This window comes from Antechinus flavipes, chromosome 3 (genome assembly GCF_016432865.1).
Source record: "Antechinus flavipes isolate AdamAnt ecotype Samford, QLD, Australia chromosome 3, AdamAnt_v2, whole genome shotgun sequence".
NCBI classification, from domain to species: Eukaryota; Metazoa; Chordata; class Mammalia; order Dasyuromorphia; family Dasyuridae; genus Antechinus; species Antechinus flavipes.
In genome coordinates this window covers 8991106-9062673 of record NC_067400.1, presented here as the reverse complement: position 1 = coordinate 9062673, position 71568 = coordinate 8991106, and the positions used below count along the sequence as shown (strand labels likewise).

Below are 71568 nucleotides of genomic sequence, written 5' to 3'. Positions count from 1 at the left end.
GGGGTACTGATGGAGGGGAGTGGGATTTGGGGAAGCAATGGTCAGAAGAACAAAAGGAAGGAGGGGCAAGAGATAGACAGAGACACACACAGAGACAAAGACAGAAAAAGACACACAGAGACAGAGACAGAGACAGCGACAGAGAGAAAAAGACAGAAAGAGAGACACAGAGAGACAGAGACAGAAACAGAGAGAGACAGAGAGAAACAGAGAGACAGATGCAGAGACAGACAGATTCAGAGAGAGATTGAGAGACACACAGAGACAGAGAGAAAAAGACAGAAAGAGAGACAGAGACAGAAACAGAGAGACAGAGGCAGAGACAGACTGAGAGACACACAGAGAGACAGAGAGAAAGAGACAGAAATAGAGACAGAGAAAGAATCACATACACACAGAGACAGACAGAGTCAGAGACAGAGACAGATCGAAAGACAGGGGCAGAGACAAACAGAGACAGAAAGAGAGCCAGAGATAGAGAGTCAGAGACAGAGATGGAGAGACAGAGAGAAAGGAGGAAGAGAAAAGACAGAGACAAAGAGAGAAGAAGGGAGACAGAGAGGCAAAGGGAGGGCGGAAGAGAGGGAGGAAGAGGGAGAAGGAGAAGGAGAGAGAGAAATGGGGGAAAAGCAGGCTGAGGAGAAATATGTAGTTAGTAATCATAACTGTGAGTGTGAATAGAATGATCTCACTCATAAAACAGAAGCACATAGCAGAGTGAATTATACAATTTAGACTTAAAGGGTGCTACCATAAGCAAATCAAGGGAGCCTGGAGTAGTTCAACTATCAGATAGATCTATAGATGATGGAAGGTTTATGATCAAACAAGAGAAAGAGAGCATTATAGAATGTAATCTGGATAATTTTGATTATGTGAAATTATAAAGTTTTTACACAAACAAAACCGATACAGCCAACATTAGAAGGAAAGCAAAATAAACCAAAAAACTGGGGGAAAATTTTACTGATAAAAATTTCACTGATAAAGGCTTTATTTCTCAAATATGTATAGAACTGCATCAAATTTGTAAGAATACAAGTAATCTCTTAATTAATAAATGGTCAAGGAGTATGAACAGACAATTTTCAGAAGTTATGTGTAATTATATGAAAACACGCTCTAAATCATTATTGATTAGGGAATTGCAGATCAAAACAACTCTGAGATATTAGCTCACATCTATCACATTGGCCAGTATGACAAAAAAGGGACATGGTAAATGTTGGAGGGGATGTGGGAAGATTGGAACACTAATGGTGGAGCTATAAACCGGTCCAACAATTCTGGAGAGCGACTTGTAACTATGTCCAAAGGGCTATAAAATTGTGCATACCCCTCGATCCAGGAACACCACCACCAGGCCTATATCACAAAGAGACAAAAAGGGAACAAAGACCCATGTCCCCTCTTTTTGTGGTGACAAAGGATTAGAAATTGAGGAGATGCCCAAACATCGGGGAATGGCCGAGCAAGTTGTATTATATGATTGTGAGGAGATGTCATTGTGCTATAAGAAGCAAAGTCACATTTTTCCTTCCACCCCACCCTGGATTCAGGGCTCCTTTCCCATGTCATGATGAATTGTGGACCCAGATTCTCTTCAGAGTCCTACGACACTTGCACCTGAGGATCGGCCCCCCCGGGTCTGGGAGTCAAGCTTGTGGAACGTGTATTGTTTATTTTCCATCACACTCTGCAGATGATTAAACCACACCAAGTTCTGCAATTCTTTGAACTCCTGAATTGGAAAAAAAAAAAAGTCCCATTGCTGGGAACTTAATGGAACTTCCAATTGCTTGTTTTATTTGCTGTTGTCAATGCTGTTATCAGCCTATCAGGCGTGCTGATCATATGTCCACTTGCTTATCAATTCTACACAACTTCCTAGAGCATCCAAGCAAGGAGAGAAACCTGAAGCCCTGTCCTTTCACCCCGACTCTGTTTCTATCTTTCCCTCATGGATCAAGTGATGACCTTGGGAAATTCAAAAGGTCAAACGTTTGAAATGTCCATCAGAGACCAAGATCAGTGTATTCAGAGCAGGTGTGATTAGCTGGAAAGTTTTAGGAAACTGAAAGACACATAAGGACAGACTAGATATGCTGAGACTGAGTCCCATTGCCCCTTGGCCCCAACCACAGAGTCACACTGAAGGGGAACTTTAGGAGGATTTCACAAGGGAGAAAAAGACTTCCAGGAACTGGGAGATCGTATGTCCTTCGTCAGCATGGTGTTCCAAGTTCCTCAGGAACATTTTGTGTTCGAGAAGAGTTTGTCCCCAGTTTGGGGGAAATGTAGCTGTAACAATTATCCTTGCTGGATTTTCTCAGTAAATATTCTTTTCTAAAAGCTAATACAGTTCTGCTGATTGACTGATAATATAAAGCATGGGAGATGAAAGCTTGTGAACCATAGTACCAGAAACGCAGCTCCTTAGGTTAGCGTGAGTACCCCGAGGAAAGAAGTAGAGCTTTCCACAATCGTGATTGGGAATTGAGAAATTAGTCCTTTAGGGGGTGCTATGCATGGATAATTATTTACACTCTTTAGGGGTCCTCAAACTTTTTAAAGAGGGGGCCAGTTCACTGTCCCTCAGACTGTTGGAGGGCCGGACTATAGTAAAAACAAAAACTTTGTTTTGTGGGCCTTTAAATAAAGAAACTTCATAGCCCTGGGGGAAGGGAATAAATGTCCTCAGCTGCTGCATCTGGCCCGCGGGCCGTAGTTTGAGGACCCCTGGAAGCTATAAGAAAGGTCATTCACCTTTCACCATATCTATCTTGATTTCTCACTTATATAACACAGCCCACCATTCAGTTACCTCAACATAGGAAGTAACGTTTCTTCACTAGAATAATTTTCATTTTCTTTGCAAAACAAAGGTCATTTCTCTAAAGAAAGAAGAAAATCTTTCTCTGTCCCTCTCTGCAGTCACAACTGAAAAGCAGTCCCTTCTACAGGGGCTTTGGAGGATATCCATTCCAAACCCTTCGTTTTATAAGCCTCATTTTACAGATGGGGAAACTGAGGCAGAGGGTCAAATGATTAACAAGGTTACACGTCGAGTGAATGTCTGATGTGAGCTTTGAACTCGGGTCTTTTTGGTTTCACATCTGGGTGAAAGGATCAGTTCTTCCTACCCCAGTAGCTTCGGTGGAGTGAGAACTCTGCTCACCTCAGCATGGAAATTATGTTTGTGTGTCTCTTGGTTTCATTCTTAATCAGTGACACCCACAGAGGTACAGACCCACAGGCAGCAATGCAGTGGAGGAGGAAATGTGGCCGCTTCTACTCCTGCTCCCTGCCCCCCATCAATCTGTGCCGGGCCCAGTTTCCCAGAGGGCATCCAGGACCAGCTTCAAGGTGAGGACCTTTGGGCAGAAACCTGCAGAGGCTGGTCTGACCTGTAGCTCAATGGGTGAGTGATCTCCTTCTGAGATATTCTCTCATACTTCCTGCTTTGAGAGCTGTTCTGGAGAGCTTTTGGCTGTCACCATGTCAAGGGGCTGTCCCAGCCTGGCCTGGGGGGGGTAATGTTCTTGTACACATACAGTGGGGGAGGGAGAAAGGGAGAGGGAGAAGAAGATAGAGGGAGGGAGAGAGGAAGAGAGAAAAGGAGAGAGAAAGAGGGAGGGATAGAAGAAGAGAGAAAAGGAGAAAGAGAGAGGGAGAAGACGGAGGGAGAGAAGAAGAGAGAAAAGGAGAGAGAAAAGAGAGAGGGAGAAGAAAGAGGGAGGGAGAGAAGAAGAGAGAAAAGGAGAGAGAGAGAGATGGAGAAGAAGATGGAGGGAGGAGGGGGAGAGAAGTCTCATTTTTTGTGTGAAGAGTATTCTTGGCTAGCCCTAGTAATAGCATAATTATTAACCATATGCTTGGTCCTTCCTTGGAACAGGCGCCTTGCTCCTATTTATCTCCATGGCTGGGCAGTAGCCAGTGAGACAAGGATAAGGCTGTCTTTCTGGTTTGAATAGGGTAGGATCTCCCTGACTGAGAGTGGACTTATCTTTGGAATAAGGTGGGGCTTGATGGGTGTTCAGATCCAGGTGAGGCTTTGGAAAACAAGAGACCTAATGTTGCTTTCAACCCCTGGCTTCTTGAGAAACAGGTGAGAGAACGTGGCAAGAAGGAAAGTCCCATGTGACCTGGCTGGGTTGGCCCAGGGGATCTGGCAGGAGACTGTAATCCTAATCCATCATCAATAGGCCACGTTTCTGACTGACCCTCCAAGACTCCTCCGGGGCACGTCCAACGTGTATGAGGTATCTTGGCTTCCAAGTCCTTTTCATCAGTCCCTTCTTGATGGCAACAATCTTTCCCCCCTTTTTCCTTTATTTTTTTTTTCTTCTGGCGACTGTGTGAATAGTGTGGCTGAGCCCAGGGCCCCTGTTGGTAAGTATTTTCTTGTTCTCCTTGTAAAAATGCTTTCATGTCTAATACTCATTCAATCAATTAGCAAGCATTTATCAAAGGCCTGTGGGACACCAGACTCCGGGCTAGTTTCTGAGGGTACAAAGATCAAAATAGACTCGTTCTCGCTTACAGAGAACTTACATTCAATTGGTGGCAGTGAGTTTGTGGGCAGTCGTTAAGGATTTAGGCCTTAGAATTATTGGACTTGGTGTGTTTCCTGAGCCACACATTCTTTTCTGAAAGCACACATACCTGCAAGCTCCATTAAATCACTTTCATTTTGGAAAAGCTTTATCGTCTGGGATTGTGTGAGGAATGAGCCATCCAAGCATCCTACGGGAGCTGGGAAGCGGGGACGGTGGAGCTCCTATTCTCATCCTGAAGAAGCAGCCATGACTGCGAGGAGGCACTTCTGGTTTTCCTCATCCTGATAGTGTGCATCTTCCCTTCTTGATCCCCTTGTCAGTTTTCCTCGCCACAATGGCCCCTCTTTTCCTTCAAGGGCTCTGATTCCCACGTGCAAGATCGCTTCCCATTTGACAGGCTTGACATTGGAAGAATTTCTGCCTTCACGGACTAAGGGTGTGCATGAAGAGAAATCAGAGATGATGTGAAAAGGGAAGATCTCTTGGGAGGGGCGGGGGCTGCAGATCAGAGCACGTTTTTTCTTTTTGAAAGTAAATTCTTCATGAGGAGCAGCCAGAACCAGTCTGTTGGAAAGCGTATTACGGAGCCTTGGGATCCGCTTCCCCCTTCGGTTTGGTCGTTTTGTTTGCCTTGTTGGATGTGGAAGAGAGACAAGGCAAGGAAGCAATTTTCTTTAGACGATAGCACGTCATTGGGAGCAAACGTTAGCTAGGGAGTCATGTCTGGCTGTTGCTACGAGGAGGAGTCGGTTCCCCCAAGTCATGGCTGCATGACCAGTAGGAAGGGAACTTCTTGTTCACGGGGGGCATTGCCAAGATGGCACCTGAGGAGCTCGGAGGTCGTATCGAAGAAAGATGGAGAAGTGGGAAAGGACAGGATGTAGAAGTCTATCTTACCCTACAGAGATGGGGGGGGTACTGATGGAGGGGAGTGGGATTTGGGGAAGCAATGGTCAGAAGAACAAAAGGAAGGAGGGGCAAGAGATAGACAGAGACACACACAGAGACAAAGACAGAAAAAGACACACAGAGACAGAGACAGAGACAGAGACAGAGAGAAAAAGACAGAAAGAGAGACACAGAGAGACAGAGACAGAAACAGAGAGAGACAGAGAGAAACAGAGAGACAGATGCAGAGACAGACAGATTCAGAGAGAGATTGAGAGACACACAGAGACAAGAGAAAAGACAGAAAGAGAGACAGAGACAGAAACAGAGAGACAGAGGCAGAGACAGACTGAGAGACACACAGAGAGACAGAGAGAAAGAGACAGAAATAGAGACAGAGAAAGAATCACATACACACAGAGACAGACAGAGTCAGAGACAGAGACAGATTGAAAGACAGGGGCAGAGACAAACAGAGACAGAAAGAGAGCCAGAGATAGAGAGACAGAGACAGAGATGGAGAGACAGAGAGAAAGGAGGAAGAGAAAAGACAGAGACAAAGAGAGAAGAAGGGAGACAGAGAGGCAAAGGGAGGGCGGAAGAGAGGGAGGAAGAGGGAGAAGGAGAAGGAGAGAGAGAAATGGGGGAAAAGCAGGATGAGGAGAAATATGTAGTTAGTAATCATAACCGTGAGTGTGAATAGAATGATCTCACTCATAAAACAGAAGCACATAGCAGAGTGAATTATACAATTTAGACTTAAAGGGTGCTACCATAAGCAAATCAAGGGAGCCTGGAGTAGTTCACCTATCAGATAGATCTATAGATGATGGAAGGTTTATGATCAAACAAGAGAAAGAGAGCATTATAGAATGTAATCTGGATAATTTTGATTATGTGAAATTATAAAGTTTTTACACAAACAAAACCGATACAGCCAACATTAGAAGGAAAGCAAAATAAACAAAAAAAACTGGGAGAAAATTTTACTGATAAAAATTTCACTGATAAAGGCTTTATTTCTCAAATATGTATAGAACTGCATCAAATTTGTAAGAATACAAGTAATCTCTTAATAAATGGTCAAGGAGTATGAACAGACAATTTTCAGAAGTTATGTGTAATTATATGAAAACACGCTCTAAATCATTATTGATTAGAGAATTGCAGATCAAAACAACTCTGAGATATTAGCTCACATCTATCACATTGGCCAGTATGACAAAAAAGGGACATGGTAAATGTTGAAGGGGATGTGGGAAGATTGGAACACTAATGGTGGAGCTGTAAACCGGTCCAACAATTCTGGAGAGCGACTTGTAACTATGTCCAAAGGGCTATAAAATTGTGCATACCCCTCGATCCAGGAACACCACCACCAGGCCTATATCACAAAGAGACAAAAAGGGAACAAAGACCCATGTCCCCTCTTTTTGTGGTGACAAAGGATTAGAAATTGAGGAGATGCCCAAACATCGGGGAATGGCCGAGCAAGTTGTATTATATGATTGTGAGGAGATGTCATTGTGCTATAAGAAGCAAAGAGCAGAATAGTTTCAGAAAAACCTGGGAAGACACTTATGAACTGATGCAAAGTGAAAGGATCAGAACCAGGAGAACACAGCAATAGCAATACTGTATGATGGTCAACTGTGACCGGCATAGGTATTCTCAGCAGTGCAATGATCTAAGACAATTCTGAAGGACTTAGGATGCAAAATATTATCTACCTCCAGGGAAAGAACTCATAGAGTCTGAACGTGGATCAAAACATACTTACAGAAAACCTTTATTTTTCTTGTTCTTTAAAAATCTGTGTTTTTGTTCATAACATAACTAATATGGAAATAAGTTTTGCATGGCTGCATATGCATAACCTTTGTCCAATTACTTGCCTTCTCAGGGAAGGGCAGAGAGGAAGGAAGAGGAGTTGAAACACAAAGTTAGACAAAATTCCATTTACATGTAATTGGAAAAATATTTAAAGCCACCCCCCTAAACTCCTGCAAACACAAGTTATATAAAACAGAGGGAAAAAAAGCAATTTCACAGTCTCCAATTGTCAGTAATGAAAAGTCCCTTTTTTGGGCCAGATAAGGGAGTCTTCTGGATAGTTTTATATTTTAGACCAATCTTTACCCAATTTGAGAGCTCCACGGCCACCCTGTTGGACCGTGGAATTTCCATTTTGGGTCAAACAGTGACAGAAAAGAGACTGCGAGATCCCCAGTGATACAAGAGGGGCCAGACATGCAGAAAAGTAGCTTCCTAGAGCCTGTGCCAGTAGGTGAAGGACAAGGGAGCCAGGCTGGGAAATAAGTCACTGATGAACAGACCTCTTTCTTCCTCTGGCCTCTTTTCCCTGGGGATCTGGTATCAGTGTTTAGGCTAAAGTAGAAGAACTGGTTCATGAAAGCGTGGGCCTCTGGGAGAGGAACTTGAGCTTCCCTGGCACAGAGGACACGGGGGCACCCCAAGGGTTTACCGAGAATTTTCTCAGGGAGAGCAGAACAGGGCCACCGAGGCTGCTGGCAAGGAACCCCCCCCCCCCAATACATGGTAGAAAGAGCTTTGAATCTGAAGTCAGGACACCCAGATTTGGATTCTGACTTCACTTGGTACTATTTATGTGAACTTGAATCTTTCTCTGGGACTCAGTTTCCTCATTTGTAAAATGAAGAGTTGGGGCTGATGCCTTTTTCTGGCTCAAGATCTAGGATGTGATCATCCTGTGATCTCCAAGGTTTCTTCTAGCTCTCAATTCAAGATCTGATGAGATTCTTAAAGCAGAGGGGTGTCCATGTCACTTCCTTTATGCAGGATCCCCTCTGCCCTTTACCACTTGACAAAACTGCAAACTTCTCTCCCCCCAATCTGGCTCCTGCCCCCTACCCATCACTCCCCTTTTCAAACTCCTTGTTTCAGTCCAGCTGACCTACTATATGTCCTTGCACATGATATGCCATCTCCGACCACCATGACTTTTCCTTAGCTGTGCCCCCTCCCCCCTCTCTTAGAGTCCCTAGCTTCTTTCAAAAATCTGGTTAATTACCAGATCTCATGCTGATTCCTACAGTACAGAGGGCTTTCCTCTCCCTCTGGCTCCTAACACCCTCTTTCACCCCAATTGCTTTGCATTTACTTTATCAATTTTTTGTGTTCATTCTCCATAGAATGCAAGTTTCTTGAAGACAATTTCTGTTTTTGTAGCAAGTGTATTGGCAGCCCATAGTATTGTCTACTAAATGGATATTGAATGAATGAATAATTCTGTGATCTGCTGGTTTACTCCTCAAAATCCATTAATAGAGGGCAAACAAATTTTGTTCCATAGTTATGGAAGAACAACAAACAAACAAATAATTTAAAAAAACCAAATACTTCCTGGGAGAGATGAGAAAGCAATTAAATTCACCATGTGAATGACTGACATCAGCTCCTCTCCAGAAAAGTTTTGAGAAGGGAACAAAGGGAAAATAACATGAGAGCATGATTTCTTCAACTTGGAATCCTGTTCTAATCATAAAAATCCTGATGCCTCCATAGGTTATCATGGGGGTCGGCAAGCTTTTCTTTCTTTCTTTTTTGATCATTTGATGAAAACCATTTCAATTAAATTGGTTCCCCTGGGAATCTTACATATTTTTCACTTTTTATTTAAGAACAAGATTCTAGGTAGGGCCTAGAAATTGAGTTCTACCAGATTACCAAAAATTAAGGCCCCTTGCCATAGGGGATGCTTTTTACGGGTGGCCAAAACTGAAAAAAAAAACTTTAAGAATCTTATCTGTGAGCTGGAAAGGGACCTTCTCAGCCATCAATAACACCATCATTTTACCTAAAGTTTAGGGAGAGTCTCACTGCTCAGTAAATAATAGAGACAGAATTGTTTTTTGCAGAACATTGCCTGGTTAAAAATAATCTTATATCTTATTTCGTACTTTCCTATCTTGTGCGATGCAATATGCAAGTAGAAGAAATAGAGATTTAGAAATCAAGAGTGACCTTTAAAACACTGACTCCAGGATGAATGTTGTCAGTATGCTAACAATCAGTTTCTAGATCTAGATTGGAAACCAGAACTTGTGACTTAACTCCAGAGTTCATCATGCCTTCCAGCTCAGTAGGACTCGCCAGCATTCAGTTCCCTTGGCACAGTCTTCCAGAAAAACGTGTGACTTCAGACGCGCAAGGTACTTCCTTTTTCTGAGACTCCATTTCCATCTCTGTAACATGAGAGGGCTGGATCAGGGCTTCTTAACCTGGGGTCTGTGAAGTTGTTGTTTTTTCTTTCCATTTTTTCTTTGTTTTCTTTTTTCTTTTTATAATTTCTACTTTATTAATTTCATCAAATATTTCCCAATTGCACATAAACATATTTTTAACATTAATTTAAAAAAAATTGAATTTCAAATTCTTTTCTTCCCTCCAGCCTCTCTCCCACCCATCGAAAAGGCAAGTAATATGTCCAGTATACATGTGAAGTCATGGAAGACATATATTTATTAGCTGTTAAAAAAAAGGCAAGAAAAATAAAGTGAAAAAAGTATTCTTGAATCTGCACTTCTAGTTCATCAGTTCTCTCTCTGGAGATGGATAACATTTTTCAGCATGGAATTGTCTTGGAACATTCTATTAATCAGAATAGATGAGTCATTCACAGTTGTTCATTGTAACGATGTTGCTGTTACTGTATACACTGTTTTCATTGTTCTTCTCACTTCACTTTGTACTGATTCATAGAAATCTTCCCAGGTTTTTCTGAATCCACTCACTTGTCATATCTTATAGCACAATACTCTTTTGTCACAATTGTATACTCTAACCTGATGGATAGGGAATTCCTCAATTTCCAATTCTTTGCCACTACCAAAAAACCCCATAAATATTTTGGCACATATAGGTCTTTTTCCTTTTCCTTTGATCTTTTTAAATGCAGAACTATTAGAGGGATTTCTAGGTGGTCAAATAATATTCACAGTTTTATAGCTCTTTGGACTTAGTTGTGAACTTTTTTTTTTAATGATGAGAATAATTCAATATGATTGACTTTTTAAAAAATTTTTATTTAATAATTACTTTATATTGACAGAATCCATGCCAGGGTAATTTTTTTTTTACAACATTATCCTTTGCACTCATTTCTGTTCCAATTTTTTTCCCCTCCCTCCCTCCACCCCCTCCCCTAGATGGCAAGCAGTCCTTTATATGTTGGATATGTTGCAGTATATCCTAGATACAATATATGTTTGCAGAACCGAACAGTGCTCTTGTTGCACAGGGAGAATTGGATTCAGAAGGTAGAAATAACCCGGGAAGAAAAACAAAAATGCAGATAGTTCACATTCGTTTCCCAGTGTTCGTTCTTTGGGTGTAGCTGCTTTTGTCTGTCATTTATCAATTGAAACTCAGGTCTCTTTGTCAAAGAAATCCACTTCCATCAAAATATGTCCTCATACAATATCGTTGTCGAAGTGTATAATGATCTCCTGGTTCTGCTCATTTCACTTAGCATCAATTCATGTAAGTCTCGCCAGTCCTCTCTGTATTCATATGATTGACTTTTTAAGGTAATCTTATTTGTTTTGTTTTATGCATTTAAAAACATAATTCATCCATCCACAGGCTTCACCAGATTGCTGTCCAAGGGGATCATAACATAAAAAAGGGAAGAAGTCCTGGCTTAGATGACCTCTGAATCTTCTGATGTGTTGAACCCAGACTCACCTCTGCAAAGACAGAGGAACAGAAAAAGACTTTAGGGACAGGAGACCTGGAAAAAGGAGGGATTCCAGGGGATTTCTCTCTGGGCAAGGTAGGATGATGAACATAGTCTTTTCCTCCAAATATCTACCTTTTTAAAAAAATTACTTGTCCTCGAAGGCAGATTTGTAGTTTAGATTTATTCTCTTGGTCTGAGTTCAGATATATGCATTTTTAGTTCATGAAAAAAGTGTGCATAACTAATTACGATTTAACACTCATTGATTATCCCTGAAATCCTGGTCTGCCTAGAGAATAAACAAGGATGTGACACCTGGGACCCTGGTAACAGCCACAGGGGACCTTGTGAGGGAGCAGAACATCCAACTTCCTTCCCTTTTTCTTGACAGGGCTTGGCCTGGAACTCCGGGCTTCTGGGTCTGGTTTGGGTTTTGTCACTGTGCAGACGGCTGATCTTGAGGTCCGTGCTTCCGTTTTCCCTTCTGAATAATGAGTGCATGGGAGGCTGGAACGCTTTATCAGCCTCCGTTATCCCTCCCCCAACCTCTGAGCATCTTTAAACCACCTGGGAGACATTGATCAGCATTTCTTTACACAGGTCTGGGACCCGGTCTCCAGGTGCTCCATCTGGCTCCTCCTTGACGTGCCCTCTGAGCTCCCTGGCTCTTCCCCTCCTCCTCCATCCTTCCCTCTGAGTTTCTGCCTTTACTTCCTTGGTTTCCCTTAGAACCCCCAAAGCTCTATTTTCCCTATAAAGGATCTGCTCATGATGAAGATCTTTGCTAAGTTCTTTCCAGGACTAAGCCCGCCATGAGCGCTCTTTCTGGTCCCTTCACGGTGACTCCCCTCTAATGGCGTCTTTCTCCTTACTCTGGCTAACTCTGAATAATCTGCTAAACTCCTCTATGAATCGAAACTGCCAGTCAGTGGCTTATTGCCGCCTCGTGAAGTATCCCCTTTCCCCTAGTTAATTGTGAGTTCTCCTGGGAAAATTGTCTTTTCCTTGCTAACTATCGCCCAAGTTCATTTCCTATTTGCCATTTCTGGTGCTTATTTTACCTAATTTTGTCTGTAACTTCTTCCCCTAAATAAACCTCCTTTTGGCAGAGAGAATGGCCATTGTGAATTTGTCACATGTTTGTTTCAAACTAGGAATTACTACCTCGATTTTATCAATAAGATGGGAAGGGTTGGGGATGGACAAGGGGACAGGGAGGGAATCAGGGATGGCACACTATCCTTAAACTTCAGAGTTGGAAAAGATCCCAGAAATCTTTTATTCTAATATCCTTTGCATCAATAAGTGGATCTGAAGGATCTTCAGAACATTTCAATGTCTTTCCCACGTGCCTATTTCTCTCCAGTTATGTCACTGCACCTGGGTGCAGGCTCTTTCCCTCCCTCCCTTCCTTCCTTCCTGTCTCCCTCCCTCCCTTCCTTCCTTCCTGTCTCCCTCCCTCCCTCCCTTCCTTCCTTCCTTCCTTCCTTCCTTCCTTCCTTCCTTCCTTCCTTCCTTCCTTCCTTCCTTCCTTCCTTCCTTCTTTCCTTCCTTCCTTCCTTCCTTCCTTCCTTCCTTCCCTCTTTCCTTTTCTTCCATTAGAACGTGACTCTGGGATTCAGAACACACCCTTTGTTTTCTTTCTTTTCCCCATACAGTCACATCCTTTGTTTTCCTAAAGGAGTTTCTCCCCCCCCCCAATAGTGTCTCCCCCATCCTCCTCCATCATGGAGTAGAGACCTGTCCCCCTCCCCCACCCTGTATTTCAAAGGGAACTTAAGAGGGTCCAAGGACCCTCCCAGGTGGCTCTCAGAGCTCCACGGCCACCCTGTTGGACCGTGGAATTTCCATTTTGGGTCAAACAGTGACAGAAAAGAGACTGCGAGATCCCCAGTGATACAAGAGGGGCCAGACATGCAGAAAAGTAGCTTCCTAGAGCCTGTGCCAGTAGGTGAAGGACAAGGGAGCCAGGCTGGGAAATAAGTCACTGATGAACAGACCTCTTTCTTCCTCTGGCCTCTTTTCCCTGGGGATCTGGTATCAGTGTTTAGGCTAAAGTAGAAGAACTGGTTCATGAAAGCGTGGGCCTCTGGGAGAGGAACTTGAGCTTCCCTGGCACAGAGGACACAGGGGCACCCCAAGGGTTTACCGAGAATTTTCTCAGGGAGAGCAGAACAGGGCCATCGAGGCTGCTGGCAAGGAACCCCCCCCCCCAATACATGGTAGAAAGAGCTTTGAATCTGAAGTCAGGACACCCAGATTTGGATTCTGACTTCACTTGGTACTATTTATGTGAACTTGAATCTTTCTCTGGGACTCAGTTTCCTCATTTGTAAAATGAAGAGTTGGGGCTGATGCCTTTTTCTGGCTCAAGATCTAGGATGTGATCATCCTGTGATCTCCAAGGTTTCTTCTAGCTCTCAATTCAAGATCTGATGAGATTCTTAAAGCAAAGGGATGTCCATGTCACTTCCTTTATGCAGGATCCCCTCTGCCCTTTACCACTTGACAAAACTGCAAACTTCTCTCCCCCCAATCTGGCTCCTGCCCCCTACCCATCACTCCCCTTCACAAACTCCTTGTTTCAGTCCAGCTGACCTACTATATGTCCTTGCACATGATATGCCATCTCCGACCACCATGACTTTTCCTTAGCTGTGCCCCCTCCCCCCCTTAGAGTCCCTAACTTCTTTCAAAACTCAGATCTCATGCTGATTCCTACAGTACAGAGGGCTTTCCTCTCCCTCTGGCTCCTAACACCCTCTTTCACCCCAATTGCTTTGCATTTACTTTATCAATTTTTTGTGTTCATTCTCCATAGAATGCAAGTTTCTTGAAGACAATTTCTGTTTTTGTAGCAAGTGTATTGGCAGCCCATAGTATTGTCTACTAAATGGATATTGAATGAATGAATGATTCTGTGATCTGCTGGTTTACTCCTCAAAATCCATTAATAGAGGGCAAACAAATTTTGTTCCATAGTTATGGAAGAACAACAAATAAACAAACAAACAAATAATTAAAAAACCCCAAATACTTCCTGGGAGAGATGAGAAAGCAATTAAATTCACCATGTGAATGACTGACATCAGCTCCTCTCCAGAAAAGTTTTGAGAAGGGAACAAAGGGAAAATAACATGAGAGCATGATTTCTTCAACTTGGAATCCTGTTCTAATCATAAAAATCCTGATGCCTCCATAGGTTATCATGGGGGTCGGCAAGCTTTTCTTTCTTTCTTTTTTGATCATTTGATGAAAACCATTTCAATTAAATTGGTTCCCCTGGGAATCCTACATATTTTTCACTTTTTATTTAAGAACAAGATTCTAGGTAGGGTCTAGAAATTGAGTTCTACCAGATTACCAAAAATTAAGGCCCCTTGCCATAGGGGATGCTTTTTATGGGTGGCCAAAACTGAAAAAAAAACTTTAAGAATCTTATCTGTGAGCTGAAAAGGGACCTCCTCAGCCATCAATAACGCCATCATTTTACCTAAAGTTTAGGGAGAGTCTCACTGCTCAGTAAATAATAGAGACAGAATTGTTTTTTGCAGAACATTGCCTGGTTAAAAATAATCTTGTATCTTATTTCGTACTTTCCTATCTTGTGCGATGCAATATGCAAGTAGAAGAAATAGAGATTTAGAAATCAAGAGTGACCTTTAAAACACTGACTCCAGGATGAATGTTGTCAGTAGGCTAACAATCAGTTTCTAGATCTAGATTGGAAACCAGAACTTGTGACTTAACTCCAGAGTTCATCATGCCTTCCAGCTCAGTAGGACTCGCCAGCATTCAATTCCCTTGGCACAGTCTTCCAGAAAAACGTGTGACTTCAGACGCGCAAGGTACTTCCTTTCTCTGAGACTCCATTTCCATCTCTGTAACATGAAAGGGCTGGATCAGAGCTTCTTAACCTGGGGTCTGTGAAGTTGTTGTTTTTTCTTTCCATTTTTTCTTTGTTTTCTTTTTTCTTTTTATAATTTCTACTTTATTAATTTCATCAAATATTTCCCAATTGCACATAAACATATTTTTAACATTAATTTTAAAAAAATTGAATTTCAAATTCTTTTCTTCCCTCCAGCCTCTCTCCCACCCATCAAAAAGGCAAGTAATATGTCCAGTATACATGTGAAGTCATGGAAGACATATATTTATTAGCTGTTAAAAAAAAGGCAAGAAAAATAAAGTGAAAAAAGTATTCTTGAATCTGCACTTCTAGTTCATCAGTTCTCTCTCTGGAGATGGATAACATTTTTCAGCATGGAATTGTCTTGGAACATTCTATTAATCAGAATAGATGAGTCATTCACAGTTGTTCATTGTAACGATGTTGCTGTTACTGTATACACTGTTTTCATTGTTCTTCTCACTTCACTTTGTACTGATTCATAGAAATCTTCCCAGGTTTTTCTGAATCCACTCACTTGTCATATCTTATAGCACAATACTCTTTTGTCACAATTGTATACTCTAACCTGATGGATAGGGAATTCCTCAATTTCCAATTCTTTGCCACTACCAAAAAACCCCATAAATATTTTGGCACATATAGGTCTTTTTCCTTTTCCTTTGATCTTTTTAAATGCAGAACTATTAGAGGGATTTCTAGGTGGTCAAATAATATTCACAGTTTTATAGCTCTTTGGACTTAGTTGTGAACTTTTTTTTTTAATGATGAGAATAATTCAATATGATTGACTTTTTAAAAAATTTTTATTTAATAATTACTTTATATTGACAGAATCCATGCCAGGGTAATTTTTTTTTTACAACATTATCCTTTGCACTCATTTCTGTTCCAATTTTTTTCCCCTCCCTCCCTCCACCCCCTCCCCTAGATGGCAAGCAGTCCTTTATATGTTGGATATGTTGCAGTATATCCTAGATACAATATATGTTTGCAGAACCGAACAGTGCTCTTGTTGCACAGGGAGAATTGGATTCAGAAGGTATAAATAACCCGGGAAGAAAAACAAAAATGCAGATAGTTCACATTCGTTTCCCAGTGTTCGTTCTTTGGGTGTAGCTGCTTTTGTCTGTCATTTATCAATTGAAACTCAGGTCTCTTTGTCAAAGAAATCCACTTCCATCAAAATATGTCCTCATACAATATCGTTGTCGAAGTGTATAATGATCTCCTGGTTCTGCTCATTTCACTTAGCATCAATTCATGTAAGTCTCGCCAGTCCTCTCTGTATTCATATGATTGACTTTTTAAGGTAATATTATTTGTTTTGTTTTATGCATTTAAAAACATAATTCATCCATCCACAGGCTTCACCAGATTGCTGTCCAAGGGGATCATAACATAAAAAAGGGAAGAAGTCCTGGCTTAGATGACCTCTGAATCTTCTGATGTGTTGAACCCAGACTCACCTCTGCAAAGACAGAGGAACAGAAAAAGACTTTAGGGACAGGAGACCTGGAAAAAGGAGGGATTCCAGGGGATTTCTCTCTGGGCAAGGTAGGATGATGAACATAGTCTTTTCCTCCAAATATCTACCTTTTTAAAAAAATTACTTGTCCTCGAAGGCAGATTTGTAGTTTAGATTTATTCTCTTGGTCTGAGTTCAGATATATGCATTTTTAGTTCATGAAAAAAGTGTGCATAACTAATTACGATTTAACACTCATTGATTATCCCTGAAATCCTGGTCTGCCTAGAGAATAAACAAGGATGTGACACCTGGGACCCTGGTAACAGCCACAGGGGACCTTGTGAGGGAGCAGAACATCCAACTTCCTTCCCTTTTTCTTGACAGGGCTTGGCCTGGAACTCCGGGCTTCTGGGTCTGGTTTGGGTTTTGTCACTGTGCAGACGGCTGATCTTGAGGTCCGTGCTTCCGTTTTCCCTTCTGAATAATGAGTGCATGGGAGGAGATTCAACCCTGATATCCCAGGACTCCACGACTATGTGACAAACAGACTATATGACATACAGCTGCCCAAGTTTGTGGCACACTGTTTGCCTATTTCTGCTCTCTGTCAATCTCTTTACTCTGTAATCTGGTAGACTCATATCTCCCCCTTCTCTCTATCTCACTGCCGGCTCCTTGGTAAGACCACACTATTGCAAGAGACTCAAATTTTTTTCTCACTTCCAGCTCTGCCAGCCTGCAATGTTCTCCTTCCCTCTTGCTACCTGTTGAATTCCTACCTGTCATCTAATGCCCCGTCGTGTGCGAAGGCTTCTCCAGGATCCTGAGGAGATGATCTGTCTTCTGGGAATTCTGGTAGCCCTTTGTTTTTTCTCTCTCTGATCAGATAATTTTATATATTTAATTCCACATATTACTCTATTGCAATTTTCCTGAGTGTCTTATGAAAGCTTGCCGTTCTCACTAGGGCCAGGATACAAATGGTCAGTCTTACTGTAGATTCATTTCAGTCATGTCTGACTCTGTGACCCCATTTAGGTGTTTTTTTTTTAATTTGGTAGAGACACTGGAGAGATATTCTATTTCTTTCTCCAGCTCATTTTTCAGATGAGGAAACTGAGGCACACAGAGTTAATTGACTTGTCTAGGATTATACAACTAGTGTCTGAGGCCAGATTTGAATATGGGTCTTTTTTTCTCCAGGGATGACACTCTATCCTTTGCCCAGGATATGGGAGTCAGTCAAGTAACATTTATTTAGCACCTACTATGTGCCAGACATTACCCTAAATTCTGTAGATGGAAAAAAAGGGAGAATTTAAAGAACTAGTTCTCTCTCAAGAACCTTAGAGTCTAAACAAGTTTGTACCAACTATATATATATATATGTATATATATATACATATATATGTGTATGTATATCTGTATTATGAATTGGAGATAACATTAGTGGCAAGGCATTAAGATTAGGGAGAATCAGGAAAACTTCCTGCAGAAGGAGAGGTTTTTATCTGGGACTTGATGGAAGCTGAGAGGTACCGATAAGGAGAGAGTTTCAGGTATAGGGGACAGCCAGGGAAAATGAGCTGATATGGGAGGGGGGGAGCATCATGATCAAGATACAGCAAGGAGGTCAGTCAATGGATCACAGAGAAAATGCAGGGCATGGAGAAGGAGTAATTAGACTCGAAAGGCAGCAATGGGCCAGACTTTGAAGAGCTTTGAAAATCCAACAGAGGATCTCATATTTATTCCCAGAGGAGAAATAGCTTATCTCCTCTTACCCCAACTGAATAAAATTGAAACCCTTGGCTCAGTGTTGACAGTGTTTTAGAAAGATCCATTTGACAACTGAATAGGGGCTGAATGAGTGTGAGGGGGGCCATGAGGCAGTGAGATCCCACCTGATACTATAGGAACCCAGAGGGGAGGAGATTAGGTAATTATAGTTTCAGAAGCAGAAAGGAGACATCTATGTGAGAAGTAGCCAAGGTGGACTTTACCACAGATTGGACATGGGGGTGGGTGGGTGAGATTGAGCACTTGAGGATGACTCCTCAGTTTGTGCTTGGAGGATTGGGAAGATAGTGCTGCTCTCAACAGTGAAAGGGAAAGTAGAAGGGGAAAGATAATGAGTTCTGTTTTGGACATGTCTAAGATGTCAGTGGGACATTTAGTTGGAGACTTCTGAAAGACAGAGCTAGGTTAAAGCTATACAAGTAGATCCAATTATTATTTACACAAAGGTGGTCCAGTCTCCATATTTTTTTTTCTGGATACAAATGGCATTTTCTATCCAAAGTTTATCTGGATTTCTTCGGATCACTGAATCACTGAGAAGAACCAAGTCTTTCATAGTTGATCACTACACAATCTTGCTATTACTGTGTCCAGTGTATTCCTGGTTCTGCTTGTTTTTCTCAGCATCAGTTCATGTAAATCTTTCCAGGCCTTTCTAAAATCAGCCTATTTATCACTTTTTAAAGAACAATAATATCCCATTACATTCATATACCATGACTTATTCAGCCATTCCTCAACTGATGGGCGTCCACTCAGTTTCCAGTTCTTTGCCACCACAAAAAGAGCCACTACAAACATTTTTGCACATGTGGGTCCTTTCCCCTCCTTGATGATTTTCTTGGGATACAGATCCAGTAGAGGTACTGCTGGGTCAAAGATATGCACAGTTTGATAGCCCTTTGGGCATAATTCCAAATTGCTCTCCAGGATGGTTGGATCATTTCACAATTCTACCAACAATGCATCAGTGTCCCAGTTTTCCTACATCCCCTCCAACATTTATTATTATCTTTTCCTGGCATCTTAGCCGATCTGAGAAGGTAGGGTGGTAAGAGGTGGTGACTAAATCCATGATTGTCGATGAGCTTACCCAGTAAAATAGTAAAGAGGGAGAAAAGGGGAGGGTCCAGGTTAGAGTCCTGTGGGACCCTATTGTTAGTGGGAATGAGGAAGATTTAACAGCAGACAGAGAAGGTGTAGTCAGAGAGGTAGGAGAACAGACCAGGTGGAGAGTATTAAGAGGAGAGGAGGATCAAAAAGGGGTCAAGAAGAATGAAGACTGAGAAAGGTCATTATTTGGCAATGAGATCATCTGTAACTTTGGAGGGAGCAGTTTTGATTGAATGAGGAGGGTAAAACCAGACCACAGAGATTTAAGAAGAGAACAAGAGGAGAGGAAGGGAAGCCATCTGCCATCGATGGCCTTCTCAGGGCGTTTAGACACATGATAGGTGCTTAATGCATGTCTGAATGTGCCCACCGTGGAAAAAGACCTGAAACAGAGACTGAAGTGCCATACCCTGATAGCTCACTTTCTGGTCTGCTCCCCTCACGAACAGACTTCCTTCTTGGGAAAAGTCATTGGACCTTGAAGTTTCACAATTCTCCAGCTTGAGGAATTGACAAACCTGAAAAAGTTAATAAGGCAGAAAGGAATTCAAAGTAAGAGTCTGAGAGCCCTTTGTTCGAAGCCAAATACTCCTTGCACTTCAATTTCACTCTTCCGTGCCTTTGTTTACCTGTTTCAATATCCTTCTCCTATTGTCAAAGTCATGTCAAATCCCTACTTTTTTTTTTTTAAGGGCTGAACAAAGTATAATCTCCTTCATTAAACCTCTGATGTTGTTTGTGGTACTTGTCACATAATATATATATATATATATTTTTTTTTTTTTATTATAGCTTTTTATTTACAAGTTCTATGCATGGGTAATTTTACAGCATTGACAATTGCCAAACCTTTTGTTCCAATTTTTCCCCTCTTCCCCACCCCGACCCCAGATGGCAAGTTGACCAATACATGTTAAATATGTTAAAGTATAAATTAAATACAATATAAGCGTACATGTCCTAACAGTTATTTTGCTGTACAAAAAGAATCGGACTTTGAAATAGTGTACAATTAGCCTGTGAAGGAAATCAAGAATGCAGGCAGACAAAAATAGAGGGATTGGTTCTTAGTCATCTCCCAGAGTTCTTTTGCTGGATGTAGCTGGTTCAGTTCATTACTGCTCTATTGGAGCTGCTTTGGTTTATCATATAGTATTTTTCTAGATTAATTTGTAGAGATTCTTAATTCTCCTACTAGACTGTAAGCAGGGAAAACTCAGTGTCTTGTTACAATCAATTAAACTCACTAGACATTTATTAATTGCCTCCAGTGTATAAGGCATTGTGCTAGGTGTTAGGGGATAGTAAATCATCGTTGACTCTTGCCCCAGGTTCCACCTTCCAAGAGCCATATCTGTCATGCATGGGCCATCAAATTAGTCAACAAATATTCGTCAGTGTGCCAGGCACAGTCTTAAACAGTAGAAATAGAAATCAAGGCAGGAAACTCATCTTTGTCTTAATGGAAAACTCCCCTCAGTGATCTAATCGAAGGTCTATGATTTCTCCAGCCCTCATAATTTTCCTAAAAGCAGGAAATGATATTTAAATATGTACTATTTGAAGTTATAATTATCTGTAAAATATAGTCATTGGTTCTGCCCAATAAAAATTTGCAAAGAAAATTGGTTAATAAGTTTTTATTTGTTTCTTAACATAACAGCAAAAATAAAAGAAAAATCTATTTCTGATTCAAGTTTATTACAATAATAGAGTAATTAAGGAAAGCAAAATTCACAATGAAAAAATGACTGAATATTATACTTAAATTATTACTTTGGAGATAGAACAAACCATCATTGTTATCAGAGTGCACCGACTGAAGTGTTGGATGATCTGGAGCATCATTAAAAATCAGTAATGTTTTAAATGTGATATTGTGCCTGAACTAAAATTACTTGAAAATCAATGATCAAAAATGGGTCTGTGCACCCAGACTTTCTTTTTGACTCCTCAAAGAACTGGAAATGATCAATAGGTGCACAACTCGAGGGGCCAAGACTCTTCTGCTTATCTTCCAAGGCCTAATGCTCAGGATCCCTACATCCAGCTTGAGGTTTTACTTTCTTAGACATCTAAGATCTGGAAGGTCTTCTTTCCCAGACTAAGCCTGCTTTATCTACACTAAGATTCTGTTGATCAGCATATCTATTTTTGATTATTTTCTCTGAAAATCAGTTAGCTGTAGCATCCTCATCCGCATTAATTGCCTTTCTGGTAATTTTTATACAATTCGACTTGATTTTAAAAGTGAATGAACCCATCAGTGGGCAGCTGGGTGGTACAAATGGATAGAGTACCAACTTGGGATAGGAAGACCAGCATTCAAGGCTGTGTGACCCTGGGTGAGTCACTTAACTCTGGTTGCCTCAGTTTCCTCACCTGTAAGTTGAGCAGGAGAAGGTAATGGCGGACCGCTCCAGTCTCTCTGCTGAGAAAACCCCAATTGGGGTATGAAGAGTCATTCCTGACTGAACAACAACAAACAACAACAACAAATGTTTCTATTCTTTGTGGTGGTTTGTTAGCCACAAAAGCGGATACACGTTTGCCTTTTTCTCTTATTTGGCTTGGGCTTTATGATACTCTGTACGTAGACTCAGACGGGCCGATACCTTCATCTCCGTGTCATTCAGTGACGAGATTTTTGTCCCGGTCTAATACCAAGCCGCTTCATGGTTTGCCCTGGCAATGCCCTTCCTTTGGTCCATTTTATTAGGGCCTTAAACCCCCCTCACCAGTGTGAGCGACATTGTGCCCGCCACACGTCCCGCCCAAGTGCGATGTAGGAGAACGCGAACGCTGCTTGCTCGAGTCACACTAATTGAGTCTTAGTTCATGTTATATATGTCCTGCTATCGTTAAATCATTTTTCACATGATTAGAACGTGTATTAATTGTGACGGAACCACCCAGGAGAGCCCCGTGGCCAGGGAACACGGCTGGCTGGGGAACAGGCTGGGTCCAGTCTCCTCTGGAAGCCGGGTTCTGTTGGACACCATCCAGCGCCATCTACCCATCCGATGGTCCCGGCGTCCGGCTGGGAGCCCCTCTCTGGGCTGTCGGGTCTGTGCGGGCATCCCTGCTGGTTTCACTCTTCTGCCATCTTCTGGCATCTCGGCTGAACTGTAGCTGGGCTTTGGAGTCAATAACACAACAATAGCTGGATTTATAGAGTCTGCAAGATTCCTTATTAATGTGACTAAGATTTTACTAACCTTTATCTTTTTCCCGTCATCTCAGCCGATCTGAGAGGGTGAGGGGTGAGAGGTGCTAATTCAATCCGTGATGGTTACGGGACGATTTTACTAATTTCATTCATCTTGAGAAGTAGGTCTCTATTTTAGAAGTGAGCAAACTGGGGTTGGCAGAGCTTGGGCTTTGCCCACCGTTAACCAGTTAGCAAGTGACCGAGACAGAATTTGAACCCAGATCTTGTCCACTCCAAGCCCAACACTCTATCTACTATCTGCTATGCCAGGGGTATTTCAGCTCTTTGTGAGTTCAAACCCTGTGGAGCCATACCCAGTCAGGGAGCTAGAAAAAACTGGAGGGATTTTAGTCTGTGCTTTGAGTCAAATCTTTGTTGATTTGGATTCTTTTATGGACTCTTTCAACAAGTATTAATTTAATTATAATATTATATATAATATAAATATATAAATATAATACAATAAAATAATTAATTTAATTCTGAGAAAAATTTTTTCAAACTCCTATCATATACCTGATTGCCAGCTTGGGTCCATACAAATCATATTGAGAATTATCCTTAACAAAAAGGGACAGCTAGGTGGTGCAGAAGATAGAGCACAAGCCCTGAAGTCAGGAGGACCCGAGTTCAAATCTCACCTCAGATACTTAATTCCTAGCTGTGTGATCCTGGGCAAGTCACTTAACCTCAATTGTCTCAGCCAAAAAAAAAAAGAAAAAAAAAGAAAGAAAGGAAAAAGAAAAGAAAAGAAAAGAAAAGAATTATCTTTAACACAGTTGTAAAGGAGCTAGGTAGAACTTTGATGAGCAGATTCTTTTTTTTTAATCATGTCTCTGACTTAGTCTGGGTTCAAGTAAAACACTTTGGAACAAGTCTGAGAGGGGAAGAGGTGTAATCTCCCTGCTTTCCTTTCCTATCCCCAACAACCCAACAATTACAACAAATAAGGAAATATTAGGTGATTCTAGGGCACCTTTTCCCAAATGTGGAGAATGGGCGAGACTTCCCGGAGGAGAGAAGCTCCTGAGCTTCCCGAAGGAAGATCAGGATTCCAAAAGGTGGAGACGAGGGGAAAGTAGATACGGGCAAGCTTGCAAAAATGCATAGCGCAGGGTGACGGGATGCTGAATTGGCCAATGGCGAGTGGTGCTCTTTGGCTGGAAGTCAGAATGTGTGAAGGGGATAGATGAAAGTAGAAGAAGGCTGACTGGGATCAGATGGTGGAGGCTCTTTAATACCAGGCAGAAGAGGCTGTATTTTATCATAGAGGCAACGAGGAGCCACAAAAGACTGTTGAGCACGGGAGTAATGAGTTTACACCTGTGAAGATTGTTTTGGCAATTACAAAGAGGTTAGACTAGAGATGAGAGATAAAGAGTGAAGGGAAACCTCTTTAGAAGGCTATTATAATAATCTCAGTAAGAGGCCAGGAGGAACTACAGGGCCAGTTGTATGAGTAGGAATTGTTTCAGCCTTAATAACAACAACAGCCAGAATTTATGTAATGTTTGCAAACACTCTTCTATGTTGGCTCTTCTCTTGCCTCTGACAGTAGTTGCTATTTTTATCCTCATTTTACAGATGAGGAAACTGAGGCAGAATGAAGTGAATTGACTCATGTCACATGATTAACAAGTGTCTGAAGCTAGATTTGAACTCAGGATTTCCCGATTCCAAGTTTGTGCTCTTTAAACTGTGTCATTTCGCCGGCCGGTTTGATGGCGGGAGGCTGGACTTCAGGTGAGAGAGAAAAGCAAGTTATCAAGATATGGGAGTCATCCGGAATGACTGAGATTTGGGGAGGTGATGATGGAGGTCATGATCATAGACAAGGTAGCAGAGACAGCGAGTGTAATGAGATGGAAGAAAAGTGCTTCCGGGGATACCCACACTAGGAACCTTCCACATAACGGCGCTGCAAGAACCTAAAAGGCGGCTCCTCTGCCGAGAGCTCCCTGGCGAGGTCGTCAGGTCCTTCACCATCCCATGTGCCTCCATCTGGGCTTATCAAGGTCCTCTTTAATAGGGAGCAGCCAGGACTGGACACAGTGGCCCATTTGGAAGAGCAGGAAATAGTTCGTCTACACAGTGAATCATTAAAGTGATGGAAGTCAAGGTGGCGGCTCTCCTCCTCAGCTCATCTGCTACTTCCTCATCTGCATTCCCTCCCCTGCCCCAAGACCTCAGTTTCCTCCTGGACAGGGACAGTACCTTGAACAAAGGAAGTTCTTTTATTAAACTAGAATATAGATCAAGAGCTAAGGTCCAGAGAAATCCCAGAGGCTCAGGAGGGAACTTTGCCCAAAGTCAAACAGACGTGGACAAGGACAGAGGGGTTGGACCTAGTCCTGGATTCTCCACCGCGTTCCCTTGTCTGTGACTCAGTTTACTACTTTTCCCAGCTTAGGAAATAGGATTTAAAATTGGATATCCTGTGGGAGAGCGTCTAAGACAGCCTTCTCATTTTACAGTTGAGGAAACTGAAGCTGAGATGCTTGTCCAAGGTAACAGAGGGATAGTGACTATGTTTGGGATTTGAATCTAGCTCTTCTGACCTTTAAATCGAGCAGGGTGACAGGATGCTGAATTGGCCAATGGCGAGTGGTGCCCAGCAGGCTGAATTCTGGGGCGCCCCCAGAGCCTCTCCTTGCCGAACTCCTCAAGGGCAGCTATCTCATTGGCCCAAGCATCCCCAGCTGGCATGGCACATTGCAGAACATCTCTTGCTGGGCTGTGTTGGGGTGGAAGAAACATGCATTTATTAAACACTTACTGTGTTCCAGATCCTATACTAAGCCCTTTGCAAATATCTCATTTGATTGTGTAGAATCAGGATGGTCAAGTCCATTCCATCGAGTCAGTGTAGATGGAGGGACACTGCCACCAGAATGGGAACAAGCCTTTGGGGAGTTCCTGAGAGTCATAGTAACAACTGGTGTTGATTACTTAAAAGTTTAAAAAAGAGGCCATGTGACTTTATTTAATCCCAACAACAATTACTCATTTTCTACTCATTTTATAGATAGGAAAGCTGATTCCCAAGTTCAATGATTGCATGTGGTCACCCAGCTAGCTAGCGATATTCTTAGAGCGCAGGTCTTATAATGACATTCTCCTTCTCAAGAGCTGTCCGTGGATCCCTACTGCCTTGAAGATAAAATACAAACCCTTCTGGCTGGCTTTTAAAGTCTTTCCCAATGGGAGCCTCAATTATTCTTTCATACTGATCTTGTTCCTCCCCTTCAGATACTTTAGTCCATAACCAAACTTCATCCATGACAGTTCATCTCCTGCTTCTTGGCTCTGTATAATTTGGGATTGCATAAATAATCTGCGGGAGGATTTGAACTCAGGGCCTTCAAAGTCCAAGACCAGAGGACCTTCCAGGGACCCACCCTGGGCTCTAGGTGATAGAACAAAAAGGAGTCTGTTTCTCTTTCCACTTTTAGGTTCTCTCCTTTATTCTCACAGGAGGACTCAAAGCTCCATCGGTTCATTCTCTGAGCTGCTGCTCTCACTTGGTGGGGGTGTATGGGACGTCCCCCACCCCGTACATTCTGGAGGGTTGAGGTGTTGACTGTGCACATCTCTGAATGAGGCTCCGGGCCCCGCTCGGATGCTGTGAATCCCTGGATGGGTCCCATCGCCTGGGCGGCCGCCAATCACGCACGTGCCCCTGGCTGCCCCACAATGGGCCGCTTGTCTGGACGCCGATGGGAGCCCCTGCTGCTGACTCATGGCTCTCTTTCCGGGTCATTGACTGGGCTGTCTATTAGAGAAGAGACCAGAGAGGGGCAGAGAGAACGAGAGAGAGCAGGAGGCAGCCCCAAGGTGGAGGGGAGCAGGGTCTGCGGAGCGGAGGCATCTGAGCAAGAACTCCTTCCCTCAGGCAGTAGCTGAATGGACTCCTGAGGACCTCAGTTAGTCATCCAGCAGGAGTCAGTGGGCATCCAAGGACCCCCAGGCTGAAAAAAATGGCTCTATAGGCTCCTGGGCCCGGGCTGGTCTTGGCATAAAACAGGACACAACTCACGGAGAAAGAAACCGGTAAGTGGATTTTATTTCTCTCCTTCCTCCCGTCCTGCTGTCAGCCAGAAAACCTTCCTCCATCTGGGGCCCTCCGGACCCGGGGGCTCCTGGTGCACAGCCCTGCCCTTTGAAGGACATTTTGCCAGTCTGGTGCTCCCGCCAATTGGTCGTGTGTGCCTTCTGAAGAGACTGTGATCCCAGAACCACAGGAACAGATCCAATCCCCTGATTTTACAGATAAGGAAGCAGAGGCACAGAGCTCTTAATGACTTGCCCAGGGTCAGCTAGAAAATATCTGAGGTAGAATTTGAACTCGGGTCTTCCTTCCCCTGAGGCTAGTGCTCTATTAGGTCTTGTTGCCTGTGGTGACAGACCCTCCCCACCAGATCCCCTGCATATTGAACTTGGGTATTTGCCTTCTCTGAGTCTTTTCTCCCCCCACCCCCACCCCACGCAGTCTGGACATATCATTCCTTCTGTCTAGGTGACTCCCAGTGTGCAAACTCTCTTCACCAACCCACAATGGCGTCTACTCTGAAGCTCACAGTCTCGGGGTGTTGGGGCTCCTGAGGTTCAGTTACCAGAGCCTCATTCAGTGTCAGTCGGGCTGTCAGAATCAGGGTTTGGGCCCGAACCTCCCCGAGCCTGAGCTACAACAGTGCTCACTTACACCAATAACAGAAGTGCAAGAATCAGAAGCACCGATGTTGACCTAGAGCTTAAATGGGTTAGAGAAACTGGCTCATTTGCTTTTCAGAACCACGGTGAGAGCCAGGGATCATGGGTATTGCTGTTTCCACTTTACAGATGAGAAAACTGGGGCTCAGAGAGATAACTCTGAGGAGGGGGAGCAGACAGGGTGGGCTTTAGGGTTCTGTTACACCTGGCACGTGGAAGCTCCTTTAGGTCCATGTCAGCTTTGGGGGGACAGAGGGGACTGCATGGTGTTCCCTCCATTTTGTAGCATTGGGCACTGGGACTTGCTCGGTGACTCACTCAGGGTCCTGCAGCCAGTAGGAGTCAGAAGCCTGACTTTTCTGGTTCCAGCTCCCGTGTTCTGTCTCTTGCTCAGAGGATCCCTCACAGCAAGGATGCTGTTGGAGGAACTCTCATCCTCCACCTAAAACCTTCATCTCTGTTTTTCAAACTCCGTCCCTGTTCAGATCCTGAAGTCTTTTTTTTTTTTTAAACACCAGCTCCCACCTGCCACGTGCACAAGAGTGCATGGTGGGTGGAGGAGCAGGGGAATGATTCAGCTCATGGGATTTCCCAAGTGCCTTACTCAGAGGAGCCCTCCTCCTTGCCCTCACCCCCAGGATATTACTGCCCAGGGAGCTGGGCTCATCAAAGCTGCTTCTTTTCAAGGCAAAGTAGATATTTTGACAGATAGGGAATGGCGGGGAACTTTTTTTCTTTTCTTCCTTTTTAAAAAAAAAACGAGTCTGAGGCGCTTGTGTGAGTCTGCCTTGAAACATGGCAACCATTGGCTCATCCTGAGTTAATGGAGAGAGCACATTGCAGGTGGAGGGCATTCTGGGAGAACAGCACTGAGAGCAGATGATGATTATCTCCGTAATAACCTGGCACCTGCCAGCTGGGAAAGGTGCCTTCTGATTCCCCAAGGAGCCCGCAGCAAGATGCCCTGCACCTGGCATCGGGAATCCAGCTGGGGCCGGCTCCTCCTTAGCTTCTTCCTCTCTCTCTCCATAATTCCTCTTTCTGTGGAGCTCCGGGGTTCCAAAGTGTGTTCTGCCTCTGCTTCGTGGGAGAGGCCTCCTGTTCTGTCTGTCTCATAATAATGCCCATTTATAGAATGAGAGCCAACTAAGTCTTTTTGGTCGCTCTAGCTCTCTTTTTCCTTCGGTCCTGGACTTTTTCTTGTGATAGCCCAGAGTTATATGACTTCTATCAGTCTCTTTCTCTCTGTCTCTGTCCCCCCTCTCTATTTCTTGTTTCTGTCTTTGTGACTTTGTCTCTGTCTTTTTTTGACTTTGTGTAGCACGGAGTGCTTTACAAAGTGTCCCTTGTTTGTTTCTCTGCCTCTAAAAGACATCATGTTTGTGGACCGTTCCTTTCAATCTACTTTTCCAGAAAGACACAAACTCTAGAAACAAAGTCTGGTGACTTCCAAATATCTGCTAAGCTCGGACAGTGGAGCTTGGATGAAGCTCGGGATGATGGGTCTGTAAGCAGATACCTGGGGCTGAGGCCCCGCTCTGCCATTCACTGTGAATTTGGAGCAATCAGTGCAGTTCTCCGGGCTTGTGCTTCCTCATCTGCAAAACGAGGTATTTGGGCGAGACTATCTCTAAGGTCACTTTGGCCTGGCATCTGTCATCCTAGGTTTCAATATTAGATGAGACATGGTGGTGATTGGCTGATTATCTCTGATGATTATCTCTTACCCATTCCTTCCTTCCCTCTTTTCCTCCCTTCCCTTCCCTCTCCCCTCTCTCTTCCCTTCCCTCTCCCCTCTCTCTTCCCTTCCCTTTCCCCTCTCTCTTCCCTTCCCTTCCCTCTCCCCTCTCTCTTCCACTTCTTTCTTTTCTCATTTTTTCCCTTTCTTTCTGAATTCTTTTGTTATTGTTGGGCATCAGTGAATTATTTGGTGAAAACCTCAGTGGAAAGAGTAGAGATTTTGAAAACAGTGGATCTGGGTTTCCTACTGAATCTCCCCCATAATAAACTTCAACTTCTCTTTCTTATCTTCTCTCCAGTAAAGGGAAATAAAGTAAAATTTCCACGTGACTCTGGGCCAGGCTCAGGACATGATTTCGGCCCTCCCTTGGAGCTCCCAATTCATTACCCAGGGTTTGAGCAAGAGGCAGTTGCAGGATCATTTTTCTGGCATCTTGGTAGGGCCTTGAGGAGAATAATAACCACGACTGATAATGATGATGATCATAGTGACAAACATTTAATTAACTCTTTAAGGTTTGCAAAGTGCTTTACAAATATTATCTCATTTGATCTTGAGAACAAGAGAGGTGGATACCACCCCCATTTCACAGATGAAGAAAGTGAGCAAAATGACTTGCCCAAAATAACATAGCTAGGTGCTGAGTCTGGATGTGAACACAATCTTCCTGATTCTAGACTTAATGCTCTAAGGTACAATCTCAGGACCTTTTGCTTATGAATTCTGCTTCCAGGTGCCCCTGACTTTCTCTAGGATTCTGGTCACTTGTGCTCTGTCCTCAAAATCCAAGGATGGAGATGTGTGTGGTGGGGGCAGGTTCACAATGTCCTTCTGCACTTTGATGGATCAAGGGATTTCATCAATAATACCAGGATTCCTTCTTTGCAGTCCATATATCGGTCTTTCCCAGCCTTTTTCACCCTGTGCAGTTCTTGGTGATGTCTTTCTTTCCCAAGGACTTCATGGCTTGTTGAGTGAGAGTGGCGTGACTGGGCGTGTACTTTGGGAATGGCGGTTTGGAAAATGTGAGGGTGTTGGCGACTGCCTGGAAGGCCCGTGAGGAGGATGAGACACAATGAGGGCCTGAATTCAGCCAGCCGCTTGGTCCATAAGAATTTGTTAAATGTCTGCTATGTACCAGGCACCATACTATGTGACGGGCATACAAATACAACAACAACAGCAACAGTTCCTGCTCTCAAGGATGGGGAAAATGAGAGAGAACATGAAGCTGGAAAGTCACAAAAGGAACTGCTCTCCTTGGGACAGGAGGATGAATTCTGGAGCGTCTGGGGGAGAAGGGTCCACACCCACGCTGAGAGCAGTTCCATGTTGAGCAGGCAGTTGAGGAAACTCAAACTCTAGAGTGGCAAAGTCTAGAGAAGCAGAAACAGAAACAAGAAAAAAATAACCTAATTCAGCATTGGAAGCTGTGAAATAGTAACAGGATCAGAGGAAGCCTCTGGAGTGTTGGGTCGCTCTCTCCACCCACCTTTGTGCTCATCTGTGTCTTGGAGGTTGTATTTTATACAACTTCCTGTTACTCACCATTGACCACATCTCACAGTTTATTTACTCCCACCCTGAATCTCTTCATTGCCCTTTGGGTACCCTGAAATTTTGGCTCTTCAGAGATTTTGGTCTACTAGGATTTAATTCATTTTAATTCAATTCAACAATGCCTAATATATTCAGACACTGTTCTAGAAGCTGAGTACACAAAGACAAGACCAGAATAAATAGCTCCTCTCCTCATAGAGCTTACAGGAAATTAAATAAAAATATCTAAAGAGTAATTTCCAGCCCGAGGGTAATAGTAACAATAGAACTAACGTTGTAGTTAACAATAGAACAGGAGTTCCATAGGGCACAGGGGAAGCAATGGAAATCCCCTTGCTTTATAACTTGCACAACATTGACACTTAGTAGATGATTAAACAGTCATTCTTGTAGTTAGGATCTTATATGATCGTACTATTTGCTTATAAAACTTTAATAGGTGTTGGAGGAGTTTACGCCTTGCTCCCCTGACCAAATGCTTTCTTTCTTTCTTTCTTTCTTTCTTTCTTTTTTAATAGTTTTTTATTTACAAGTTATACGTATGGGTAATTTTAACTTTTTTTCTTTCAGTAAGAAACCAGAATTGCCACAGGGCCCTGTAATCTCTGCATCTATAGGGATTCTGGAAAGATTTGGTCTGCTAGAGGCAATTATCTTTTCTCAGGCTCTCGTCAGGTATAGCTGTGACCTCAGCATGGGCCCCTCTCCCAGGGTTTTATGAAGCAATGAGAGGTAAGGGAAGGCTTGTGAATGGCTGATGCTTCCTAATAACCTAAGAAATAATTTCATCAACTCTGTGATGCTCCAGGGCCTTCTCAGTAACTCTCAGTTATCTAGTCCATTCTTTTGAACTCTTCCCCTCTTGGAGAGATGTTGAAAGCAGGTCCCCAATGGCTCTCAAAACATGTTGCCTCTGGCACAGATTCCTCCCCGACTTCATCTTCTGAATAGCTACTTCCTAAAATTAAGTGCTGGAGTCAGAGCATCCAGTGACTCGTCCCCAAAGATGGGAAAAGCTCTCTATAAAATGTCGGCTTCTCCGTCTCATTTCCCATTCATTTGTGGCCCTCCTGGCTTCCTCTACAATTGCTTCTGGGGGGATATGGCCTCGTCTGCCAGATCTCTCCAAGCCTGCGGTACCTTCCGCCACTTCTTGCGGGTGGGTATAAATCGGTCTTTTGTTAGCCAGTGCCACGATCCAGTGTCTGAAGTGAATTCTAACCTAAGTTGCCCTTGAGTTAAAAAAAATCTTTAAACAAGGACGGTGTTTGCTGGCTGAGCCAGTGTGGATAGTCCCATAGAGCTAGCATCATAATGAACTGGGTTCAAAACCTGACTCGGGCACACACCAGACTCAGTTTCCTCCTCTGTAAAACAGGCATTGGATCGCAAGACCCAATGAGAAAACGTATGTTAGCTATTATTGTGGTGAACTTTGCTGTTTAATCTTCCCTAACAAATGCGGATAATTGGATTTAAAATCAGCACCAGTTTCCCAGTGTAAGACTCCTGATCTGTCTCACCTTTTGAGCTGTTTGGATTCTAAGCTTGTGTGTATTCTTTGCCTTTCCTGCAATGGCTGCCAGCCCTGAGCTATGGCACAGTGTGAGAGCTGAATAATTGGGCTCTGAATTCAATGCAGTTGAATTTCCTCCGTATCTACAGGTCTCACAGACATCTCCTGGGGGGGGGGGGTTGTAGCCATGTGAGAGACAGGTATCTTGTGCGGGCAAATGGCCTTTGGTTGTCCCAACTTTAGGGGGCGGCTGAGTGGGAGTAGACGGCCAGCTGTTGGGCATTGGGGAAAGCTGACACAGAAGCCTGGGCTCTTAGAGCCGAAGAGAACTTTAGAGGTCATAGCAACTCGTTCGAGCCTTAGGATGACGATTGCGGCAATGACTATCAATGGCAGTGATGATGATCGTGATGCTGTTGGTCTTTTATTTTCAAAAAAGCCAAAAACAATAAAATAAAAAAAATGAAAAGGGCCGGTGATATCATGAGTGATTTCTTTGTGAACTGGATTTAAGAGACGCAAGAGTCGCACAAAGTTATCACCCGGTAGATCTTCCAGAATCACCGGAATCCGGCGACAAGACAATTGATGATGGCCCAGGATGCGGGGGATGAGCTCAGTGTCCTTGATGCCTGACCAAGCTCCGAGCACTTCACAGAGCGTGCTTCATGGTCAGTGACATACATTGTTCTCATCTGACCATTCTGTCACCATTCAGACCCCCCATGGGTCTGAGATCTGTTGGGGTACACAGGCATTCAGGGAAGACTGGCACTTCTGGCTTGAGGGCTTGCTGAGCCCTTTTCAGAGCCGCTCATCCACTTTTAGTGTCAGCTCTCACCTGTTGCTTCAAGAAATGCACGTCAGCCACACCCAGAAGCTCTCTTGGCAGATAAGCTGGACCAGGCTGAGGGAATTATAAATTTTACAAACATTATCTCATTTTTATCTTCCCTCATCTTAGAGATTAAGAGAGATTAAGTGAGTTGCCTAGGATCATACAATTACACAGAAAGAGCTATGAGATTTGAATCCCGGTCTTTCCAATCCCAAGTTTAGTACCTAGTAGCCGGGTTCTAGTCAAGGCAAGGAGGTGGCGTGGTGGTAGAACGCCAGACCTGGGGTCAGAAAGACCTCCGTTCAAATCTACCTCATACTTCCTAGCTGTGGGACTCTAAGCAAGTCACGCACCTGTTTACCTCAGTTTCTTCATCTGTAAAATGAGCTGGAGAAAGAAATGGCAACCCCCTCCAGTATCTTTGCCAAGAAAATACCACATGAGGTCAAGAATGGTCAGATACGAATACAAATTACCAAACAAGTGGGATGTTCTAGACCCTAAGCTATGCCCTGGGCACACAAAGAAACAAATCCCAGCCCTCAGAGACCTTCTACTCCATTCCCATGAATCCTGTCTTCAAATATTTGAAGGGCTGTAACCTTAAAGAAGGATTTTTTTTTTTGACCTCAAAGGACAAAATTGGGAGCCAAGAGTGGAAGCCACAAGTTTAGATTTGAAATGAGGAAACATTTCCTAGCTGGGTAGGTAGTGAGTTTTGTATTACAGGAGATATTCCAACAGATACTGTGGGGATGCTCACTTATTGGATACATGGCAGAGGGGGTCCTTTGAGAAATATTTGATGCTTGAACGACACCCTCTGAAATCCTCTCCAACTCTGGGTTCTCCAACTCTCCTACTTTTATCAGGAGAGAGGATTGATTTCTAGGGCCAATGGGCCATCAAGAGTGGTGGTGGAGAAAGTTGAACTCTCTCCCCCTGGTTCTTGTAGTCCCCGCTTTGGATTTGGAGACAAAAGACTTGGGTTCAGTTGAAGCTTGGCTCTGTCTGGCTCTTTGTGACGCTGGTCATCACTCATCTTTTCTGGGGCTGCCTCCTCATGCGTAAGTCAGGTGGTTGCACTAGAGAGATCCTGAGGTTTATTCCAGCTCTGTTTGATTTTACGGTCCCAGGATGGAAGCCGATAGCCTTGCCTGCTTATTTTCCCTTCTGATATCAGGCTTAACTGAACATTGCTCTCATTCTCATTCATTGATGTGTGCTGGACATGAACCCTGGATATCAATTTTAGCCAACTCCACCGTTTCCATGGGAGACCTATGATGTGGATCTCCATGGCAACTGAGAGAGGAGGCAGGAGAATGGCCCTCTGCTGGAAGCTGGCCTCTGTGATTTGAGTCCAAAGCTGAGTAAATGTCATCTCAAAATTGTTGTGAGTGGAGCCGAGTGGCAGGAAATAAGGCGATCAGAGAAAAGGACGGTGGCAATACACAAAATCGTCTAACTGTGGGTGCAATTGCCCTGGGACAGGATGAAGTTCACCCCACTTGAATTCTAGCCTGGACCTCCTGAGGGCTGAGGAAGAAAGGATGAGGCCATGAGACTCTGCCCTAGGGCAGCCATGACATGGAGCAGCTCAGATGATAAGAGATATATTGAGGAAGCATGCTCTTCTCTCTTGTGATAGCACCCGGGGGCATAGTTTACTGACTTGTCTGGGCGCTCCACTCAGCTGTCCATTGCCATCATATTTCTCAACCCAGCCCCTCTCCCCATTACAACCTTTCTCTGAGTCAGAATCAACAGCTTAATTATGTAATCTTCCAAGGGGCATTTGCATTTTAATAGGGACTAAATCTGGGAAGACCAAATGGAAATTTCAGCAACTAACCCAGGCAGCTCCAGGGGCTGCATGTTTTTTGTGGGTAATATCTCCCACTATTCTTTGCAGAGCAGACAAAAGCGACTGCTCCATTTTTCTCTCGTCTCCATATTTGTCTGATGCCTTCTCCTATAACTGGGATGGACCTCCCCGTCCCTCTCATCCCTCTTTCCCTCATGCCTCCTTTCAAGGTCCAATTCAATTACTCTAGGAAGTTCTTGAATTGAATTGAACATGGATTAAAGATGGTTCTTCTTCCTCATGCCCCAGTCAGACCACAATTATGGTATTGTGTCCAGTTCTGAGTCCCACATTTTGGGAAGGATGAGGAGAAGCTAGGGTGTATCCAGAGGGAGTAATTAGGAAGAGGAAGGGCATTTAGCCCCTGCCACATGTTTGAAAGAACAGGGAGAATCAAGAGGAGCAAGAGAACTTCAGTTATCTGAAGGTCTATGATAGAGGAGAGATTGAACTTGTTCTCTTTGACCTTAGAAGGAAGAACTAGTAGTTGGATAGATGGTATAAAGAAGTAAATTTAGACTTGATATAAGGGGAAAAAACTTCCTCGAATAGTAGAATTATATCTGGAACTTGCTTGCAGTTGATAATGAATAGAACACTGGGTATGGAGTCAGGAAGACATTAATCTCAGACATTTACTAGATTTATGACCCTGGGCTAATCATTAACATCCATCTGCCTTGTTATCTTTAACTATAAAAGGAGAATAAGCATGGAGGTTTTTATTTCACCTTTCAGCTGGAATTAGGAGTGAAGCAAATTCTGTCCAAGGGGTCGGGATCCATTGAGATAATTCCTTCTCTTATAATCTATTGCTTGTATTTTTTATTTAACCCAACTAAACTCCTTCCTAAGGAAATGATAGGTTTGATGGGAGAAAACTTACTCTACAAGCTAAATCATTCTCCAAGATAAGAAAAGATCTGGTGGGTGCTGGTGTGAGCAACTTGTTGGATAGATTAATGCCCACTTCTGTCCATGGTCCTGACTGCCATGGTCCTGAGGATCACACTTGGAACTGCTTCTATTTACCTAGTTACTCTATCAAAGTTATCTGAAGTGGGCTGCCTAAAAAAGCTCTTCCTCATTGGAAGTCTGTAAGCAAAGCTGGAGTGACTACTCATCAAAGCATATTGTGGAAGGGATTATTTTCTGCTACGGGTGGGATTAGATGTCCCTGGAATTCTTTTTGATCTTTGATTCTGCGACTCTGATGCCTTTCTCTCCAAACACTGCAGTTATCTGTCTACTTCATCTGCCTGGAGAAAAAGCAGATCTTGTCTGTTAATGTCTTATTTTAAATGAAATTTCTCTTTGTATCTCTTGCTGCTGGGATTTTGTTGGTAACATACAGAAGTGCTGGTGATTTTTGTGGATTTATTTTGTATCCTGCAACTTTCCCAAAGTTGTGAATTATTTCTAGTAGTTTTTAATCAATTCCCTAGGATTCTCTAAGTATACCATCGTATCATCTGCAAGGAGTGATAATTTTGTTTCCTCATTACCTACTCTAATTCCTTGAATTTCTTTTTCTTCTTATTGCTAAAATGAATGTTTATAATACAATATTGACTAGTAATGGTAATAGTGGGCAACCTTGTTTCACTTCTGATCTTGTTGAGAATGCTTCTAGTTTGTCCCCATTACATATGCTGTTTGCTGATGGTTTTAGATAGATGCTCTGTGGATGTCTTAAAACAAAAATTTAACAATAATTAAAATGGGAGGTTTAGACTGAGCCTCAGAGTCTGGTTTATTTCTTTCTACCCCATCTCTCATGCTTCTTACATACTGTGTCCTTTCCTTTCTTTCAGGAGAGCCATGAGTAGCCCATACTTCCCAGCTCGGACAGTGCTGTTTGAGAGGGAGGAAGGTGGCGTGACTTACAGGATACCTGCCCTGCTCTATGTCCCCAAGAAGGCCACTCTGCTGGCCTTTGCAGAGGAGAGGCTCAGCCCTGATGATTCCCATGCAAACGTGCTGGTTCTGAGAAGGGGTGCCTTCTACAAGACCTATGTGGAGGTAAGTGGCACGTGGGCCATTGAGTCACCCTCCAGGGAAACATGAGAAACACAGATGACTTTAGGGGAAGGACTGTTGAGGGACTGTGGGCAAATTGTGAGTTCTACTTAATGAACTGATGGGCTTCTTTGTGAGACTTTGTGAGATGTTAATAACATCAACATCTCATGTATAGAGTCCAACACTTCTGCAGCAGCAGGGCAGGAGAAGCGTCAGAAGTTGAGGGGGTCCATATCTTCTGTGGAAGCTGAGCTTCCTGGAAAGGAGAGGATTAAAGCTAGAATGTGCAGCAACATCAGGAGGCAATATGACGTATTGGCTCCAGATGCTGGGAGTGGAATCAGGAGCTATCAGGGAGCTGAATCTAGGCTCTGACACTTAAGAGTTGAATGACCTTAGGTTAGTAATAACCTCTCTGAGTCTAGTTTCTTCATCTGTCAAATGGGGACAATAATGACCATAGGAGTTGTTATGGGGGTCAAAAGAGATTTATGTAATGTATGTAAAGCAAATCCTGAACTCACACACATATGTAGCTCTCATCATCATCATCATCATCATCATCATTGAACACAGTCAGGAGTCTTGCATAGGCTTTGCATCTCCATCAATGGGGAGAGTTCCCATACTAGGAGAGAGTAAGTCCTAGATCAATGATCTTCATCTTTTTTTGGATCATGTATCCTTTTTTGACAATCAAGGGAAGCCTATAGACCTTTTATTGTCTGAATTCACAAAAGAAGGAAATGCTAAATTTCAGCTAGAAGCCAGTGAGACTAGAAAGTCTCCAAATTGATGGATATTCTGAAATCTGTTCCAGAATCCAGGTCAAGAACTTCTTTCCTAGATTCTTTGTCTATTCAAGTAATCGATATATGCCATAAATACATGGCCAGTCCCCCCACATCTGAACACGCTCACCATTTTCACAGTAATGTTTTCTTCTAGTGCTTCATAGAAGCTCTAGAAAAGAAAAGAGCTGTAACTAGAGTCAGAAGACCTGGCTTCAAATCCCACTTCCATTACTACCTCTGTGACCAAATTATTTCATCTCTTTGGACCTCAATTTCTTCATTTGTAAAACGAGGGGGTGGGATTAGATGGCCTTCTAGCTCTATCTAGATCTATGATTCTATGCAAGATCCTTGGGGGGCATGGTACCTTGCACACCGTAGGTGGCGGGCAAGAGATTTTCTTAGAGCCTGCATGACTGAAGCCACCTCTGACCCTCATTCAAGTATCTTTAGCTCTCAGTGCTCTAGGAGACTCTCTGGGACGGAACCATACTGGTAGGATGAAAGAAAGAATGAAAAAACAGCCCTGGTCCCTCTCCCTCAGTGTTATTACCCCCACTTTACAGATTGGGAAACGGAGACTCAGAGGTTAATTGACTTGCCCGAGATCATGTTGCTAGTAAGTGTACGAGTCAGGTTTGAAGCTGGGACTTCTCAGGCCAAGAACAGTGTGCTTTCCATAAATTATCTATCATTTTTGGGTACTTTATCCATCACTCTAGTCTGGTGCCCTCTTCCACAGGGTTAGTATGGTCATTGGGCTCAATGACATACTTGAACTTGGGTTTTAGAGTCATTGCTCAAGGTAATTGATAGCTTCTAAATGAGAGAATTTGGAGTGTGCAGTGCATGAGGGAGATGAGAGAATCATGAATGTCAATGGAAGAATTAGACTTAGAGGAGGAAGAGAGTTTGGATGCTTTCCTTCCCTCTCCAGTGGGGAGCCATGCGAGTTGTGAAGACAGCATCTCTGGAGGAGCATCGGTCCATGAACCCCTGCCCCGTCTATGATGAGCTCACTGGTACCGTCTTCCTCTTCTTCATCGCTGTGTTGGGCAACACCCCGGAATCCTTCCAGATCATGACTGGCAAGAATGCAGCCCGCCTCTGTTATGTGACCAGTTCAGATGGGGGTCTCACCTGGAGTGCTGTCACTGACCTGACAGAACAAGTCATTGGCTCTGTTATAGAAGGTAAAGGAACCCACACTGGGTTGATGAAAGTGCTCCATTTAAAAAGGCTTTGGCCCTTATTTTGGGTCAAATAAGACTTTTGTTAGTAAAAGAGAAATGGGGAGTAAGAGAAGAATTCTCAGTGGTATCTCAGTGGTAGATTGTTCAGTCCGATCCAGAATTTGAAAGAACAAAAGCCACACTGAGTTAATAAGATGTGGGGTTTGGAGGAAACCAAATTATCTGGTTGATAAAAGGTATTGAAGCTTCCTGACGCATAGCCTTTGTGAGGAGATTCTGGTCCTCAGAATGAAACATCTCACGTCCCATTTCCCCCAGAACTTCAAGTTGGGATGAACAGCCAACAAGGGAAAAATGGCGCCCCTGACAAATGCCCCAATCTAAGGCACCTCCCAATATACCAATTACCAAGAGGTAAAACTGAATAACACAGGGACTAATAGATTTCCTTTGGTTTTGAGGGGATTCTGGCCATTATGGTTATTTCCATCCACATACTCTCTCTCCCTCCTCTTTTGCCTCTGGGATGCCTGCCTCTGGTTGGTTGCCTATAATAGAGGAGTTCAGGTGGCTGCTAGTATAATTTTACTATGTGTTTCTATGTACAACTCTTCTTTCCCTTTCTCTTTCTTTTCCCATCTATACTTCCTCACAATCAATATTTACTTTACAAAATTAATGTATTTTCAGGCATGTATTAAGAGCTTTGAGGGCATCCAAATTGGGGAGTTTGGGATCTCAGAAGGGGTGCTGACATTAAAAAAGAACTGGTTCAAACATTGCCTCTGACATTCACTAGCTATGTGACCACTGGTAATCACTGAACCCGTTTCCTCGTCTTCAGGAATTGCTAGAATATCTGTCTCACAGATTGCTTAGATGGTCAGAAAGGTAGGCATGTTTGAAGAGTGCTTTATATCCCTTAAGGTCTTAAGTTACAGTTGTTATACTTGGGTTTTAGAACCATTGCTCTAGTCTCTTTTTTGGTCAGTTTTCTCTCCCTTTCCACATATTCTATTACCCTCCCTGTTTCCTTTTCCTTTTCTCTTTTACTTGTTTTGTGATTTTATATTAGTTTATAGGTTCAGGGATTTATTGGAGGCTGGAGAAGTGACCACCATGCTCTCCCATCTTTTTCCCCACCAATTAACAGCCAATGCTTTCTAAATGGATGATTTTGTGGTAAGCCAGCAGCTCCACCCAAGAAATGAAAGACAGCACATATGTGTATGTATTTAAATTTATTGAAGTATATGGGAGGTACAGACAATGATTCATGAGTTTTATGGGGGACTAAGAACATGAGGTCTCCAGTGCTTCTCTGTATGTCTAAGAGGTGTGGGGTAACCCAGTCCAATGCCAGTTTCTGACTCAATCCATATAGAATTCAATGTATGGGCTCAGTTTATTAGATCATAGCAGCAGAATGGACTCCTGGCTTCCTCCTTGCACTCAGAAAAAGTTCCATCTCTGCTATAAACTTCTGAGGTTTTTCTGTTTCCTCCTCTCTGAGGTTTTTTTGTTTCCTCCTCTCCTTTCCTTCCCCTTCATGTTCTCAGAAGTGTCAAACTCCGAGTCATAGAGATTAATATGTAATTGAAAAATATTTAATAAAATAAATCAAAACACAACACAACATAGACGGTGTTATTTGGTGGTTTTCTAAGACAACATGTATTTTCCAGAGATCCATTGCTGTCCGAATTGGATATCACTAATACTAGGGTATAGGAGCTATACATCATGAGACTTAGGAGTCACAGGGCAAAGTGTGACATGAGAGCAAAAAAATTTATTGAAATGTACAATGGAAATGAGATGTTAAAATGAAATGCAAGCATTTTATAATTTCCCTTAAAAATGCAAATAAAATAAATAATAATAGCTAACGTTTCTATGGCAGCTAGCTACAATGTGCCAAATGTTTTACAAATATTATCTCATTTGATCCTCGTAACAACTCTGGAAATTAGATGCTATTATTATCCCTATTTTATAGTTGAGAGAAATGAAGAAGACAGGTGCTAAGTGTCTGTGGCTGTATTTGCACTCAGCAATTCCTGAGTCCAGGAGCCCTCTATCCACTGCACCATCTAGCTGCCTGAATAAATAAATTTATTTGCACCATATCTTGGTAAATTTTTTCTGCCCACCTGGGTTGTTCCATGCCATTCAGGTTTTGGTCAGAAAACAGGCCCTTTCTTTGTAAATAAAAAGAACTCTTTCAATGAGAGGGAGAAAGGGAGGAAGGGAGAGAGAGAGAAATATATAGAGTAGAGAGAAAGACACGAGTTAGGCACTGAGTATTTCAGCAGGAATGAAGGCATCATTAACTTTGACAGGAAGTCATTGCAAAATGCACATGTACATAAATATAAACGTATATCTACACACATATGTTTATGACAACCAAGTGTCCTGATTCTACCTAGGAAAGGCGAGTAAATAAATGGGTTTGTAAGATTATGCTATTTTTTTTTTTACAAGTAAGATTATTTTTCCCTCTGCTAAGTAGATACTTGCAAGTAAAATAATTTCCTAGAAGCAAGAAGACAAGGGGAGAAAGGGACTTTAACAAAGGGGAGGAGGTTTGAAACACTAGAAGCCTCCATTTTCCCAGCCCTAAACCAATCTATGCTCATAATATGGTAGGGTACATGGGAAAGTAGAACATATAGCCACAGATGACCTGACAATGCTGTCCTGGAGTCTACAGCTGGTAGACACAGGAAGAATACTTCTTTTACCGTGTGAGATCACAGAGGCAGAGGACAAAGTTTCTTCAAAGAGGGACAGAGCACTGGGAATTTCACAGACAACATGGCTGATGGTTTTGGTTAACATGTAGTTATTTCTTGTACTGCAGAGGAATAATTTCAAGAAAGGGGGAGAGGTAGCTGAGTGGCTCAGTGGATAGAGTGGCTCATCGTTGGCTTCCCAGTTCCTCCCAGAATCATGAAGCTCTCAGGCTGAACTTGGCTTTGTTTCTTCACTTCCAAGAAGGGGTTAATAATGGCACCTATCTTGTAAAGCTGTTGTAGGGTCCAAATGAGATAACATATGTAAAATTTCTTGCAAAATCTCATATGCTGTAGACATGTAATTTTTAATAATCTGTATTTGAACATAATTTATTAGATAATCACTAACACAATATACCTCCGTGTGTGTAAGTATATACATAGTCAGGTGTGTGTGTGTGTATATATGTCTTTATATGCATGTAAACACACATGTACACATATATGGAAATCTATCTGTCTATATCTGTATCTTTGAAAAATAGATAGAAAAACAAATTCTAATCTATTTTTAGTTAAGATTCAAATCTTTATAAATCGAAGCTCCTTGAAAACAATAGTTATTTAATTTGAGACTCTGAATCATTAGCACAGTGGCTGGTAACCTATAGGCACTGATAAATAAGTAGAGGAGGAGATGCTAGTAGATGAATGGATAGAGAGATAGCTAGATGATAGATAGGATAGATAGTCAGCATTTATTGAGAATTTTCTATTTGCTAGGCTCTGTGCTAATCATTGGGTATGCAAAAGCAAAAAAGACGGTCCCTGCCCTTAAGGAGCTTACAGTCTAAAGGAGGGAAGACAGTTCCTAAAGAGGAGGCAGAAAGGGGGAGCTGACCAGGAGTGGGCTAGCGCCCAAAGTGATACAAAAGAGGGGTTCCAAAGGCCAGATTAGCCTGGGCTTTGAAGCTGGAACCCAAACGTTCCTGTGGTGCTCTTGTTTCTGTAAGTGCTTCTCCAAAAGTGGTTTTGGGGGAGAGGGTTCTTCCTCCTCCTCCTCTCTCTCTTCTCCTCCTTCTCTCCATCCTGCCCTTCCTCCTCCTTTCTTCTCCTTTGCCCACTCATTCACGGCAGCCTCTCTCTCTCTGCAGACTGGGCTACCTTTGCCTTGGGTCCTGGCCACGGCATCCAGCTGAGGTCGGGCCGTCTGCTCGTTCCTGCTTACACTTACCACATCGACTGCAAGGAGTGCTTCGGGAAAATCTGCAAGACCACTCCTCACTCCTTCACCTTCTATAGCGACGACCACGGTCGGAGCTGGCAGTTTGGGGACTTCATCCCCAACCTGAAGACCGGGGAGTGCCAGTTGGTATCCGTGTATGAGGAAGATGGCAGCAATATTCTTTACTGCAATGCCAGGAGTCCCCTGGGCTGCCGGGTGCAGGCGCTCAGCATGGATGATGGGGCTGCCTTTTTCCCAGGACAGCTGGTCCGGAAGTTAGTGGAGAGCAACCGCGGTTGCCATGGCAGCATCGTTGGGTTCCCAGCTCCTCTCATCGGGAGCTCCTCTCAAAGTCGGTTACAAGGGGAGAGCTGGTTCGTCGGTGGCTGTGATTATTCCCACTTCCAGCAAAAGCTTCGCGTACTTCAGAAACACAGAGAAAAGAGTGTGAGAAGTCTCGCAGTCACCTCCGCAAAGCGCGCATCCCAGCGCCGTCCACCATCGAGGATCTCCGAAGAATCTCCGAGCTCTGCTCCTGATTCCGGCCAGGCTCTCTCAGGATCTGTCTTTCCACCTTCCACCTCATTCCAGGCCCCCACTTGGGTCTTGTATTCCCACCCCACCAGTCACAGATCTCGGGTAAACTTGGGGGTCTACCTCAGTACTTTCCCCAGAAACGCTGACAGCTGGACCGAGCCCTGGGTGATTTACCAAGGGCCCAGCGCATACTCTGATTTGGCAGCCATCGAATTGCCCTTTTCGGAGCCCTCCACTCCGGGGATTCCAGCCATCACTTTTGCCTGCCTCTACGAGAGCGGGGCCAGGTTTGCCTACGAGGAGATCTCGTTCTGTCTGTTCACACTCTCTGAGGTCATCGAGAATATTCCCACAAAGGGCCGCTCATCGACCCAGAGCAAGAACCGCTGGAAAAGCTGCGCGACTTCCTGAATGCCCTCCTCTCACCGTCCTGGAAGGGGGCCCCAGGGCAGCCTCGAGTTTTTAGTACAGACTCCACAGAAGACCTATAGAAATACCCAAACACCACAGAATGGTTCTCCTCATTTGAGAACGTATCCTCAGCTGTCAGTGGACAATCACTGAGGTTGGCACGTGGTTAAAACAGTGTTTGATGTGTTGAACTCACTTTTTCTTTTGTTTGATGACTTCAAAATACATATAGCGTTAACTCCTTTAAAAATTTGGGCTGTACCTTTTACCTGCGGGAGGATCCCTTAGTGAATGAATTAGGCTGTTTATGATTTTTTCAGTTCTGAATGGAGGCCTTTATTTTCTGCCTAAAGTCATTCCTAAGATTTCCTCTTATGATTTTTATTTTTCCTTCGAGTCATTCTAGAAGGTTCCATGATCTTTGTGTATCCCACACTATTTTGTATTTCATTGGATACTCTTTGACTTCATTTTGCAATATTTGCTAATTATCCTTGAAGATCTCTTTGAATTTTTATGCATTTTTCCTTCATTTTTTTTAGTAGCCTGTCTGTTGGTTTATCTGCTGGTATCCTGGACTTTTGTTGATCGTTTTTTCTCTTGCCATCTCTAGCATCCCTCTTCTTGTATTCCCCATCCCTCACTTCCTAACACCTCTCCTCTCATAAGCCTTGAACACTGGCTGAAGAGTTGCCTTAATCCTCCTTGGAAGGCAGGTTAAGTGGTTCACCTGCCTGAGTCCCTGACCAGAATAACTGATCTCAGCTCCGTTTCCAACACCTTTCTCTCACACCCAGCACATCGGTGCACGCTGCTTTATTTTCAGATTGCCTGCTTCCTCCTTTTATTCTTTCCTTTCCATTTGCAAGACTAGACAGAATGAACCACTTGTGTAGGTCTAGGGAGTTGAGGAGCTAAGAGTATTTGGGAAGGGATGCTGCAATTTTGGGTCATCCCTACCTTAGGTCTGGGCTTCTGGCACAAACCCCTACTTGTGTTGGCTGCCAGAGACTAGTGGAAGTGAGTGGATGTCTTACTTTGTTAAGTACTATAAGTAGTAAAGTTCTCCATTGTTAATTAATGATATTTTTCAGCTTGATCATAATGGTCCTTTTGTCTAATCTTGTCATTAAGCTCTAGAAATTCTATAATCAGTTCCTAAGTTTGTTGTTTGGAAGTTGAAGTGTTAAGGAGTTTGTGGAGAGTTATTGATCCACCATTTTGCTGGTCATGTGTCTCACTCCTGAATGACCCAAATAGGAGGAGTTAAAGGGGAAGAACAGTGACCTTCAATGCACCCATGTTTGGATTTCAGGGACATTAGCAATGAAGAGACTTGAAACCAGGAGAAAACCACAGTTTTTTAGTTGATGGGCTGGTTACTTTAGCTAGGCCATTTCTTGATTGTAAGGGTAGCCAAGGGCTAGCCTTTTAGGCTGCATCATGATAAATACAATATCCAGAATAAGGGAGGTGATGGTCCCATTGTCCTCCCTTCACCAAACTATCTGTGGAGAATCATGTCTGGTCCCGGACACCAGTTTCAGAAGGACATTGATTTTCTAATGATGGAGACTTAAGTCTCCAATCCACTCTTTTCCTCTACATCAGTTACCAGTTCCAAATCATACTGCAGGAACAGCCAGAGTTCCTCCTCCGGAGATTATCTTGAGCAGAGTGACCAAGAAGATGAGGTGAGTGGAAATCACCCCATGTGTGGATATTTGAAAGGAAGTGAAGATGTTTAGTCCAGACCAGAGACTGGCCATACAAAAGCTGCTCCCCAGTGTTAAAGGTCAGCTGCGGCCTTAAAGGGCAGGACTTGGACCAATGGGTGGAACATAGACTGAGGCTTGGTTCCTAACAAATGAAGACACCCCAAAGGGCCATGGACTATCTCAGCACCTGGCAGACCCCACTTCCTCAGAACTCTTCAAATGATGATTGGATGACCATTTGGGGGGTACATCATGAGAGGATCATGGGTTGGACGTCAAAGCCCTAATCCAGCTCAATGATTTCAGGATCTTGTGAGTCACACTATTACTTTATGACTGTTTTCCAAATAAACGGTTCTATTTTTCTTAAGTATCTATGGTAAGAGCATTGAGCGGCCTGTCCTTTCTTCTCCCTGATACCTAATGGTTTGGTTGCCGTTGTCCCATTTGGGGCTTTTCATCACTGGGAGAGGTCAAAGTCTAACAGGGCCTGAAGCAGGGCAGAACTTCAGTGGGATTTAGTCGTGACTTCCTATGAGATTTAGCCATGACTTCTTATGGGATTTAGCCGTGACTTCCTATGGGATTTAGCCATGACTTCCTATGGGATTTAGTCGTGACTTCCTATGAGATTTAGCCATGACTTCCTATGGGATTTAGCCGTGACTTCCTGTGAGCACGAATATCATCACCCACCCTCACTAGGGCAGACAGAGGGTAACCAGCTGTAATGAGGTCCAAAGCAGCCTTGGTGGAGAAAGGTAGAGCCTCATCCTAGGTAAGTTCTTGCTAGGACATGGCAGGGAAGGGGGTTTTTGTATCCAGGAAAGATGAGAGGGGCTGGATTTGGGGACAATTTGCCACAGAACAGGACCGTTGGTGTAATAGGATGGGTTGATGAGAGCCCCTCCTTAATGTCAGTGCCTTGGGCCAGACCCCTGTTTCCCTGCCTGAGTTATAGCTCTGGTAGCACCACAGAAACCAGGCGGTGTATTGGGAAGCTATCTGAAGACCAGGACGGCCCCTAGACGCCCTTGTGGCTCCGAATGTTGGGATGTGTAAGAGAAGGCAAGGAAGGGGGTCCGAGGGAAATCCCTCCATGGTAAGCGCAATAAATGCAGCCTTGGAGTTTTGTGCCCTGGGAGGCGGCCCAAGGTTGGTCAGAGTCTTCAGGGAAGGACTGAGTAAGGAAGGAAAAGGTGCCGCGCCCTGTGCTAAGGCTGCCTACGGGAGCCCGAACAGTCCCTGACTTCCCAGAGCCTACGTTCTGATCAGGAAGCACGAGGCACCCGCTGCGGGAGGCGCATCTCCATCTTGGCGTCCCGTCTCTCTGTTAGTGCTGGGGAAGGTGCCAGCAGAGCCGGCTTTCTGAACCTGAGCCCGGAGATGGGTCTGAGCAGCGGGGGATGATGGGACGTTTGTCAGGGAGCCTGCGGAGAAGGCCGCGGTTTCCCCACACGTGGGGTCCGAGAACAGGGAGAAGGGCGGAGGGGGCTGCACGTCTGGCACCTCCCGAGAGCCCAGCCCAGCTGTCCAGATGCATCTGGCCCGCCCTATGAGGGCCATTCATTCCACTTACAAACCTCCTTTATTCGCTTACAAGGCACTGGGGACACGATGATGAAAAACGCCAGTCTTTGCCTCTTTAGAGACATAATCTATGGCTAGAGGTGGGGGGGAGGAGGCTGAATAATAGCAGGGCCAGATTATGACGGGCTTAAAGGGGACAAAGAGCTCTGGGACTCTGGAGAAAGGAGACATCCCTTGGCTTGGGGCCTGGGGAGGAAGGATCTCATGGGGAGAGGAACGTCTGAACCGAGCAGGAAGGGAGCAAAGGCTCTCAGCAAGTGGAGATGAGGAGGAAGTCCGCTTGAGGAAAGGTGGCGGACAGGGTCCGAGCCTCCCACTGGATGTACTTGGTCACATCCTCGCCCCTCTCTGGGCACTCTTGGACCCCCAGCTCTGCTTCCGACCCTGTCACTCCCCTCCCCAGTAAATTCCATGTCTCTTATTTTGAGATTCAGCTCCTCCTCCATTTGGCAGCTAAACCTTCATAGCTCGATGCCGTCCCACCTCCTCGCCCTCCCTACTGCCCTTCCTGACCTCTACAGCCTTCTATTTCTTACCCACAGACACCCTCCCAATCCCACTCTGGCTGTTCCTGCAGCAGATTTGGAACTGGTGACGGATGTAGAGGAAAACACTGGGTTGGAGACTTAAGTCTCCATCATTAGAAGAACACTATAACCTTCAGTGACGTGACCCTGAGGGGGACCTGCCACCTTGCTCTGGGAGACCCTGCTCCTCAGTGAAAGGGAGGAATTGGGAGCTAAGTTTCTATAACGTTACACAAGGATATGGAGAATATATGGGTATGTGTGTGAATACATACATACGTAGGTGTGCGGATGCACACACCAGGATGTTTCAGGAGTTGGGTACCAGTGGAGGGAAGGATTAGGTCTCAGACACTGGCGAATGGCAACGATTCTGAGAGGCCTCAGACACTGGGGACAGCCAGTGAAAAGGCGAGGAAGAGGAGGGTACAATTAGGCTGGAGGGTAAGTTAAGGTCATGTCAGCTTATCAGAATCATTTATAGTTTCTCTCAGCACAACAGAGCCAGTGGTGTTTAGTGACCTCCAACTCCTGCTCTCCTCCCCCCTTTCTCCTTCCCCCCCTTTCTCCTTCCTCCCTTTCTCCTTAAGGCCCAAATGTTTCCATATTTCACCTCTCACATTCAGCAGTATCTGGCACACAGTTGGTGCTTAATAAAGCTTGTGGATTGTAAGTTCTATGAGGGCAGGGATGGGATGTAAGCTAAACTCTGGAGACAATGTCCTGTATGATTAAGGACTTAATACTCCTCTGGAAAAGACTAACTTGTATGACAACAACAATGTGGACAATCTGGTTTACATATTTAAAGCCCTGATCATACTGCTCATTGGTTATTTGGGATAAGAGGGGCTATTGCCCTCCGTCCCCTTTACAGGAGGTACAGTTGGGTGTTCAGGGCTTGGGAAGTGATGTCCGGAGCTCTGTCTAGTGATGGCTCCCACGGTTCAGGAAGGACCTGGATCAATCATCTTTTACAAGTGTTAATTTTATAGGTTTTTTGTGAATTTGTTTTGTAGCGACCGTGTAGAATGGCAGCGCCGAACTTAGTGTTAGACACCAGAACCTTTCCTACTTCTGGCCTTGCCAGTGCGGCTGCAGACAAGCCCCTCAATCTCAGAGTCCCAGCGTCCCCATCTCTAGTGGGGGCCAGACTCTCTGCAGGTGCTCCTCTGAAGGTTTCAGGTGATCACTCACTCTTGTAGCGAGTGTAGACAACCCGGTAAAGGTCACTCATTATTTTGGTTAGATATGGTTAGAGTGGTTGCCTTGGCAGTGATCAGGAAACGGAACTGGGAGAGACCCGACTTGTGCTCTGGCCCACGGTGATTGCCGATGGGCTAATTTGGCAGAATTCTCCAGAGTGCCTGCAGAGTATCCCAGAGTGAGGGATAGGGGGCTGGCTGCAAGCCCTGGAGAGCTCCCAAGCACCCGGCTCAGGACTGGGCGTGACCCTTCCTCGGGAGCGGGACCCGAGAGCTCCCGGGAAGAGGATCTACCTGGCCAGGACCTGCTTCCTGTCACTTCTGCGCCCTGGGTGTGGCCGACTTCACTCTGATAGAGGCGATAACCACAGGAGGCAGTTGCCATAGCGCCGGGTGACAGTTTTTTAAGAGACGCCTGAAATGTGCTTTCACGTGGTACGTTGAACTCATGGACTCAAGGAGTCAGTTGATCAGGAGGGAGACTCCCAGGCTCCTTCCTGGAGATTTTCAGAGCATCTGGGGAATGATGTGGAACTCTTCGAGGAGCCTCAGTGCAGGGAGCGCCGGATGCTGAGGGATCTGAGTAAATCAATTATCTATGTAGCCAAAGACGCAGCTGTAGTTACGTGCCTCAGTTTCCCCATATGTAAAATGGGGGCATTCAGCCGGCTCCAAATCCTCCGTGGAGGTGTGGGGCTCCCAGCAGAGCAACAGCTGCTGATAACAGCCGCGATACCAGAGCATCCTCCCGGCATTGCTGCTCTCAGCAAACACAGGCTGGAATAACAAACGGCTTCCTGCACCTTGAAGGGGTGACTCTGTCATCCCCGACTGTGCGGTGCGGCTGCTCCTTTGGGGTTGCTGGTTGCGCCTCTGAAATGTCTGACAACGTGGAGATTCTGGGGTTCTGCTCATCTTGGGGCGGTCCAAGTGTTCCAACACTGCCACCTGGTGCTCAACGTCCGAACAGCTGCGCATCTCCAGCGGAGGAGGAGCTTCTTTACATCCACGCTCCCGTGAAAAAGGCACTGGGTGTAGACCAAGAGGACCCAAGTCTGAATCCTGGCTCTCCTATTTGTATCTTCACAAATTTGGGAAAGTCACTTAACCCCTTGTGCCTCAGTTTCCTCATTTGTAAAATGACCGGAGAAGGAAATGGCAAACCACTTTAGTATCTTTGCTCCCCACAAAGGAGACATGAAGAGTCAGCATAACTGAAATGATTGAATAACACAATTTTATGGAGGGGGAAACTGAGGCAAAGAGTGGTTGTGATTCACCCAGAGCCAGGTTTGATAACCTGGTCCCAAAGGCTCCAAACTCAGCATGCTTCCCATCACAGCTCCTGCCGGAGCTCTAAAGACACAGCTTTCTTTTTTCTTTAAAAAAAAAAATTTAATATTTCCTCCCAGTTATATTTAAAATAATTTTTTAAAATATATTTTTTAACTTTTGAGTTCCAGGTTCTCTTATTTCTTCTCCCAATTAAGAAAGCACGCATGAAGTTATGCAAAACATTTCCATAAAAGTCATGTTGTGAAAGAAAACATAGATCTCCCCCAATGAAAAAAATACCCCTCAAGAAAAATAGAGACAGAGACAGAGACAGAGAGAGACAGAGAGAGACAGAGACAGAGACAGAAAGAGACAGAGACAGAGAGAGAGAGACAGAGACAGAGATAGAGACAGAAACAGAGAGACAGAAACAGAGAGAGAGAGAGAGACAGAGAAAGAGAAATAGACAGAAACAGAGAGAGAGACAGAGAGAGAGAGAGAGAGACAGAGAGAGACAGAGAGAGAGAGAGAGAGAGAGAGAGAGAGAGAGACAGAGAGAGACAGAGAGAAATAGACAGAAACACAGAGAGAGAGAGAGACAGAGAGAGAGAGAGAGAGAGAGAGAGAGAGAATACTTCAATCTGTGTGCAGACTCATCAGCTCCTTCCCTGGGGATGGACAGGATTTTTCATCCTAACTCCATGGACCATTGTACTGGTGAGAACAGCAAAGTCATTCACAGCGGGTCATGCCAGGACACGGCTGTTACTTTGGACCCGGCGCGTTTCCCTTTGCGTGAGTTCGGGAGGCTCCCGTTTTTTTCTGAGCGCATCCTGCCCATCATTTCCCACAGAACAGTCACATTCCACCACAAGCAGGCCCTTGTTGACCATCCCCACATGACGGGCGGCCCCGCAGTTTCCATTTTTTGCCCCAGAAGAGCCGTGACTTCCTCCAAGGCAGCGTCTCATTCACTACTTACCCTCCCGTCTCCCGCCGGCGCTTGGGACGAGCTCCTGAGCCCGAGCCGGCCCTTGGTGTCCGGGTCCAGCTCTTGGGACCGACCTCGGACGCCCGGAAGCCGTTGTCCAGCCCTTGCTGCGCTCGGAGAGAATCCTGGCCGGCGCGCCGTTCGCTCTCCATCCAGAGACCCGGGGCAGCTTCCGGCTTTGTTTGACTGACATGGAGAACCCAAGGGACCACAGGGGTGTCCAGCCAAGGTCAACTGAGGGAAAACAACTCTGCCCTCTTCTGGCGCCAGAGGGCGCTGTTGTGTCAAGTCAAAACCATTGACCCTCAAGAAGCATTTATTAAGTGTCTACTGTGTACCAAGCACCGGGCTGAGAACGGAGAACATGAAAATAAAGCAAAAAACAAAAAGACCCCAAACCAGCCCCTGTCCTCGAGAAGGGACTCCCTGAGACAACATGGACAGCAACGTGTAAGCGAGGTGCAGGGGGGATGGCCTGGAAATAGTCAACCTAAGGAGAAATTGGGAAAGTCTTTTTGTAGAAGGTTTTAATAGACATCTTAGGGAAGGAGGAAAGTCAGGAGGCAGAGGTAAGGAGGGAGAGAATCCCAGACACGAGGAAAACCCCCAACTATTTTCTTTCTCTATTCCTCTTTCCAAGAGGGTGAATGGGTTGGAAAACGAGGGACTTTCCTCGAGCTCATTTCTGCTTACTTCCTCTGCTGACTGCAGGAAATCTCTTAGCGAGAGGGACTGGTAAAATCCTCAGGGTTGTTGCCTGGAGCTTCTGCCCTTCTGCCCCCACAGCCTGGCTGCCCCACAGACGTGGCTTAGGGCAAGTGGTATTCCCTCCATTAGGATAAGACCCTTATGTAGTTGCAGCCCTCTAAAGCTGGGCGGGAGAACCTGCAGGGAGTGACAGGGAATCGGGTCCAGGAACTCTCCAGGGGAAGAGGAGGTCCAAGCTGACCAGGTCAGGGACCCTGCACATTCTAGCATGTCTCCTTTGGCAGCCGCCAGATTGAATGGATTGACTGTCACGGACACTTCCTGTGTGCTAAGCGAGCTGTGCTTCCTGTAAGTCCCTGAGGTTACAGGATCATAGGACCATGGGTGAAGAGCTAGACCTTAGAAGACCTTAGACACCCCCCCCATTTTACAGATGGAGAAACTGAGACCAGGCAGGAACTATGCGATACAATAAGTCTGCTAGGTTGCTGCCATTAGCCAAGCAGTTTCCTTTTGTTTTGGGGCAGGAAAGTGTCCTTGGGGTAGAAGATGCTATGATGGAGTTCTCCTGTCCTTTTCCAGAGCTCCCTCTAACTTATTTTCTGATTCTCCTCATTCTTTCCCCATTGGGGACTCCAAGAAGGAGTCCTGGGTCCAGGTCTTGCTCTCTCTTTTTGCTCATTGGCTCAGCCTGGTGTGCATTTGGAGAGAACTTGCAGAGAATCTGGCTTCAGGCCTTCCTTGCTCAGTGTGATCTTGGGCACCTCACTTAACTCGCTTGGCTCTCCGTTCCTCGTCTAGAAAATGGGTCCTGGATCAGCTGGTCTCAAAGACCCCCCTGAGTTTTGACTCTGGGATCTCTGACCTTAGTATGCAAGTCCCTGAGGGACTGGGTCTCCTGCCTTATCCCACACTGGCTGTTTCCTGTCCGACATGATGGTCCTCCTATTCTACAATGACTGGGGATCTTCTTGAGTGCTCAAGTCTTGTTGCAGCTGTGTTCTTCGCCTTATATTTCATCCCCCAACTCCCCACCATTGGCTGCCTTTTTTTGGGGCCTGGTTCTTCAATCCATCCCTTTCCTAGGTATTCTGCCTTGAGTCATTTTCTCTCAAAGCCTGAGTGTTCCTACTCTTGAGCCCAGTTTACCCCCAGCTGAGTCTCTGGTCCTGGAGAACACTCCCTCCCCCCTGCAAGTGCTGTCCCTTTAGCCCTCTACTTTTTGCCTATCCTGCGCCTGCTGGACCTCACGTCCTGTACCCTAAGGCTCAGTTTAGACCAATGGTCCCGATTATCCTTTCTCCTTTGGATCGATCCAAGTTGTCAGAATGAGATGTTTGCCATGTGTCAGGCTGCGCTGAGTGCTGGGGACATAAGAAAAGGAAAAAGTTGTGCCCTCGAGGATCTCGCAGCCAAATGCCCATGTGCAGACAAAGGGAAGGGATGACATCACAGAGGGAGAGGACCGAGCGGCTGGGCCGGGCAGGGCTACTGGGAAGGCGAGATTGGAGCTGAGTTTTGTGGGGAATCAGGGAGGCTGGAAATGGAAGCGAAGATATAGAGCATTCTGGTTCCAGAGGCCAGTCTGATGTCACTGTTGGGTTAAGAAAGCCTGGGAGAAGCGCACTCTCCAAGTGACCTGTTTCATCCCATTGGATTATGTTCAAAACGAGTTTCCTAGTTTCTTATTCTTCTTTTCTGTAATAAAAATAAGCTCTGTAAATTACTCCTTTGTCACTAACTGCTGAGAAATTAATTAATTGACCCGGTTTAATTGTAATTTGCTAAGCTTGCTGTTAAGTAATTTTCATTCAAATATAATAAGTCTCAGAAAATCTTTCATTTCAGATAATTAATTTAAAAATGTGAAGGTGGAATGGTTAAGGGTAGGGTGAGTGAAAGAAATCGAGGATGATGCTGAATTAATTGACCTGTTTTAATTAGAATTTTCTAGACTTGCTATTAAGTAATTTTCATTCAAAAATAAGTCTCAGAAAATCTTTCATTGCAGATAATTAAGTTTAAAATGTGAAGGTTTAGAGTGAGTGAAAGAAGTTTAAGATGGTGCTGAAGTTACAGGCTTAGGTGACCGAGAGGATGATGGTATCCTTGATAGTAAGAGTGAAGTTCAGAAAAGGGGAGACTTGGTTATTGGCGGGGAGAAGGAAGATGGACCTTGCACACTCAGAGTCTCCTTTATTTGGATTTCTTTGGCGAGTCAACCCTGGGAAGGCCATCTGAAAGTGGGAAAGTTAGCAGGGAAGTCCCTGAGCCCCTTAAATCAACGGCTCCGAGTCCACGGGGGAATCCAAGCAAGACCCTCTTAGGGGCATCATACGTGACTCTGACTGGTCTCATTATTTGGCTTTCCAGCTCCTAGCGAGGAGAGGAAACAAATGAGAAAAATGATGATGAGACTTTGAAGGACGAGTGGCTGACATCCCTTCAAACTGATAACTCGGCAGCCTGGCAGCAAGGAAGAAAATGACAGCTAGTCGGGAGCGTGGCAGCCTGGGCGGTGGGACAAACGGCAGCTTCTATGGGCGTCACTGCCTCCCACTGTGCTGTCTGACCTTCTCCGTGGTGATCCTGAGTCACCAGGAAAAGGTTAAGTCATGTTCCTTCCTCAGAAGGAAGCGGAGCTTGGGAAGTTTCCCATCCCAAGCAGTTTGACTGTTCAGTGGTGCTGACTCTGGTCAGTGACTGAAAATTCTGCCCAATGATCTGCTCAGAGATGGCAGAGAGATGAGGGGTGACTGTGGGTCTGTCTCGGGATGTGGAAGGCTACTCATCTTTCCTAATTTCTCAGAAATGCTTCACAAACAGAAAAGTACAGACTGTAGTTATTTGCAAACACTATTAACCATTTCCTGTTCCTGACGCAAAAGCCAGAAGCTAATTAAGCTTCTAGGGTCTTTTAAAAAAATATCTTTGGCCCAGTGGTTTAAAATGGAATAACTCCACCCTCTGCAAGTTCCAGCTCAGAACCCCAGCTCTGCTGCAGATAACTATTAATTCTGATAAACCCTCCAACTTCTGTCTTATGTAACGTCGAGGCTTACTAATTACCGATTACGAAATACCGCCTGTGTGGTATTTTCCATTGAATATCTTTTCATTTTAAGTGGAAATATCTCCTCATTTTCATGGCAAAATTAAGTTGGTGCAGCATGGGGAATTTTTTTTTTATCCAGTTTTCATCTGAGCATATTTCTTATGTCACAACAGAACTAAGAACTATCCCTCTGTGTGTCTCAATCAGTTGCCTTTCTATTTTTAAGTTCTTTTTATCTTTTTGAGGGTTCTGTGTGCTCTGCTACCCACCCACGATGGCCCAGATGCGTCTGAGTAATTTTATTCTTTGAATAAAACAGAAGACAGACGATAAGAACAGGATAATTCTAACACAAGGTCAAAGTTCCATAGAGTATGAAGGAAGCTTCATTGTTTCATGGATTTAGAATAGGAAAGCACTTCGGTCATCACCCCGTTTTACAGATGAATAACCTGAGGCTGTCAGAGGTTGATCACATAATTATTAAGTGTATGAGTTAATGTTCAACCTCAGATCTACATGCAAGTGCAGTAATCTCTCTATTCACGATGACATATTGTCTCTTGTGACTCACCATGTGCTCATTTTTATTAAAAGTACCAGTGTAGGCATCTTATCTCCTCACTAAAAAGTAAGCTACTTGAAGGCAGAAATCATGTCTCTAAACCAATTCAGGTTCAATCACTGATCTTATCTTTCCCAAAGTCAAGCACAATAGCTGCTGATGTGGTCCGCAATATCTAGTTTGAAATAAACACGGGACAAATTCGCGATGGCCATTCTCTCTGGCGAAAAGTGGATTTACTTAGGGGAGGGGGCTACAGACAAAATGAAGGGATACACTCAACACCCCGAATGGTAAACATGAAATAGAGTTGGAAGAGCATAGAGTTAGACTAATAAAAAACAAAACAAAACAAAAACAAACAAACAAAAAAGTTACCCAGAGAAATCACAATTAACCCAGAGAAAGGAAATACTTCATGAGGGAGAAAGGCAAGTCAGACTGACCAGTGTTAGCTAAAGTAAGAATGATGCCGTTGGAAGGAAGGGATTATGAGGAGAAAAAGAGAATACTCTCATAGAGGTTCTCTTCTCTTGAAGAGGATTTAGCAAGCTCTTTATCATAAACAAATCTTTTCTAGGGGAAATTTACCTTTAGAGATTTCTCAGGGAGACCGGGGCATAAAGGTGGGAACTCAGAGGGAAGAGTCAGGAGCCAGACCTGCCAGACTGATGTAAACCTGCCTAAAGATGTACTCATTGATATCTCAAAAGGTTGTTTGAAGATACCCAGAGGCTGGAGGTTATGGACAATGGGGGTTGCTAGAGAGCTCCTTCCTAGATAGTCTGGGAATTAGCTGATAATAGAATCATTTGATAATAGCTTCTTCCTGACTGGAGAAGAGAATAACTCACATCAGCTGACATAAGGTAAATTATATATATGTATACACACATATATTAATAGGAATGCATCAGTAATTTTGTCCAAATCACACACAGAGGAAATCATCGTGTAATAGAATTGCCAAGAGGTTGTCTAGTTTCAGTTAAAGGCTTTCAAAGAGGGAAGAGCTCTAACTGTTAGGAAGCTTGTCCTGAATGAAGTCCAGATCAATCTCATTGTTCCTGGTACTTCTGGGGTCAAAAGGCCCAAGCTGCATCCCTCTTCCACCCTCCAGAGAAGTGAAGGCAGCCGAGCCTTCTTCAAGCCTAACCTCACATAGCGCCATCTCTAGTTCACCTTGTCACCAGCCCAGGGCCCTGGGTCCCGCGATAAATGGCACTAGATTGTGCCAGGGTTGGCCAGGGAGCGGATGGCAGGGAGGGAGAGCTGCCTCTGGGCCAAGAACATCAGGCAGCGCTGGATGCACTTCAAGGTCACCCAGTCTTAAGAACTGGAAGGGACCCAAGAAGCCACCGATGTCTGTGGCAGCTCTTTTTGTGGGGGCAAGAAACTGGAAACTGGGTGGACGCCCATCAGTGTGGGAATGGCTGAATAAGTGATGGTACATGAATGTTATGGAATATTATTGTTCTGTAAGAAATGATCAATCAGGTGATTTCAGAGAGGCCTGGAGAGACTGACAGGAACTGATGCTGAGTGAAGTGAGGAGAACCAGGAGATCATTGTACACGGCAACAGCAAGACTACATGATGATCAATTCTGATGGATGTGGCTCTTCAACAATGAGACGATTCCAACCAGTTCCATTTGATGAGTGATGAAGAGAGCCATCAATACCCCAGAGAGGATTGTGGGAACTGAGTGTGGCTCACACATAGCCTTCTCACCTTTTTGGTGATGTTTGCTTGCAGTTTGTTTTCCTTCTCAGGTTTTTTTTTTCTTTCTAGTTCTGATTTTTCTTGTGCAGCAAGATACATATTATAAATATGTGTACATATATTGGATTTAACATATTTTAACATATTTAACATGTATGGGACTACCTGCCATCTAGTGGAGGGGATGAAGAGACGGAGGGGAACATTTGGAACAGAAAGTTTTGCGAGGGTCAATGCTGAAAAATTACCCATGTGTGTGTTTTGTAAATAAAAAGCTTTAATAATAACAATAAAAAGATAACAAAAGAAGAAGAAGGAAGGAGAAGGAAGAAGAAGAAGGAAGAAGAAGAAAGGAAGAAGAAAAAGAAGAAGGAGGAGGAGGAGGAGAAAGAGGAGGAGAAGGAGAAGGAAGAGGAGGAGGAAGTGAAGGAGGAGAAGGAGAAGAAAGAAGAAGCCGTCACCTGAATTAGACTACCTTCTCCACAGTGTGAGCTTCTGCCTCTGCTCAGAGACCTCAGGTGGGGAGGAGCTCCCTCTCTCCCACACAGTCCTTTCCCTTTTGGGACAACTCTCAACGTTGGAAAGTTTTCCATAACAAAATCTCCCCTCTCTAATCCTTAATTCCACCCGTAGGGAACTAAACTGAATGAGGCTCATCCCTTCCCCTGACAGCTCTGGGGCAGCTCATAGGGACTTTCCTTATCTTCAGGTTTCCTGTACCTTCAGTCCCTAAACCATCTGAGGGCTCTGCTCCAGGGAATGTGGGGAAAGGCGAGTGCCTCGAAGGTGTGGACTCCTAAGGGAAGCCAAGTCTTGCACTTGACCCAAGGCAAACACATTTCCTGGAGTATTTTTTTTTTTTTTTTTATGAAACTAGACTTTTCATTTCCTCTCCCCTTGGGAATGAGAGGCTTCTGAATGCGCAAAGAGGCGTCATTCCAGGGAGAGAGCCTGCGGACTGACTGTCCGCACCCGAAGTTGGGATCCTTGGTGAACTTCCAACAATGATCTCCTTCAAACAGAGGAAGGAGAGGAAAAGGTGCATGGAATCTAGGAAGCATTTCTAAAGCTCCTACTCTGTGCCAGGCCCCGGACTAGGTAGTCTCACTATGAAACGCATCCCGGGCCTTCAAGGAGCCCACGTTCTAGATAAGGAAGGGGTGAAAATGAATTTGTCAAGCATTTGTCAAGCCCTAAGCACTATGGTGAGTATAAGAAACGCAGAGAAAAGTTGGACCATCCCTGATCTCAAGCTTAATGGGAGCAAAAGATATGGGAGGGACAAGGAAGGATGGAGCAATCAGGAAAAGCTTCCTGGAGGTGGCCCTTCAGCCGCAGTTCTGAAGGAGGCTTAAGGACAGATTAGTTAACATTTCATATTCTGAGGGGGAAAGGAGAAGAGAGACTGAGAAGAAAGGCTGGGGACATGCACTGGTGGAAGGCCAAGTTCTCAATAATCACAAAATGAGCTAATGATAGCTAAAGTTTGATAATGTTTCAAGTTTGCAAAGCAATTTATAGATTGATGGCATTTTATCCTCACCACACCTGGAAAGCACGTGCTATTATTGTTCCTATTTTACAGATGAGGAAACTGAGCTAGAGCAAGGTGAAGTGACTTGCCCAGTAGTTCAGTGAGCATCTGAGGCCATATTAGATCTCGGGTTTTCCTGACCATCCCCACCCTATCCAATGGTATACCCTTTGTGCTACCGGGCTCCTTAAGAAAATGTCACTATTCTAGCCTCTCAGGATAAACCAGACCCCCCTGGATCAGATCCTGGCCCATCTAGTCCGGCATTCGTTCTCTCTCTCTCTCTCTCTCTCTCTCTCTCTCTCTTTCATTTATTTATTTTTATTTTTTAAAATAACTTTTTATTGACAGAACCCATGCCAGGGTAATTTTTTACAACATTATCCCTTGCACTCGCTTCTCTTCCGATTTTTCCCCTCCCTCCCTCCACCCCCTCCCCGAGATGGCAAGCAGTCTTTTACATGTTAAATAGGTTACAGTATATCCTAGATACAATCTATGTGTGCAGAACCGAACAGTTCTCTTGTTGCACAGGGAGAATTGGATTCAGAAGGTAGAAATAACCCGGGAAGAAAAACAAAAATGCAAGCAGTTTATATTCATTTCCCAGTGTTCTTTCTTTGGGTGTAGCTGCTTCTGTCCATCTTTGATCTGAATTAACTCTATCGAAGAGATCCACTTCCATCAGAATACATCCTCAAACAGTATCGTTGTTGAGGTATATAATGATCTCCTGGTTCTGCTCATTTCACTCAGCATCAGTTCATGTAAGTCTCACCAAGCCTCTCTGTATTCATCCTGCTGGTCATTCCTTACAGAACAATAATATTCCATAACGTTCATATACCACAATTTACTCAACCATTCTCCAATGGATGGGCATCCATTCATTTCCCAGCTTCTAGCTACTACAAACAGGGCTGCCAGAAACATTTTGGCACATACAGGTCCCCTTCCCTTCTTTAGTATCTCTTTGGGGTATAACCGGTGTCCTGTCTCTGACAAGCTGAAGAAACGGGAGAGGACGGGAAGAGCTTTCCAGGACTCCCCCTGGGAGGCCAGGTCAGTTCCCCCGATGCCCCCTGGGTGATTTACTCCTCGGAAGTCAGTGGGCACGCAGGGGACTCTGGGCTTCCTTTGCCTCAGCCTCCAATCGCCAAGATGGGCATGGCGTCTCGAGCCTCCACGACTCTTCCCCCTTTCCCCCTCCTCCCAGCCCTTTCCCTCTAAAAGCAGAACACGGTTCACGAGGGTGACTGGCTTCAAAGGGCAGGGGAAGGAAGTGCTAATAAAAATATTGTACGCGAGTTGGCAGCGAGAAGCTGTCTCGTAAGCAGAAGTGACGCCCACTCATCGAGAGGGTATCAGTTGAATCTCTGAGCAAAATAATCTCGCTTTTTTTTTTTCCACTGCCTGTGAGAGTCAGTCAGACAGAGTGATTGGAGTCACAAGAGAAGCTCTTCAGAAGCCCAGGAAGAACGATTCTATCTCTCAGCAATCCGACTCGAGTTTCAGAGTCCAGCCCTCTCCTCTGCCTCCCTGCCCAACCCGAGCAGTCTGGCTGGGGGCTGTCAGAGGGCCACTGGGGCCGTTGGAGTCTTTATTCCTCTCTCAGTGGGGCTTGCATTTTATTTTCCTTCTCAGGTTTTTTTTTTTTCCTAGATCTGATTTTTCTGGCCCATAAGACAAAGGGGCAATGGGAGTGGAAGGTGAGGAGGAATCCAGAGAGGAGTCAGGATTCCCTTCTCCTTTCCTCCTAGCTTAACCGTTAATCAATGGGTGGGAGCTTGAGAGAGGGTAAAGTGTCTAAAATAATGCCAGTTAGGAGAAAGCTAGGTTCAACTATCACCCTGTGATAAATTACTTAATATTCCTAAGTCTCAGTTTTCCCAAATGGAAAATGGGCATATGACTCCCTGTAGTACTTATATAGGCTCTTTGCCTCCCACCTCCGTGCCTTTTGAACTGATTGACCCTCATGTCTGGAAAGTGCACCCTCTCATCTCCATCTATTAGATTCCCTCTGAGTCTCCTTCATAATCCACCTCTACAGGAAGTCTTTCCTGATTTCCCCTAATTTTTCCTTTAATTCCATATATATATATATGTATATATATATATATATATATATATGTATGTATGTATGTATGTATGTATGTATATGTATCCATACACACACACATATAGCTGGTGTGTATTCTTCTTACTTCTGTTTCAGAGATTCCTTCAAATCTTGGGTCAAACATACTTACGCAGTGGAAGCACACAGTAGGTGCTTAATAAATGCTGGGTGACTGATGACATGAGACCTTTCTCAATCCCCGCCTCTCCCATATCCTTTCCTGCCTGGAATGACCTTTTTATTTACTTTACCCATCTTTTGTGCTCAGTCTTGACCCTACCTCCTCCAAGTCACCAAGGAGACAGGATGCGCTGGGATTGGCAGGAAGCTCTCCCTCCATCTCCTTGACTTCTTCCCTGGAGTGTTCCTCTCTGACACGGGGCTGGTTTTGACTTTGTGGAAAGCACGGAGGCCGAAAGCACCCCAGAGAAGCTGAGGAAGCCATGGAGGAGGAGGAGGAGGACCCAAGCAGGAGGACATCAGGACGGATTCTGGAACTTCCCCCTCCCCAGCAGTGAGGGCAGATCTTGGGCTGAGGAAATCTGCAGCGATTTCCCTTCCTGTCTCTGGGGAGGGCCGTAGCCTGATGCTTCTTTCTGTTAGACATGAGAGAAGTATCTTGATTTCTTATTTTTTAAATTAAATTTTCTTTTCTGTTCACATCTGCATTCTCTTCCTCCTCCCACTGAGAAACTGAGTAAAACAAATTTCTGCACTATCAGAGCCCCCCCTCCCCACCCTCCTGCCCACAGTGGATCCATCTGTGCTCTGAGTCCATCCCCTCTGGGTCGGGAGGTAAGGGATACATTTCGCCGGTGCCCTCAGATTTTGTTTGACTGGGTGAAAGAAGCCATTCTTTACTCCGTTTCTACCTGGCCTTAATCACTAAATGGATGTGATCTTAATCAAACTGAGGTCTGAGAGCTTAAAAAGATCAAGGTCTCCCACTGCGTCCAGGGCCATCTCCAGTCCTCCTGATCTCTCTCTGGCCACTGGACCCAGATGCTCTGGAGGGCAAAGTGGGGCAGTGACCTTGCACAACTCGCCCTCACTTAGATCCAATTCACTTGCACGTCATGGTATCAACTCCCTGATGTCATGTTCCGAAGAAATCTTTAATGTAAGCTCCTAGAAGACAGTTCCCACCGTGCAGCAGGTGCTCAATAAGTGGGTTAGCAAGTGACCCTGGATGGGTAACTTCATCACTGAGCACCCCCGGGAAAATCAGGACCTTCTCCACCGCCTCTCCCTGAGTTGGAATAGCTCCTCTAGGCTTAACTGCCCTCCATAACTGGTTCCCACGGAGTCCTGGGACTTCCCAGAAGTCCAGAAAATACATGAGGGTTGAGAGGAACCTCTGAGGCTATTGAGTTCTCCTTTATAGATGAAGTAGGAAATGGAAACACAAGATTGAATGTCTTGCTCTAGTAAATGTCTGAGGTAGAATTCAGTCAGCTTCTCCCAACTTCAAGTCTGCCAGTGAGTGAGTGTGAGTGTGAATGTGTAAGTGTGTGTGAGACTTTGAGTTTGAGTGTGTATGTATTTGTGAGTGTGAATGTGTAAGTGTGTGTGAGACTGAGTTTGAGTGTGTGTGTGACTGAGTTAGAGTGTGTGTATGTGTAAGTGTGTGTGTGAGTGTGTGTGAGACTGTGAGTTTGAGTATGTGTGTATGTGTGAGTGTGAATGTGTGTGAGACTGTGAGTTTGAGTGTGTGTGTATGTGTGAGTGTGAATGTGTAAATGTGTGTGTGAGACTGAGTTTGAGTGTATGTGTGAGTGTGTGTGACTGAGTGTGTGTATGTGTAAGTGTGTGTGTGTGTGAGACTGAGTTTGAGTGTGTGTGTGAGTGTGTGTGATTGAGTTAGAGTGTGTGTGAGTATGTGTGTGTGAGTTAGTATGCGTGTGTGTGACTGAGTGTGAGTGTGTATATATGACTATGAGTCTGAGTGTGTGTATGTGAGTAGTGTGTGTTTGAGTGTGTGTGAGTATGAGTGTGTGCATGTGTGTATTAAATGCAGATTCACTTGCATTACCAGATGTATTATTATAGCTCAAATCTCTGTCCAATGGAAAGCTTTTCAAAGCTTAGGAAAGAGGCAGGTGAAGAGCAAGAAAAGAGCTGAGCATTATCATTAAAATGACAGAGATCTCCTAAGATCCAGGAAGAAGCTGAACCCTAAGTGCATAAATGATCATGATTATTTAAAATATGGCTTAGGATCCACTCTTGCCGAGTGGCCCGATGATGGTCTTCCCAATTGGGGAACGGCTCTCATTCTTACAAATTTGAATCAGGTTTTTAAAAATATATTGGAAACGAGCCTTTTCCCAGAGAAACTTGCTGCAAAGGTCTCAGCAGTGTCCCTCACCCTCAATGTGTGCCGTCCCTTGAGACGCTAGCCGAGAACCATGCGAGACCATCCTAATTAGTAATGCACGTAAAACTTAGGGTTTTTTCCATAGAGTGATGCAAGCCTGTTCTCTCTAGAAGCTTTCATATCTGCCCACTTAAAAAAATACTTGGAAACAGAAATTTCTAGCCTGTTTGAACATCTTCCAAATGAAGTTTCAGTGGGTTTTGAGCCCGATTTGTTGAATGGTTACTTCTGCCAGCTTCGTAAGAACAACTCATCGACACTGGGGAAGTTGGAAACTTACTGTCCAATTTTTAATAGGAAGCTTTGCATGACGAGCGGAAGGGATGGAATAATGAGTAGCGCGATTTCGTAAGCTCAGCCCGCGATACATTTCCTCCATTTAGAGTTCCGTATCTCGGTGAGGTATCTTGGTCTCCTCTGCTGACCCAACATTCAAATAGTCTTCGCATCTTATTAAACCAAGATGTTCAAAGGGATGAACCGCCCTTTGCTCTCACAAAAATAGATTGACTTCTTATGATTAATGAATCATTTTCCTGAGAGGCCCTTCTCACTCTCTCCTGTACTAGCACACTAGGCTGATGGAGGGTCTTTCCTCACTTCTCGGCTACTCCCCATTTGGCAGTCAATGGGCAGATGTGACCAGATCATTCTTCTAGTCACTAGATCCCATTGACTTCCCAAATATAAGGTCCTTGCTATGGCTTTTAAGATTCTACACAACCTGGAACCTTCCAATTTCCTTTTTTTTTTAAAATAACTTTTTATTGACAGAATCCATGCCAGGGTAATTTTTTACAGCATTATCCCTTGCACTCACTTCTGTTCTGATTTTTCTCCTCCCTCTCCCTACCCCCTCCCCCAGTTGGCAAGCAGTCCTTTACATGTTAAATAGGTTACAGTATATCCTAGATACAATATGTGTGTGCAGAACCGAACAGTTCTCTTGTTGCACAGGGAGAATTGGATTCAGAAGGTAGAAATAACCCGGGAAGAAAAACAGAAATGCAAGCAGTTTATATTCATTTCTCAGTGTCCTTTCTTTGGGTGGAGCTGCTTCTGTCCATCCTTGATCAATTGAAACCGAGTTAGATCTTCTCTTTATCGAAGAGATCCACTTCCATCAGAATACATCCTCATACAGTATCGTTGTTGAGGTATATAATGATCTCCTGGTTCTGCTCATTTCACTCAGCATCAGTTCATGTAAGTCTCGCCAGGCCTCTCTGTATTCATCCTGCTGGTCATTTCTTAGACCCTTCCAATTTCCAATAAATTTCTAGTCTTCTTACATTTAACTCCCCTTCTTGAAGGACCCAGTCTAGCAACCTTAAATTTCTCATTCTTCATAGCAGACACTGCCATCTTTCCAACCCATATATTTTCCATTCCATGCCTGGAATGGACTTACTTCTCATTTCCTCTCCTTGCCTTCTCTGGCCTCTTTCAAGTCCCAGCTAAAATTCTACCTTCTCCAGGAAGCTTACCCATGATCCCTCTTAACGCCAATGTCTTCCCTCTCCTGTTTATCTCCAGTTTACCTTGTTTGTGTCTTATTTTTGCAGTCATTTGGATGTCATCTCCCCATTAGATTATCCTTGAGGAAAGGGACTGTTTTTTGCTTTTTAAAAAATCTCCATCCTTAGCCCAGCAGCTGGCATACAGTAGGCACTTAATAAATGAATGTTGACTTGACTTGTGGAGAGCAAAAAAAGTATTTTATCTCATCAATGAATAGCACAGAATAAACATGATTCAGGTATTTTTTGCATCACCTTTATCGCATGCCTTTTATTTTCTGTTTTTTTTTTTTTTTGGTCTGATTCACAATGTACACAATATGTTAATAGAATAGCAATTTATATAATTTATAAATAAATATGCATCTATTAGGATGTGCGCTCAGACATTTTCTACTGCTAGGGATGCATGATCTAAACATTTTGAAGACCATTGTTCCAGAGGGATGACCTTGAGAGAAGGCAGAAGACCTAGTTGCAAATCTTGGGTTCGCTGCTCACTGACTGAGGCTGTGGGGAATCCCTGAGTTCCAGTTTCCCCATCAGCAAGATGGGGAATAATATCTGCACTGAAATAAATTCCACAAGCATTTATTAAGCACCTACTGTGTGGCAGATATTGTGCTAGGGTCTGGGGATAAAAAACAGAGGCGGTCGCTGCCTCCAAGAGTTCACTTTCTACCAGGGAAACTACCTCTCCTGCATCAACAATTGCCCTGAAGTGGAATGGGTTGAGTCAGGAGGAGTTGGGCTCCCTTTTGCCGGGGGTCTTCAGGAAGAGGCTAAGATGACTGCTCACTATAGATATTGTGCAAGGAGTCTTGTTCCAGTGTGGATTAGAGTATAGAGCGTTGAGTTCCTTCCGACTCGAACTCCTGGGATTCTGGGGGTGTGGGAGTGAGCCCGAATCTCCCCCAGCATCCTCCTTTGTCTCTTGACCCTCTGAGTGATCTTCATGTCTCTTGACACTCAGCTTCTCCTAACTTGGATGGATGACTGCTTCTATCTATATATCTACATCTCTCTCTCTCTCTATTGACATCTATCTATCTATAACTATAAGCATCCTCTCACCTGCCATTTTCTTTTTTCTTTTTATTATTATAGCTTTTTATTTACAAGACAAATGCCTGGGTAATTTTTCAGCATTGACCCTTGCAATCACTTCTGTTCCAACTTTTCCCTTCCTTCTCCCCACCCCCTCCCCTAGCTGGCAGGCAGTCCCATACATGTCGTGTATGTTAAATACAATATATGTATGCATATTTATACAGTTCTCTTGCTGCACAGAGACAATTGGATTTAGAAAGAAAGTAAAAATCACCTGGGAAGGAAAACAAACATGCAAGCAAACAATAACAGAAAGAGTGCCAATGCTATGTTGTGGTCACCTGCCATTTTCACTCGTGATGGGGAGAGCCATGCTTCTAATGGGATCTGAAGATCTAGCCCTATTTCTCTATTTTCTTCTAGGCTCTGCCCTGTGTTTATTCCAAGGCACATGAGTAACTGGGAAGCTCACTCCTGACGTGTTAGGGATGAACTTTTTTTGGTAATAGTAGTGAATTCTTGGCTGTGATTCACCAGTTTGGGATTTAGAGTCGAGGACTTGGGTTCTACTTATTGCTTGTGTGATTTGGGACAGAGGGGTCTCTTCCCCTCTCGGACTCTGCTTCTTGTCTGACCAGAGAACCTCGGAGTCCTTTCCAGGTTCAAGTGTTTAAGACTCTAAACTCCCCAAGTTCTTTTCCCTAAAGGCCGTCAGATGCAAGAGCCATGACCTCTCCTTTGTCAGCTGTGGCGGACCTCCCTCCCTCCCTGCCTTCCTTTTGTCCTCTAGGGTCCGAAGGAACCTGTGCCGTCAAGTCCCTTCAGATCCACCCCAGGGATCAGCCCCAAATCCCTCCCTCCCCTACTCTGCCTCCTGACTAAAAATTTGTGTTTGTGGAAATTTCTTGCACAGGAGGAACAAGGATGATAGTTCTTGGTGGGATTTATTTCCAGGGCTGAGATTAGCTGCCCTTTTCTCTATAATAATAATCCGAGTCTTTGTCATCTAAATGTGATTTACTGTTGGGTGAGATGGGGATGGAGGGAGAGCAGCAGAGATAGGCTGGGGTCCAGGAAGGAGGAGCCTCAGGGGGATGGGATGAGTGTCAGACCACATCTCTGGGTCATCCAGGATCTGTGGTCCTGTAGCTGAGACGTGGCTGCGTGGGGTGTGTGCAGGCTTGTTGTGTGTTTGTAGGTGGCGTGTGATTGCACCCATCTGTCTGGGTGTGTGTCTGCATGATTGTGTGTGGTCTGTGAGTGTGTGTGTATGTGTGTGTGTCTGTGTGTATGAGTATGTGAGTTTGTGTGTGTATGTGAGTGTGAGTTTGTGTGTGTGAGAGTGAGTTTCTGTGTGACTGTGAGTGTGTGTGTGAGTGTGAGTGTATGTGTGAGCTTGTGTGTGTGAGTGTATGTGTGTGTGTGAGTGAGTGTGTATGTGAGTTTGTGTGAGTATGTGAGTTTGTGTGTGAGTGTGAGTGTATATGTGTGTGTGAGTATGTGAGTTTGTGTGTGTGAGTGTGAGTGTATATGTGTGTGTGAGTATGTGAGTTTGTGTGTGTGAGTGTGAGTGTATATGTGTGTGTGAGTATGTGAGTTTGTGTGTGTGAGTGTGAGTGTATATGTGTGTGTGAGTATGTGAGTTTGTGTATGTGAGTTTGTGTGTGTGAGTGTGAGTGTATATGTGTGTGTGTGAGTGTGTGAGTTTGTGTGTGAGAGTGAGTTTTTGTGTGAGTGTGTGATTGTGTGTGTGTTTGTGCATGTGTGAGAGTGAGTTTGTGTGAGTGAGAGTGAGTTTGTGTGTGACTGTGAGTGTGTGTGTGTGACTGTATGTGTGTGTGAGTTTGTGTGTGTGAGTGTGAGTGTATGTGTGTGTGAGTGAGTTTTTGTGTGAGAGTGTGTGTGTGTGTGAGTGTGAGTTTGTGTGTATCTGTCCACCTGGCCTGCTCCCTCTGGGGCCCCATCAGAGTCAGGGCCTTGGAAAGGAAGGAGGAAGGGGGGCAGCCGTGGCCACATCCCTGGGCACCGGGGCCCTCCCTGCCCGCCCCGGCGCCCGCACACACATCACAGGGCTCAGAGCCCGGCCGCGTGCCCAGGAAATGCAGCTCCCGCTCTCCCTCGCGGTTTCTTCCTCTCTGTCTGTCGCCATCGCCTTTCAGGGCTCTCTTTCCTCTGCTGCGTTCGGCGGAGCTCGGGCTGCCAGAAACTGTCGGTTTGTTCTCTTTTTCCAGGCCCCCGGTGAGGTGATGAGAAGCAGTGGTAGGAAGGAGAGCAGGGGGCGGAGGATGAGGGGGCGGGGGCCCTGCCAGGGCTTCCCTCGCTGTTGAAATGGGGCTGGTTTCCTTTCCATTACCCACTGGCACTTTGTGGGGCTGAGGGCGAGGGCCTCCGTGCTCCAGGGCTGGCGGCCGCTGCCGAGCTCTCCCACAGCCGGGCCCGAGGAGCCGGCCCCGACCATCGAGGCGGCCATGGGGCCCTCCCGGAGCAACGGGCTGATCTTCTGCATGGGGCTGCTTCTCTGGACATCACAGCAGTCGCCAGGTACGGGGGGAGCCCGCGGGGCCACGGCTCTTCTCCGAGCCCATCGGGAGCCCTGGGCCGGGAGGGCGATGGCGGGCTGGGGGGGGAGGAGGCCCACCGGGCTCTGGCTCTAACCCTGGCGAAAGGCTTCTGGGAATGGCGTCTGGAGGGAGAGCAACACACCTGCCACAGAGGATGGAGCGCCACGTATGGGCAGGAACCCCCCGGTAACTAACAAGGAACACTTTGGGGCTGCTCCGTCTGGGGTGAGAGAGGGACACACACACACAAAGAGAGACAGAGAGACAGACAGAGACAGAGAGACACAGAGAGGGAGAGACAGAGAGACACACAGAGAAACAGAAAGACACACAGACATAGAGAGAGAGAAACTGAGAGCGACACATGCATGGAGAAGCAGACAGACAGAAAGACAGAGGCACACACACACATACAGAAGCAGAGAGGGCCAGAGAGACAGACGGACACACACAGGGATCATCCCACTTTGCAGAAGGGAAAACAGGTTATAAGGAGCAAGCACCAGGGCTGGGCCGAGGATTTGTTAGGGACCCCAGCACCTGCTCCAGACTTTCACTCAGGGAGCTCCCCGGGGCCCCATCAGCTTTAAGGCAGAACTTCCCAGGAAGCCCCTCCTGTCATGGGTCAGGCCCAGAGAGTGGAAAGGAGCTGCCCAAGGCGGCCCAGGCAATAAGTGACCGAGGTAGGATTGGCGGCCAGGTCCTCTGGCTCCAAAGCCGGGGCTGCCAGCTCTTGTTCCTGCAGCCCACGGCGCCTTCCCCTTTGTAAGGGACCTTCAGGTCCGATTGGAGCCACCTAACAATAATGAGGAATAAAAGGGAGCAGAGAATGGAGGGCTCTGTTGGGTGGTTCAGAGCCTGCAGACAGAGGAGAGCAGATGGAGGTGGGGGCATCTAAACCGGGCTGCTCATAGAAGTCCTGGCCTGGAGAGAAGTGAAACCTTAGTATGTCCCTGGGAAGAACAATGGCCAGTGAGCGTCTTCTGACATGCTGCTTGAAAAGCTTGGGGTAAGGGCAGGAAAAGATCACAGACCATCTTTTACCTATTGGGAAACTGAGGCACAGAGATGTCCCTAGAGTCGCAGCCAAATACTACCTCTGGTCTTGGTCCGGAGTTTAGGCTCTGAAAGGGGCCCAGAGAAAAGCAAACAGCAGAAATGGGATTCCCACCGGGGGCTTTGGAGCCAGAGAACAAATCTCCTCCCTGGGGCTTCCTTACCCATGTGACCTTGGGAAACCACATCATCTCCCCAGTCTCATTTTCCTCACCTGTAAAACCAAGCTGTGATCCAGCTAGCCCCTCAGAGCCCCCCTGCCCCCAGACAGGACTCCAACTCTGTTCTTCATCGGTTAAATGGGGGTGCAGATAGCACCGGCCGCCGCTCTGTGGGCTGGGAACTGACCAGATGAGACAGTGGGAGAGCAGGTGTGAACCGCAAAGGGCTGCTGGGAGCCCCTCTGATACAAAGTATTCTCCACAGCGACAATTTGTTCCCTTTTGAGATACTTCTCTTGGAGGCTTGGGAAGGAAGCGCTGGGGGTTCAAAAACAATCGTAAGACGCCAGACACACGGCCGCGTCACACACTGTACCCTTTCAGGTTTGGAGTCTTTTTTCTACCACCTACATAAAAAGGGAAAAAAAAAGAACCCAAACCTCCCTGGGCTTTGATAACCCTTGATCGGTTTTTCAGACAAAATAAGCTCATATTTTCAGTTTCCTTCAGGGACATGTTTCAGTGCCTCCCTTAACACAAGGGGGGAAACTGGAGGGAACCTCTGGAAAGGCTGTGTCTGGGAGGAGAAGTGATTTAACCGTGTGTAGGGGCTCTGAAAGGCCTCCTTCCTCCACATGGACGGCTGCATGTGTGAGGGGAAGGGGGAGGGGGTGTAGGTGGATCTAGCAAGGTTTCCGTGGATGAGACGCCGCCGGCTGCCCTGCCCTTCTCCGGGGACGAACTCCCAGGATCCCGAGCTTCTCTTGTCCAGGGGGACCTCGGGTGATGGAGGCTCCTGGGAGGACGGATGACTCGCTGCTCGGGGGAGCAGGGAGTGACTCAGGGATGCCTTCTCTTTTCGGCTGGGCTTTACTTTGTACGAATCCATGGTTTTCTGGCAGGAGGATCTTCCACCCTGTATCTTAGTCTTTGATTGTTGTGGGAGCTGGAAATGTCATCACGCCGGGGCCCACCTGGTGACAGAGCTCTCCCAACTGATCAAGGCTGGAACTTAGGTGGTAAATACAATTCCACTCACACACTCTCACACACACACTCACATACACACAAACACAGACACATACAGACACCCATCTCTTTGTCTCTCTCTGTCTCTGTCTCTCTTTCACACATACACACACAGATACACACACTCATACACAAACACACATACACACACACACTCTCTCTCTTTCACACACACAGGTACACACACTCACACACAGACACACACATATACACACTCTGTCTCTCTCTCTCTGTCTCTCTGTTTCTCTGTCTGTCTGTCTCTCTCTCACACACACACAGATACACACATTCATACACAGACACACACATACACACACTCTGTCTCTGTCTCTCTCTCTGTCACACACACACACACACACACACACACACACACACACACACACACACTTATTGAAAAACATGATTCCGAGAAGGAATCCAGAGACTTCCCCAGGCTGCCAAAGCGGTCATGATTCCGAGAAGGTGAAGAATCTGTCCTTTCCAGCTCTTGAGATCCCGCAGTTCTGAGAAGTACAAGTTTACTGGGAACAGATCCCAGGTGTAGATCTACCCAGAGCCTCCGAGATGGTCCAGTCCAATGCTTCCCTGTCCCAGATGAGGAAACTGAGAAACGGTTTGTCTCAGTTCCCCTAAGTAAGAAAATGGCAGTGAGGGTGTGAGCACAGAAGGGGCAGAAAAACAGGATCAGTTTCTCGGCAGCCTGGAGAGGAGTGAGTGCTCAGTCTGCCTCAGCACAGGGAAGCCGGGAATAGAAGAAGGAAGGAAATGGGGAGGAGGGAGGAAGGGGAAATAGGAGAGAGCTGGGAAGGGGTAGCTAGGGATGCTGGGAAGGGGTAGCTAGGGATGCTGGGAAGGGGAAGATAGACTCAGCAGAAGAGAATTCATGGGAAGGCAGAAATGACTAAATGGAAAAAGAGGAAGATTTGAGAGTAAAGTGAAAGGCAAAAAGTCCCAGAATAAGAACAGG

General features: G+C 44.9%; 2 protein-coding genes across 2 annotated transcripts in view; both read left to right on the top strand.

Moving 5' to 3' along the window:
• Nucleotides 1-36728: 36728 nt before the first annotated feature.
• Nucleotides 36729-45970, top strand: NEU4 (neuraminidase 4). The gene is made up of 3 exons (XM_051991026.1): nucleotides 36729-36931; nucleotides 38663-38918; nucleotides 42814-45970. Exons 1-3 carry the CDS (start codon nucleotides 36731-36733, stop codon nucleotides 43830-43832), a joined length of 1476 nt encoding a protein of 491 aa, XP_051846986.1. The 5' UTR covers nucleotides 36729-36730; the 3' UTR covers nucleotides 43833-45970.
• Nucleotides 45971-67667: 21697 nt separating this feature from the next.
• PDCD1 (programmed cell death 1) overlaps nucleotides 67668-71568 on the top strand; it is a 20659-nt gene continuing 16758 nt past the window's right edge. Inside the window, exon 1 of the mRNA XM_051991666.1 lies at nucleotides 67668-68335. Coding sequence (XP_051847626.1) covers nucleotides 68263-68335 — 73 coding nt within the window. The 5' untranslated portion in view covers nucleotides 67668-68262. The remainder of the gene's footprint in view (nucleotides 68336-71568) is intronic.

Bases quoted from the DNA above. Each gene is read 5' to 3' on its own strand.
- NEU4 (XM_051991026.1), top strand. From the start codon at position 36,731: ATGAGTAGCCCATACTTCCCAGCTCGGACAGTGCTGTTTGAGAGGGAG. The intron at 36,932-38,662 runs GTAAGTGGCACG...TTCCCTCTCCAG, and splicing joins TCTACAAGACCTATGTGGAG to TGGGGAGCCATGCGAGTTGT. The intron at 38,919-42,813 runs GTAAAGGAACCC...CTCTCTCTGCAG, and splicing joins CATTGGCTCTGTTATAGAAG to ACTGGGCTACCTTTGCCTTG.